Genomic DNA, 72089 nt, shown 5'->3' on the forward strand with positions numbered 1-72089 from the left:
TAATCGGAAACTTTTAATATTGTTTATCGTTTCGAACCATTTTGAAATGTTAGAGCTCGAGAAATAAAGATTGCCCAAAGATATGAATGTATTGACGAGACTATGGTTTGTGTAAGACTAGTTTATTTGCACCTGAAAAATTGTAGTACTCGTAGCCGTTATTGGGAACATTTAATGGTATTTGTACGCTTTCCAAAAAGGCAAATTCATACAATTTGGGCAAAAAAAAAAAAAGAAACCTCGCTCACGATATATTTTACCGCACCTCACAGCAGTTAAAAAATATGATTTTGAAAGGAGTGATGACAGAAACCATCCCTGCTCCTCAACCCTAAAACATCTGCTTATTTTATTTATTTCTTTTTTCATTGAATTTACGATATTCACAAAATTTTGCATTAAAGTTTTATTTGAAACAGATTGAAAGGCCACGCCTTTCATTTCAAATTAATTCGCAAAAAATTATTATCCTGCATCACTCACAAAGTAACCAAAGCAAACTTCCTATAGTATAATATAGCGGATTTCGAAAAATGTGCGCTTTGCTTATAAACAATACGCCTTCTTTTAAATATTCAAATTTAGTAAAAAAAATAACAAGAGTAAGTGTTTAAAAAGTGATAAAACTTACGCAATATAAGTGGAGTATCATTGGTTTCTTACCTGCAGCCTTTAAACACCTCATATATAGTTTGAACACCTAAGGACGGCCGAACTTCTTGGACGGAACCCATAAACACAATGTTGCCTGTAAGCTGATAACTAAACTGTCTGGACTTTGCGCAATAACCAATCAGAAAAGTATTAAAAATTGTGAAATGATTGATTGGTTGGGGGCGAGTGAACATTTTGAGTCAGAACAGCATATTGATAAAAATCAATTGAATATTAACTATTTACAATGCTTCGCTTTTGTCATGAAAGGGTGTTTTTTTTTTCCAATTCCCTTTTGATTCTTGGTGATTCCATTTTTGGAGGCTTTAATAGAAGCATATTACATTTTCTAGTAAAAAAAAGTAATGTATAATATCTATATATCTGTTAAAGTCCTTCAAAGTACGAACTTGTGCCGCAAATATGATTGAATATCTTTTAAACTGTGCAAACCTTATACACAAACTACTCAACTCTTACGCCGTCTTTAAAAAAAAATAACTAGTGCAGTTACTGCGGTATCCATTATTTTTTGCAATTTCGTCCAAAATTTCCAACAGCTGGAACCGCTCCCTGTTTCATTGAAGCGCTTTTATTTAAATAATACACTGCCACTCCTGTTATCGTTTACAATTAAAAATACAGCGGTCTTTTTGTTAGAAAACGTTGAAAAAAAATTACCACACACGATTAAATTCACGTACTCTTTTTTTTTTCTTTTAATTGGAAGTTTATCTGTTACTCGGTTGAGTAGCCCGAAACTCTGGAGAGCAGGGGCGGATACAGGGGGTGGGTAGGGGGAGATTGGGTGGATATCCACCCCCTTTTCAAAGATCAAAAATCAAAAGTCACTTTGTTTGAAGAAAATAAATATCTGAGACGGCCCATGTGCCTTGGCCTGCTTGACTTTGCTGTCGGGACAAATCCAATACAGCATGAAGTAGTTAGATCTATGTGACCTACCAAGAACCACTGGACCATTTATCCACCCCCCCCCCCCCCCCCCCCCTCATTTTGAAATTCTGGATCCGCCTCTGGGAGAGTCGGCTAGGGTGCTATTGTTTGAATTAACCGTTAGAAATGGATTCTTTGAGTCACTTGATATACCAGCATATAAGCATGACAGAAGCCATCCCTGCTCCTCAACCTATAACATCTGCTAATTTTATTTGTTCATTTTTCATTTAAAAATTCTTTGCAAGACGCTTATCATTCAAAGAGTATGAAATGTAATAATTCGAGGTGCCAAATGGGATGCAAAATTTAGCAGTTAGACACCATTATTGACACCAGTTCGCAGAATATTGAAAATTGTAGTGGAAAGTTAATTTATTCGGAATTCTAACAAAAAATACAAAAAAACAACAAGACCCTAACCTAGAGTTACTACAATTCTGATGGCTGTGAAGCCAAAGGCACAACCAAAGCCTAGCCTGCTAAACAAAACCAAAGCCTCGCACTTTCTAAAGATCTTATGTCATCATAATCAATGATCTCAAGAGAGCATAAGATAAGAGGGACACTTTGGTATTACCCGCGCGTCGATAGGAATGAAAAGTGATCACGTAAAATAGAAGAAAACAAGTCTAACTTAAGTAAGCAAGATTGGCAAATATACTCACAGAAAGCTAAATCCCTGAATAACTTGACTGTTTTGTTTGTCTGAGCGGCGAAGTTAAGTCGAGAAGAAAGAAAATATTGACGAGCGAAAATGGCTGTGATACCGCGTTTGATTCAAATCCCGACTCCAGCTTGTGTAATTAAAATAGTATATTAAAATAGTTATAGAAATGTCTAGAAACAACATCAAAGAAGTACAGTAATATCTCCCTCTTTATTTTCTCACTATTAGAGAAGCTCAGATACTTCAGCTTGCTGGCTTTGATCATCACAAAAATGCATTCCCTCGCAGTTTTACAAAATGTATTTTTCTTGGATTCCTTCTCAATTAACCGGAATATTCACAAAAATCAATATCAACTTACAAATTTTGTTTGACAATTAGGAAGATAATGAATGTTGAGAAACCATGAAGAAGCAGCAAGTAGAGCGAAAGCTGTGTTTGAAGAACGAGGTTTTCGGCTCTTTATTTTGAATGAAGTCTCTGAAGCCTGTTTTTTTTTTCACGTTTTTGAAATCTTGAAATTCTCGAAGTACTACAACCTCAACTGCCTGTATCCTTGATGCTAGAATGAAATTTTCGATAGTATTTGTGCAAATAGGGTTTTTTTTTTTTCTGATTCAAGTCACAAAACAGCGGCAAACAAAAAGATGTAAATGCCAATGCGCGAAGGTAGGGTAATAATAATAATAATAATAATAATAATAATAATAATAATAATAATAATAATAATAATAATAATAATAATAATAATAATAATAATAATAATAATAATAATAATAATAATAATAATAATAATAATTTTTGCATTTATATTGCGCAATTATCAATATAAAATGCACATTACATCGAGTAACAAACTAGTAACAAATGCCAAACTATAATATTACGATAAAACTATGAATAATATAATTACATTAGACCTATGATAAAAGTAAAAGGAATATATATATTGATTATAAATTAAACGCTTCTTTAAATAAAAATGTCTTAAGTGCCTTTTTAATACTACCTAGAGAACTAGTGCACCTTACGATCACCATAAGAATTTATTGACTTAATGGTGCATCTCAGGGTATTATTTGATCTGAGACTATAAGTTTTGTTGTTAGAAAAGTTAATAAAATCCTTAATATAACCGGGCGAATTGCCATGTATGGCCTTAAAGGTTATCAATAAAACTTTAAATCTAATTCGGTAAACAACCGGCAAACAATGAAGGCTTATAACTATCTGTGCTATGTGGCAAAACTTACTCTCTCGAAATATAACTCTAGCAGCAGCATTTTGCACGCGCTGCAATTTTTGCAAAAGGTAGCCAGGGCTACCATGCAGTAAACTATTACAGTAATCTAGACGGCTTGTGACAAGAGCATTAATAAGCGTTTCTGTGTCACCTCTAGTTAAGTATGGTCTAATTCTTCTTATATTATACATGTGATAAAAGGCAGTAGAGCAGGTTTTTGTGATATGGTCCGACATTGAAAGATTTGAATCTATCCACACCCCAAGATTCTTGACCGGTGACTTTGAAGATATCATACCATTGACTACGCGAAGCTGATCTACACTAACTTTAGCAAGCTGCTGCTTTGTGCCTATCAAAAGAAACTCTGTCTTCGTGCTATTCAACAACAGTCTATTACTGACCATCCAGCCACTCACAGCCTCGATACAGCGTTCCATGGAAGAAACAGCGTCGGACTGCCCACAATCCGCCTTTGGACTGAACAAGACATACAGCTGCGTGTCATCAGCGTAGCAGCGTAAAGTAAAAATGCTAGGCTATAGAGCTTTCCTAACTAGGCTATAGAGGCTATACAGCTAGGCTATAAAGATTTCCTAATTAAGCTATGAGGCTAATATATAGATTTAGGCACTGCCTAAAGGCGGAGCCAGCATTTGATACCTTTTTGTGTTGACTGATAGGGGTAATTTAGGGGGATCTAGGTGTCTTTAAAATGTTTTTTTTAAGTAGATTTAAAAAGTCATTTTTTACTGCCATGTCATTATGAATTGCACAGGCCCGTACCTAGGAGGGGATGCGAGGGGATTGGCCCCTCCAAATGTATCAAGCAAGCACTCATTTAATAATATTAAATATGAAGTATGAAAGTTAACAAATGCTTAACCTTGGTGTGAAAAAGGCTGCCAAAGTTTAGGTGTCGTAGTTGACGAGAATGATTTTCAAGAGTCTAATGGTCAATTCTTATTTTCCCTCTTATTTAACTCCACTATCTATATTTTTTTTTTTTTTATCAAAATAGCATTCTAACTAGCTTTGACCTTGTGAAGAATAAGGATGTAACAGTACGGATGTAAGGATGTAAGGGTGTAACTCCACAAATATACCTCCTGACATGCACTACATATTGGTGCACCCACCCTTTGTCTTTTTTTTTAGAAACTTTGGATCTACCCATACAGGCTACTCAAAAATGAAAGCAATGGAGGCAAATCCTAAATTACTGAAAGTTTATAATTTCAAACCAAACCATGTTCATTGATCTATGTTGGGGGCAGAGAGGAATAAATATACAAATAAACAAAAAATAAATGGGGAGCGGAGAAAGGGAGAAATGTGACTCGACTCGACTTGAAAAAAAAGTTACTCTATTCTAAAACATTTATAACAATAATGCAATAATAACTTGACTGAGCACTTTCCTAGTATTTTTCCCTTTCCCTATTACCTTTAGGATTGATATAAAACTGTTTTCTTTACAAATTTATTTTTGAAAAAGCGTAGGAAGAAAACACCGGACAGCCTCTATCTGCTGGTGTGCTTCGGACCTTTTGGTCTGCGTCGACAGTTAATTAATTAATAAAACCTTTAAAAAAAAGTCGACAACAACGCAGATTTATGTTTTTTTAGAACGATATTTCGCCAGGCCAATACCTGCCTTCTTCAGGTTATAAATGAGTTACAATGGCATGTTACAGCTAGTACAGTAGGCCGAGCTGGCTCCGCTATAAAGCTAGGCTATAAAGCTTTCCTAACTAGGCTATAGAGGCTATACACCTAGGCTCTATAACTTTCCTAACTAGCCTATAATGGCTATAGAGCTAGGCTATAGAGCTTCTCTAACAAGGCTATAGCGCTATTTTATAGAGCTAGGCTATAGAGCTTTTCTAACTAGGCTATAATGGCTATAGAGCTAGGCTATAGAGCTTTTCTAACTAGGCTATAGAGGCTATACATCTAGGCTATAGAGCTTCTCTAACAAGGCTATAGCGCTATTCTATAGAGCTAGGCTATAGATCTTTTCTAACTAGGCTATAGAGGCTAGGCTATAGAGCTTTTCTAACAAGGCTATAGATCTATCTCAACCCTAAACCAACTATAAAAGGACACACTCACTAAAAATCTTAGCATGGGAAGGTTGTGCCCGGCTTTGTGTGCTAAGCAAGAGCAAAATCTCTCATCCCATCTCAAAAGGGCTCATAGAATGGACGGGGAATAAAGAAAATTCTGGCTTCAGCAGGAGATATCCTCTCGCCATAAACATATGGTGCCAAACAGAGATGTAAAAGAAAACTGTGGGCCTTTTTCAACTCCAACACCCATTTATCTGTCAGGTTGTGGGGATGACCGGGAGTGGCAAAACGGTCTGGGTTCAGAAACTTTTAGAGCATGCGCAACAAACAATTTCACCCCCTCCTCAACGAATCTTGGGTGTTACTCCCAGTGGCAACCCGCCTATACAGCCCTATCCCTGTCTGTGCCGGGTATAGAGTTTGTCAATGGAATCCCAGCTCAGTTAGAAACTGACTCTTATTTTGATGTCAACGTACGAAACCTCATCATCATCGTTATAGAAACCTATCTGTCATCTATATCGTCCAAAACCTATTCCACCAAGGCAGGGTCAGCCGCAACATATCGTTGAATAGTCAGTACTTGGTACTGTTTAAAAATCCTAGAGACCAAAGTCCCAACCTTGGCTAAACAAATGTACCCACGACATACAAGCTATTTCCTAGATAAATATGAAGAAATCAATCAATCAATCAATCGTTTTTGATAACCAATTGCAATCGTAACTGAATTACTGGTTGTCAGCAACAAATAGCAGCTACTAATAATAACAACACAATATTTATTGATACTTTACAGTAATAAAGTTGTTAAACCTATCGGTTCTGCCCAGGGTGGCGTGGCACGACTGTGAACCTGATCTAAGCTTATACTTGTGGTCTGTCACCACCGGCTTCTTGAAGATCCCAGACAGAAGACCTCGGGCTTTACAGCTATGAACAAAGTTGTGGCAGGCCACCTCTCTTCGAGTGCACAGTGGTTCGAGACTCGTACGGAGTAGGGCATCCCTGTAGGCCACACCAGGGAAGATAATGCGCATGGCCTTCCTCTGCGCAGACTCAAGCAGCTCACTGAGGTAATTCGGCAGGGCAGCCCATACTGAGGAGGCGTACTCAAGAGTGAAGCATACTTTAGAGCAGTACACTGTGATTAGGTCTTCGGAGGCGAGACCGCTCTTCTTCAGCACCCGAAGGCCGTAGAGACACTTCATTGCTTTATTGAATATGGTGTTGCAATGTAAATTCCATGACAGATCATCCGAGATGGAAACATGGATGGAAACCGTTAGAAGACCTTATGGGTACCTTTTTGTGGATCTGAAACCCGCAACGAGCGACCAATGCAGACTGCGTACAAACGTTCTCCCCGGTGAAACGGCAATCGAAGCAGAAAACGAGAAGGATTTTGAACACGAGGTCTTAAAATTTCTTCTTTATCGAAACATGGAAGTTTCCCCCGAAGAACAGCACATTAGAGAGTTGAAAGACAAGATGAATAAGACCCTCTACAATAAAAATATAGGGAAAAGCGAAAAAGTCACCAGATACACACAGCTTCAGGATGATTTACTACTAATGAAGCACCAAACACATCACGACCATTCCGTAGAGCAACCTAGGTCCCCTATTCTACCAAGTACGCCTCTAGTGGTCGCACCCTCTGAGCCAGCTACCATTCCATATTTTGCAAGAACGGAACAACAGCCTGGTCCTTCCATATCACCATTCCCAACATGGCCAGGACCCTTGGAATATAGGCCCGAGGAACTGACCAAAGAACAAGCTATGAACCAACCTATGGTGGAAAAACTCAAACGTCAGTATAGGCTTCCATCGAGAAATATTCCACTTTTCCCGAGTTTCAGGGCACCATTCCCATCATTGCCTGGACCCTTGAAATATACACCCGATGAACCCTCAAGTCCAGTAAAAACGGTTACATTTAAAAGCATTTTGGACGATGACGCTCACAAGGCAGTTAGGGTCTATGATCGAAAAACTCAAACGTCGATATAGGCTTCGATCGGGAAACATTCCACTGTCCCCGAGTTTCAGGGTGGTTTTAGAATAGAATGGGTTCATAGCTCGCGTTTAGCAAAACAAAGCACAGAGGGATTTTTTTTTTGTAGTCTCTATTCTACCCAATTTGGATTAAAAAAAAAAATCATACTAAACATGGTGTATCTCCGCTTTTTTGTCGATCCCTCTTACGCAAAATGTAAGCATGCTGTAAGATAAATATACTACCCGCAACACGTATCATCCAAGTGATCATCCAAGCGATTTATTGACTGTGGTATTAGGGCCTGCCTACTTAGAGCTACCTATAGCCCATTTAAATAGCGTATACCCTATAGGGTCGTATTAGAATAGTAAATATAAGTTTACTTTTTTTTCTTTTTTTTATGAAGACATTTTTTAGGATGTGATATACTTTTTCTTGCCTGGGTATATGTGATATGCTTAATAACCTCAAAATGTTCCACGCGTCTATTGTTATTGAAACTAATGATAGCGAAGCTCCATACCTAATATAAGAAAAAGTGGTATATAAAACAAATATGGTAACACATATTGGTAACCCACCGACTCGAGTTTTCGTGACGCGATGTCCGTTCGTCCTTTAAAAGCATCGTATGACAACCAAACTTGGCAGTTGTCATGTATGTGTCAAGGGAAGTGCAAAACTACGGTCATGTGAGACTGGTGACGTCATCGTTGACGTCAATGGAAGAAAAAATTTGCTAACGTCATCAAAATAAAAAAATATTTATATTTCACGAAGGAAACATCATATGGCAACCAAACTTGGCAGGTTTTATGAAGGTGTCAAGGGGGATGCAACAATATGGCAACTTGTTGTATGACGTCATCGATGACGTCACTTCAAGCAAAAACCGTGATTAAAAGCAAAAACATCCATATCTCTTGAAAAAAACATTTCACAACCAAACTCGGCAGGTGTCATGTTTGTGTCACGGGGGGTGCAAAAATATGGTTAGCTGATTTGTGACGTCATCGAGGACGTCACTAAAAGCAAAACTATTCCGATTTTATTAAGAACAAAAATAACCATATCTCATAAACAAAACATCATGACAACCAATCTTGGTATGTGTCATAAAGGTGTCAACAGGTGCACCAATATGGTCACGTGATTGTGACGTCATCAATGGCGTAACAAGAAGCAAAAATATGCCGACGTCATCTAATAAAAAATATATTTATTTTTCATTGAAGAAACATCGTGTGACAACAAAACTCGGTAGGTGTGATGAATGTTTCAAGTGGGGTGCAGTGAGATGGTCACGCGACGTCATTCATGTGACATCATCGCCGAAACATCGTATGACAACTAAATTTGTTATGTGTCATGTAGATGTTGGAGAAGGGGGTATAACAAGTTTGTCGCGTGAAATCGTTGACTTCGTCAAAAACAGAAATAATAATAATGTTTAATATTTTTTTTAATTATTAAGCGAAAATAAGAAAAGATTTTGTCGTTTGGAGCTCCGCTTTTTGGCAGTGCCTAAATCTATGTATTAATCCTTTCGTAAACAATAATTTTCGGTGTTATCGAAAACAAAGCCTCATATTGACGCTTATGCGACATAACCGTCATTATGAGACTAGATTTAACTTGCACCTCCCATTCTTTTTTTCTATTGTTCATCAATCCTCCTTGCACCTCCTGTTCCATTGTTCTCACTCCTCCTTTCACCTCCCGTTCTATTGTTCATACTCCTCCTTGCACCTCCTGTTCTATTGTTCTATTGTTCCTACTCTTTCTTGCATCTCCTGTTCTATTGTTCCTACTCCTCCTTGCACCTCCTGTTCTATTGTTCCTACTGCTCCTTGCACCTCCTGTTCTATTATTCCTACTCCTCCTTGCACCTCCTGTTCTATTGTTTTCACTCCTCCTACTTTTTCTATTGTCTCGACTCCTCCCAACTTTTCAGGTCGAAAACACCCTATATTACTATTAATGTGTACTATTTTCTTAGATCTGTTACTCATGTTCGCCAGGATGACACAGACGAGTTCGATCAGCTCTGCGCATGTTAAAGCCGAGATTCCAATCCACATCCCCATCTGACCCCCGATATCCGATAGCAGGCTCATGAACTAGAGAGAAAAAAAAAAGCAAGGATTCTCATTAGAAGCAGGCAGGCAGGCAGGCAGGTTTGATATGACCATACCGTGTATGCTAACGTCTCCTGAACTAGTAAGTAGTCAAGCTCCCCGTAGTACACATGGACTTGTGCAATGTTGTCACTAAACAAAAACAATGTAAAGTATAAAGCATTACATTATTGACACATGCGGGCGTATCTCATAGTCAAAAAATTATGAGGAACAATGGAATACAACTATCATGTAAAAAAGATACTCCGCCCTTGCTAATAGATCGGGTTAGACTTGGAACTATGTCCGAAGATTGCCTCATTTAGCCCTCGTATGTAAGTGAAATTACATGTTTTGCTTCTCAAAGAAGAGAATTGTGTTTTTTAAGGATTTTGCATTAAAACGATCTAATTGCCCTTTTCTATACAACATGTTCATATAACACTAGCTAAACAAGTCTCAGTAGATTTACTTAATCTAAAACCACTTTCAGTATGCCCATTTCAGACCCCAATCTAGCCCAAGTTAGTCGTTGTTTATCAGTTTTCAATATTATGATGCACATTGAAAGAGCTAAACAGGCTACAATAGGTTTACTGTGAACTAACAACAAGCCAGGTAAAATATTGACCTGTTGACAAAGGATTATGATTATGAGCTTGTTATTTTATTTAGAAATGCAACTCTTAAAAAATAGGCATATTTAGCCACCAACAGCAAGGAAACGAGGTGGAATAAGCCCAATTTTGGTATAGAATCTTGACTCGACATGATGAAGATCTTATTTTAAAAGTATATAGAGAATCTCGTCATAACTTCAATTTCACAGAAATAACTTTAATTCGGGACGCACAGGGCCGTAGCTGGCGGGTGAGGGGTAACAATGGGTTGATCCACACACATCTTCTTGAGTCGGGATTTCATCAGCTTTTTTTTAAAAAAAAAAAAAGGCTTCCTCCTCCCCCACACTTAAATACAAGAAGGGTTCAGGCTACGCATCCCCCCCCCCCCCCCCCCTGTTTCGATCAAGTAGTACTCACAACATTTCTTCCTTTGTCATGTTGATACCGTATTCCGTCTGTAGGGTCTTTAACACTGTTTTCTGTTAAACAAACTCCTCCGTTAACTTCCCCGCAGAATCGACAAGCCTAGACGCACTATCCAACATACGCATCCAACGTCCCAAGTGTACATATGGTCAATGCGAGACTAGGGCGAGCACGCGTGAGTGCCTGTGGTATTTTGGATAGGCCTCAGGAACCAAGTGAAAAACGATTCTAAATGGCTGTTACTAAAGACGAATAAACTCTCTGCGAGTCTGTGTGACGATTCTCTGCGAATCTTTGTGAATTCTCGGTGTAAAAGCCATTCCAAGAGGACACCTTGGTATTCAGCTCTGTTGTGACGCAACTCGTGTACAATACACGTGCCCCATACAATGACGCGCTAACAAACTGAGCTACGGGATTCCATAGCCCCAGTCCCTCTTGCCTCCAAGCCAACCACAGGAGTCCCGAGAGAACGCTAGGGGTTAGGCTAAACCGCCATGACTCACCTCGTATGACTTCGCTGGCCATTTCGCGGATGATATGGTCAAGTCAAAAGATACTTCCCTGCAAAACACCATATCAATAAGCTTGCTTTAAGAGTTCATCGGCAATTAACTGCAGGGCGACTTCGACTAATACAAAGTGTTGGATATACACCGCGTTTGATATATTCAGGTTGTATCTAAGCTGCGAACGGGCTTAAGCGTGATGCCAATCTCCAATGTGCGGTCCCGGATCCGTCTGTCGGCCCTTGTGTCGACTGGTGCCGATGTGTGTATAGCTAGAGTGCTCTTTTAAAGCTCACTTATCGCATCTACTTACGAACAGGATGGTGGGCACTCCCGATCACAGGAGCCGTCTTCGAATGTGTCGTAAGCTTTGTTCAGACAATCAACTGCACAAAAAGAACGTGTCGTAAGCTTTGTTCAGACAATCAACTGGACAAAAAGAGCGTGTCGTAAGCTTTGTTCAGATAATCAACTGGACAGAAAAACATGTCGTAAGCTTTGTTCAGACAATTAACTGCACAAAAAGAGCGTGTCGTAAGCTTTTTTCAGACAATCCAATGGACAAAAAGAGCGTGTCGTAAGCTTTCTTCAGACAATCAACTGCACAAAAAGAGCGTGTCGTAAGTTTTGTTCAGACAATCAACTGGACAAAAAGAGCGTGTCGTAAGCTTTGTTCAGACAATCAACTGGACAGAAAAACATGTCGTAAGCTTTGTTCAAACAATTAACTGCACAAAAAGAACGTGTCGTAAGCTTTGTTCAGACAATCCAATGGACAAAAAGAGCGTGTCGTAAGCTTTGTTCAGACAATGGACTGCACAAAAAGAACGTGTCGTAAGCTTTGTTCAGGCAATCAACTGCACAAAAGAACGTGTCGTAAGTTTTGTTCAGACAATCAACTGCACAAAAAGAACATGTCGTAAGATTTGTTCAGACAATGAACTGCACAAAAAGAACGTGTCGTAAGCTTTGTTCAGACAATCAGGTGCACAAAAAGAACATGTCGTAAGCTTTGTTCAGACAATCAAATGGACAAATAGAGCGTGTCGAAGGCTTTGTTGAGACAATCAACTGCACAGAAGAAAGTGTCGTAAGCTTTGTTTAGACATCAACTGCACAAAAAGAACATGTCGTAAGCTTTGTTCAGGCAATCAACTAGACAGAAAGAACATGTCGTAAGTTTTGTTTAGTTAAAACTGCACAAAAAGAACGTGTCGTAAGCGTTGTTCAGACAATCAGGTGCAGAAAAAGAACATGTCGTAAGCTTTGTTCAGACAATCCAATGGACAGAAAGAGCGTGTCGTAAGCTTTGTTCAGACAATGAACTACACAAAAAGAACGTGTCGTAAGCTTTGTTCAGACAATGAACTACACAAAAAGAACGTGTCGTAAGCTTTGTTCAGACAATGAACTACACAAAAAGAACGTGTCGTAAGCTTTGTTCAGACAATGAACTGCACAAAAAGAACGTGTCGTAAGCTTTGTTCAGACAATGAACTGCACAAGAAGAACGTGTCGTAAGCTTTGTTCAGACAATAAACTGCACAACAAGAACGTGTCGTAAGCTTTGTTCAGGCAATAAACTGCACAAAAGAACGTGTCGTAAGTTTTGTTCAGACAATCAACTGCACAAAAAGAACATGTCGTAAGATTTGTTCAGACAATCAGGTGCACAAAAGAAAGTGTCGTAAGCTTTATTTAGACAATCAACTGCACAAAATAATATGTCGTAAGTTTTGTTCAGACAATTGACTGCACGAAAAGAACGTGTCTTCAGCTTTTTTCAATAATCAACTGCACAAAAAACACGTGTTTTTTGGTTCAGACAATCAACTGCACAGAAATTAAAATAAAAGTTATAGCCAACTATTTAAAAGCTGGAGAGGGTTGCTTGTTGTGGGCTTGCTTCATCTTAGTGGAGGAAGGGTGGTTGTGGTGGCGGGAGGGATGATAAGGGTCAGCAGTAAGGCTAGAGGGGCTGGATAGACAGGAAACCCAAAACAACAGAAGACAAATATAGAATGCTAATGCTATAAAATACATCGTGATACCCCGCTAATCATCAGCTCGTTCTGTTGAAGACACGCCCGATTCGTAGGCCAACGTGATGAAAAACTCAAGAGTAGGTGTTGAGCATTATGTGCATGTTTTTCTTAAAATTGTCTGTTACAGCTGCCTTAAAGCCGCATTGTCACCAGTTTACTTCCGGTCGATTACCTAACAATATCCGATGATTTTTCAACATATTGAAAGTAGTGTGTCTATTGGAAGTTTCTTTGAGGATGTGATTGATAATTTAGAGCGGATGGCCTGTTAAATATCTCGGATTCTAATAGATTCTTTTGTCTTTTAACGGTTGAGGTATCCGTCGGACCTCCGGAAGTAAACTGGTGACAATGCGGCTTTAAGATTAAGTATTTGTGCGAAAGCGCAAAAAGACATCAAATTTTAAACCCACGATCGCGGCCGCGACATACGACATCATTCGCGTTTTCTTTCCAAAGAAAGAGTATACAATAACAACAAACGGCAACAGTAGGCTACCAAACAATCGATTGTTTTATGCCTCGGAATATCTTTGTGTTTTATTCAAATCACGAGCGGATAAAATCAAAAACCCAAGTCGAGGCAAATTTAAATCGCATAGAACCACGAGTCACTTTGACCCAGCCTCCCTTCCCCCATCCCCTTACTTTGGTGCTACTTAGCGTGTTGCATAATGATATATCTCACTCCTGCATATCAGGGGTGTTGTAAGATAGATATATATATAGTTTATTAGAACAGCCGCATAACCCCCCATTCCTCACACACCCCAAACACATACATACACTTACTTATTGCGTTATTTAGCCTGTTGCATAAGGAGATATTCCGTTTCTGCAACTCAGGGGTGTTGTAATTTGTACAGCCACACCTCTCAATTGTTTTCGCGTTCAGACAGGAGTACTTGCACGCCTACAAAACAGAAACGAAAGGTTACATTTCGGAATAACAGTGTTCCGCAGAGTGTGATGTCATAAAAAAATACCACCTAGAGGTCAGTCAGGCAGTGGCCCCCTAGTAGGCGAGGTGGAGGAGGGACTCTCCAGAAAAGTAGACACACGGTGTCGATCGGCTGATCTTTTAGGGTATAAAACACCACAAAATGCTATCCCTCAGGTGGGTCTAACGCTTAGGGTGTTTTTGCTGCTTTTTTGTAATGGAGTGTCCAAAGAAAAAGAGAAGTTAAAGTACCAGCTTAAGATGAAAAAGTATGCTTCATGCGAAACACCCTGATTGGTAAACATATTAATGATAGAATTGCCATCTTATGTATTCCTGTCTGCGTGAGTCAGACGTGAGTCGGGGAGGGGGGGGGGGCATTTTGGGGGGCTGTCATTAAAGGTCATTGATGAACTTAATATTTTATTCAGTTTACAATGTTTCCTACCATTGTATATCTAGTTCTATATTGTTCAGGTACCAATTTTGTCTTTATATAGATACATTTTGAGAATCCCTATCATGGTTGACAGACAAAGCTGCATGTTTGAATCAGTTGAGCAAAACGAATACTTTATGTCAAGTCCTGACACGGTGGGCTAATAAGTGGTCAAAATCGGCGCTTTCGTATTCTCGCGAGCCCGCAAAAACCAGCGGTTATCCATCCAAAAACACTCGGAATTAAAAATGGCGGCAAAGGCTGTTCGAAGGAGTTTTGTCAAAATTATTGGATTTAGAAAGGAAAACAACTAATAGTGGAAGATAAAAAACAAAGCAGCAAAAAAAATGGGCTTCTATGACAAGCTTGAGTCTCTCTGAAGAAATAATTTTGTCGGGGTTCGAGAAGAGCGACGCATATTTTCTTACCAATCTGTTGTCAAGGCTGCACAAGAGAAGTTGCAATGTGATTGTTTCTCTAGGAACGAAAATTGAGGCCCAATGGAACAGATCCCCGAGGAAGGAGTCTCTGGAAGATTTCCTTAGAAGGATAAAGTCTGTGAGCATGTAAATTTTTTTTTTATTATTCTATCGTTTTTTAAAGCATTTATGCTCTGTGGATTCTAGCTTCAATTTTTACCAAAAGGTCCATGGTGATATTTGTAATAGAATACCTGTTATTTATTAAATAATATGTCTTACATGATGTTTTTTTGCTAATTGATCTACATGTAACTGTTTTCCAAACATCGGTACTGTATATTTCAAACCCCTTAACATATTTTAATAACAACCTTGTACTATACAATTCGAGCATCACTCCCTTTTGAACAATTTATAAAATGCTAAATTCCTATCCCAAGCATCTCATTATGACTGGGCAAGAAAGTAATTTTTATCTTGCCTTTATCTTTTCTCTAAAAAATATATTCCTAAGCAAAAATAGTAGTATTAGAATTGTCTTTTAAATCCACTTACTCTTTTGCAGCTTGAAGCAGTCATAAAAATCCTTGATACATGAGTCCACCTTTTTCATGAAATCCTTCCAAGCTACTTGGCTTGTACTGGTGTATTTCATTAACAACTGTACAAGGGTTTAGAATACCTGTTATTGTCTGAGTGGAATCTATGATTTCTCTATTTTTATTATTCTGGATTGCTTTTACTTAAAAAAGCTTTATTTTTACTTGCTATTCCAAGTCCTTGTTAGCCGTCTTTCTCTTCTATGCCTTATCTTGTGAATCCCATAAAAGGTGATAACTCTAGTTCATGATCCCCAAAGAACTATATCAACCAAAATATATTCAACTATATCAATTAAAAAATTATATGCCCCTAGATTTTCCGAGTATTTATTAATTAAGAGTTGTGAGACTTGATTGATAGTTATTGGTGCCCTATACAGTGAGTACAGGAGAGCTTGCTTTAATTTTACAGCAGCAAAACTTTATTATTGAGTTATTTATCAATAAAAGAAGAGTTAGAAACGAAACTTCTATCTCCTACTATATAAATCACTAAGAGCAATAGAAAGCAAGGCAAAAACAAACTTAGTGTAAACTAATCCTCTTTTGAATCCTGGGGGTTTTTGTTTACCCGACTCTCAAAATCATAAGAAGGAACCACAAATTACCAAAAAGTGATAGAGGATGGCATAGCCACAGGTGAACATAGTTTTCCTTACATGTCCTAAAATCAGTTTTGGTTTGTTATGAACAAACACATCATTTACATAACCATTGATGCAATGTCAAAGTATTTTGTGCAGCTGTCCTTACTGTCAGACTAGGCTAAGACTAAGGACCGCTGTGGTAAAGACCATAGTCTAGTGGAAATAGAAACAGAATCTTTGAGACTGAGGAGGTGTTAAAGTGCTTCAAGAAACTGATGACAATTTTTTAGGATGTTCCTGATAACGTAAGTGATGCATGTCCTTTTTGTTTTTGTCTACACATTAGTCTACTCAACTGATTTGACAAATTCCTAGTCTAGCTTCTAGAGCAGCTGTGCAGTAGCTGCTACCAAGTACTCATATATTTTTTTATGCAAAGGAATCTTTTTAGATAAAGAGGGGGAGGTCAAGCATGCCTACCTGCCAAGTTCTCCATACAGTAGGTCACTCAAGAAATAGGAGTAAAGTAAAGGGCATCCTTTTTCCATATTCCACATTCCAAAAGTTAAATTAAAACCTAAGGAAAAACCTACAAGCAAGTGTCATCCAGCCTTCAGATGATATTCTACAACTACATTCTGTGAAGGGTCCAGCCCTAAGAGCAAACTCAATCCAGGAATATCGTTTGTTTTGAATTAGTTGTGCTGATTTAGGATGGAAGAGTTAACAAGAACATAGCTTAAGTAAACAAATTTCCCTCTGTTCAGGTTTTAGCGGGTGAAGTACAAAAAACACTCAAATAACAAAATAAGAATTTATGAATATATGAAATAGAGTGGGCCTACGGTTGAACAATTGGGAACCACGGCAAAGTGGGCTGAGAATTACGCTTGCTCTGACTTTGAAAGCTAATAACTTCACAAAAACCAAACTAAAGTCGATGGATTTTATAGAACGTTTACTTGAATCTATATTAAACATTTTGTTCTTTCAGGATTTTTAAATCAATGAAAATCAAAAAAGAAAATGGTACTCATTCAATCCTTGCGGATTCGTCCTGACATCACATCTTCGAGAAACGCTGGACGCGCGCGAAAATTTATCCCTTCAAAGCAGAGATTAACAGTCGCCATGTTGTCCTTTGGCTGAGAAATTTCCGGAAAGACAGATCAATAGTTACTCGATCCTCTGCCGAAATACTATCGGCCAAAAATCTCATTTAGATATCAAATCGATACTCATTCGCTCGATCCCCGTTATACGCTCGAACCATCTCATTTTTCGACTAGATGCGAAATAGAGAACCTCACAAAAACTTTAATAACTTGAAAAGCTTTAGGTTAGACGAGCTGATTTTCAAGACATATACACAGAGAAGCATAACAAAGAAAATGTTCATGAAAGTTTTGTTTGTTTGTCTGATTTGATAGGTTTTTTTTTCGTGTTTTTACAGAGGACGCTCGAGTAGATATCCCACTCGCCAGAAAATTCTGATCGATTGACAATCATACGCTCGAGAGTTTTGTCAGTTTCTGAAAAACAGAGGACTTACGGGGAAAAAAAGAGGTTCTCATGAGAAAGACAATGAAATTTTCTTTTGAATCCTGGATTTTTATTAACATCAGATACAATATTTGTGCTGCTTTGGTGGTCTGATTTCAGCGCTCGCGCCAATCGGCAGTGCATTGTTTACAGAACGCGCCTTTGGTTACCGTGGAAGTGAAATGCATTCGAAAGTGGGGAAATCTGCCGTCATTTGAAAGCGCCGATTTCGTGCGCCCGCGAGCCCATCGTGTGAAGACAATTCTGAGCGCAGCGCTTGGCGGTGGCCTCAATCTCATTGTTGATACGTGGCCACCAAATGTATTACCGTGCTACTCCCTTCATCTTCACAATACCGATGTGACCCTCATGTAGTATGTCAAGAACTCGCCGCCGAAGCTTGGGTGGCACCACCACACTGTTACCCCACATGATGATGACACCATCGCTGCAGTCGTGCTGCCGTGGTAACTGGAACTGCCTTTCCGAGATCCATGATATACTTAAGAGGCTTGTGATCCGTAATCAACTTGAACTTCCGCCCCTCTAGGTACATCTGAAACTTCCGCACGCCCCAGTACAAACTCATAGACACTTTTTCAATTTGAGCATATTTTTTCTCTGTCTTGCTCAATGACGGGATGCGTATGCAATTGATCTTTTACTGCCATCTGCTAAAACATGTTACAGGACCGCCCCTAGCCCATAAGATGAACTGTCGCAGACGAGGATCAACGGTAAGGGTAAGTCTGGGTTAAAGTGTGTAAGGACACGCTCCTCCGACAGCATGCCCTTGACCTTCCTGAAATTCTGCTCCTGTTGAACACCCCAGACCCACGACACGCCCTTCTGTAGTAGCTGGTGTAAGGGTTCTAGGTGAGTTGCCAAATCAGGCAAGAATCGTGAGTAGTACTGTACCATTCCTAAGAATGAGCGCACCTGTCCAACATTCTCTGGGTTGGGGAGTTGTGTCATAGCTTCAGTCTTGGTCTTGGACTAATGGAGACCATCCGCAGAGATTATGTGACCCAAGTATTCCACTGAATCACACATGAATGTGCACTTCTTTCTGTTGACCCTAAGGCCAAAGTCCTCCAGCCCAAAACCTTTTCCAGAGTGGAGATATGCTCTCCCGGGCTGGAGCCTGTAATGATTATATCGTCAAGGTAACACTGCACGTGTGGTATACCTTGTAGGACCTGGTCCATCGCCCGCTTCCAGATTGCTGGAGCTGAGGGGATGCCATATGCAAGTCGCTGATACTGATAGAGGCCGCGTGTTGTATTTATCGTCAAATACCGCTTGGCGTCTTCTTCCAGCTCCATCTGAAAATATGCTTGCCTCAAGTCTAGTGTACAGAACTTTTTCCCCCCACTTGAGCTAGCATATATCTCCTCGATGCGTGGCAGTGGATACTCGTCCACTCGCAATTGGGGATTGACTGTGACCTTTTAAAAAGTCTCCACAGACCCGCACCTATGTCCTTCTTGAATGGCGTTACAATTGGGGCCGCCCAGTCACAGTGGTCCACCTTCTTAATTATTCCTTGCGCTTCTAAAGCTTCCAAACCACGCTCCACAGCAGGCATCCGGGCCAGCGCAACAGGGCGAGCCTCGAAAAACTTAGAAACAACATCGTCTTTCAACTGGATACTAGCCCTGATGCCCTTAAGTGTTCAAGGTCTTCCTTGAAAACTGAAGCATTGCTGCTAAGTACATCCTCTAAATTCTTGCTTGCGGATAGATTAAACAAGGGCCAGTTCAGGGTGGTTGAATGTAGCCGCTCCCTGCCGAACAGGGTGGGTCCATTCCCGGGAATGACATATAAGGGAAGGGAAGTATCTTGGTTTCCGTAGCGCACTTTGACTGTTATGGCTCCAAGCGGAACTAAGTTATCTCCTGTGTAGGTATGTAGTTTTAGATCAGTATGTTCCAGGGGCACATGACGCAAACATTCGCGGTATTTGGCCTCGCTTATAACTGAGACAGCAGCCCCAGTATCCAGTCCATTTGTAACCCAATCCCTTCTACCAATATGTCGACACTGAAGGGTTTCCTAGAAGCCCACTTCATACAATTCATGCCACCCATCGTCACCCTCTGTTTCCTCTCTCCCACAGTTTTCGTTCATAACCTTGAACCCCTGTATGGGTTGCCTGTGGTTTCTCATTAGGCTTGACCTGCCGGCATGCTCTCTTGATGTGCCCTATTTTGCCATAGGAGAAACACTTGGATTGACTGAAAACGCAGGACCGCGGGTCGTGCTTCCCGTTACAGCGGTAACATTTCGAAACTGTAGCACTCTGGGGTGGTTTGCTAGGGTTCCCTGTGGTATCTCCATCTCGAAAATTTGCTTTTGGCCATTATTTCCCTCCAGTTTATTTACCTCGGAATGGAACACTTCCGTCCTAAATGCCAAGACATCTTTATTTGCCTGTTCGACCGCCTGGCACTTTCGCACAGCATTTTCAAAGTTCAAGTCAACGAGTTTCTCTTTCAGTAGTTCTCTCAACATCTTGTCGTCTCTAATTCCAGACACTAACCTGTCTCGCAATTTTTCGCTTCTTACTTCATCGGAAAACTTGCAATCTCCAGCCAAGTGCTTCAGCGTAGCCACGTACTCGCTTACGGACTCCTCTGGTTTGCGATAACGGTTTTTGAACTCGTATCGCGCCACAAGGGCAGACTTCTCTGGCTTCGTGTGTTCTTTTAGTGTTTTCAAAATAACATCATACGTTATCGTGTCGTCCTTCGGTTTCGAAGGCTGTACCAAATCCTTCAAGAGTTGGAACGTATCGGGATTCAGATTAGCTAAAACAATTGCTTTCTTGGTCTTCTCTTCCGTTGTTCGCAATGAAATAAAAATCCAACTGTTCAGTGTACTCCCAGTCGCCGCCCGGGTGAAACTTGTTTACCTTAACCGAATGTCGCCGTGTCTCCCATCTCTGACTCAATTTTTAGGGTTTCTCTTGTTCTATTTCGACCAAATCCTTTCCCTCATCGCTTAAGAACATGTTCCAGATGCTCGTCGCCAATTGTCAAGTCTTGAAGACACAATTCTGAGCGCTAATCTAAACACAACACTGAGCTTTTACTTTCAAGAACAGAGCTCGACAAGTTCGGCGCGCTCTCCCGGGCAAGCACGCTATCTCTATGGTAACATCAATCAATGAACAATGCATAACATCTCAAAAAGGTTACGAAAGACTCAAATGTCTTTGTTAACGTCGTCGACGACGTACGTTTTCTAGCGAAACCGGTATTCGTTTATCTCTGTGCCACTCTTAAACAAGCGAAAGTGAAGATTCATACTTAAATTTAATAGGACAAAATTACCATGCTAGCTGATCTATAATTTAGTAAAGGTTACATATAGCTCTCAACTCTTTGTTGTTTTAAAAGAGACATAATTATTGTATATAAAAATGTGGAGGTGGTGGTGGTGGTGGTGGTGGTGGGGGGGGGGGGTTGCAAATTTCGGGGCGTCCTGTCTAGGGGGGGTTACGATTTTTGGGCTTAGATTTGAGGGGAGGAGGCAAAATTTTTGAGCCCAGAGTTTTGCAAAATCGCCCTCCCCCCCCCCCCCCCCCCCAGTAACTAATGACCGCTCCCTAACTATGTCTCGCTTGAATCTTTCTTGGCATCTGTTTTACACCGAAGGGGCATAGTAAGAGCATGTGATGTAGCAAGTGCTTATTTAGTACTTACCATTTTTGAATATCTCATGTTGTAGCCGAAAAACAAGTTCTTGTCAGACATTTCGTTACTGTTTTCGCAGCTCCTATTCTTGAATGGGTCGATACGCCTTGTCTGTAACTGAAAAGGCGGGCCCATTTTGTTAAAAAAAGAAAATAAATAAAAAAGGGGTTAAAATTTCCACTCGACGCGGTGCCCCATGCGTAACACCACCCTTAGAATAAATGAACTAATTCAATCAAAAAAATTGTAGAATAATTAAAGTTCACAATGAAGCGAAGAATAGTTTAAAATAGAGAATTATATGCGAAAAAAGGAAATATCGTTTTGTTGTAGGTTTTAAAACAGCGCGCGCTTGTGAGAATGTCGCCATTTATGATTGCGAATGCAGCGCGCGCTCAATGCAAAAAAAACAATTCATAGACTACAAAATATCCGCTAAATTTTGCAGATTTGTTTCCTGAAGTTAAATAATCATTACCAGGTTAAGATATAAAGATGACGGTAAAACTTGTAACCACACAACGATCTTTAGCCTTTAGCGTGCGGATATATTTTCTCATGTAATTTGTGTGACATCTCGATCTACGTCACAAATGACTGGCCCCGGGCCCTTCAGTTCACGGCCTCTTTTCCGAAGGTTGAACAAAATACCTCAATACTATAGATTTGAGTTATTCGCGCGTTTTATAGGGTCCATACGAACCACATACCTTTTGGAAGATGAAAAAATAAAAATAAATATAAAAAAGACCAAATCTATCAACTCTAAAAGGTTATATGGACTTTAAGTGATATGCACGTACTTGAGTCCACACGTTCAATGTGGTGAAAAAACGGTCGAGGGAAATGGTTTTAAGGGTGTATAGGAGCGCATTATTAAAGGTTAACACATTATCGCCTTGCAATATAGATTTACAGATAAAAGGTATTGGCCCGGTTGTAGCTTCTTTATAAGTGACATTTGACATAAACAAGGTCCCCTTTTCTAGTGATCGAGGGTGACTTCTAGTTTATTTACCTTGGTCATTTGTGTACCTGTAGTCCGACAGGACATGATTTCTAATACCCTGTACTTTGAGCTTCACTAACCTTTGTCATTTGTATTTCCGTAGATTGACCGGGCATGATTCTAATGCCCTGTTGTCCGGGGAAGGGTAAGACCCCTTGGTCACTGATGGACACCTTTATCCCAGCAACCTCAGTAATTCCTTCCAAATACTCGTTTTGTTCGATGTTCAGTTGCAAAGTCAACCCTAAATGAAAGACTTTCATCAGTTGCATAGTCAGGCTTTAATAAAATACTTTCAGTTGTAGGGTCATCCCTAAATAAAAGACTTTCAGTTACACGAGTAAGCCCTGAATAAAAAAACTTTCAGTTTCAGGAGTAAGCCCTAAATAAAAGACTTTCAGTCACAGGAGTAAGCCCTGAATAAAAAACTTTCAGTTACAGGAGTAAGCCCTAAATAAAAGACTTCCAATTACAGTAGTATGCCCTAAATAAAAGACTTTCAGTTACAGGAGTAAGCCCTAAATAAAAGACTTTCAGTTACAGGAGTAAGCCCTAAATAAAGACTTTCACTTACAGGAGTAAGCCCTAAATGAAATACTTTCAGTTACAGGAGTAAGCCCTAAATGAAAGACTTTCAGTTACAGTAGTAAGCCCTAAATAAAAGACTTTCATTTACAGGAGTAAGCCCTAAATAAAAAACTTTCAGTTACAAAGTAAGCCCTAAATGAAAGACTTTCAGTTACAGAGTAAGCCCTAAATGAAAAACTTTCAGTTACAGAGTAAGCCCTAAATGAAAGACTTTCAGTTACAGAGTAAGCCCTAAATGAAAAACTTTCAGTTGCAGAGTAAGCCCTAAAAAAGACTTTCAGTTACAGAGTAAGTACTAAATAAAAAAAGCTTTAGTTGCGGAGTCAGCCCTAGATGAAGGACTTTCAGTTGCATTCAACCAAATGTGAAAAGGATTGTATTTGACTAAATCAAGAAATGACCCACATTTTGGTTCCCAAAAAGATAGGAATAGACCTAATTTTTAACAAATCCATTTACCAGATATTTTTACCTACTCTCAATATCTCACCATTCGACTCTCCTGGTATGGATGACGAATACGGATCAACCTTTTCGCCATTGTGTGTTTGAGCAGAGTTAAACATGTAACAGTTTCCAAAATTATCGTTCCAGATTTGTGTCCAAGATGTAGGTATAGTTGGGTCGTTGGAATTTCTATAATTCAATAATAATCCAATATTATCAATAAGAGAACTGGTACGAAAATGTTTCATTCGTACTAAACAAATAAATCTTACTCCTCCCCCCCCCCCCCTCGCCCCTTCACCTTCCATAGGTGGATTAAGGATTTTTGAAACGGGAAAACAGATAGTTTCAGCTGCTCCTGAAAAGGTTTTCCACCCAAAGCACATTTGCAGTATAAAGAATGTCATAAGATATAATTATTTATCACATCCCGAGTCCACCAATTGCACCGATACCTGCAATTTACACCATTGAAATTACACGAGAGAAGTATGTCCTCAAGTTGATGTGCAGCGGACACGAGTTCCCTGTAGTTATCGTGAGTCGTCACGGCGTGTAAAATTTCAATCTTTTTCGTTTCTTCGAAGGAAAGATCTTGGGGATCAACAAACGCATTTCTTGAATTGCTGGACTTTCTTGAACTTGTTTCTAATAATAAAATATAATAGGTATTAGATTTAACAAGTAAGTAGATATGGGTTATATAAGTTCCTGTACTTGCAAAATGGGGAACGGGATTTGTTAATATTTGAGGCCGGGAAGCGAAGTCTGTTCTATCGCATCATAACATCAAGCTCACTTTTTGTAATGTTGATGATTTCGTCGAATTTTGTCCGTAGTTTGGGAGGCAACCGGCTCGCTCGCAGTACGTTCATGTTGCATATGGTCACTACCGGAAAATCGAGTTTCTGTGACAGAATAGAATTATCATTAGTACCTCGGTGTATTAGTGCTTATTACATAAGGAATAGATGGCCGAGAGTATCTACGTACCCACCTGATGCGCCTTACATGCGACCATGACAACCAATCATAGTAGAGATACGAGGAAATTTAAAGCCGCATTGTCACCAGTTTACTTCCGGTCAATAAGGTAACAATCCCCGATGATTTTTAACTTTTAATTTAACTTAAATTTTAAAAGCAGCGTGTCTATCAGAATTTTTTTCAGGTTGTGACAGATAATTTAGAGCGGATGGCCAGTTAAATAGTGCGGATTCTTTTGTCTCTTGTCGGTTGAGGTTTCCTTTCGGCCCTCCGGAACTGGTGACAACGACGACGGCAACACGAACCGCAACGGCAGCAAACAATGGAAAACTCAAAGAGCCAGACCTGAAATGCACTCTGAAATGGATTTTGCCTGATATACTTCAGCCGTTTTTTTTTAATGTGACAACTTTAAGTTTCACGGTTTAGTGAGGGCGGGGTCGTGTGCGCTGAAAACTATATTATCCTTCTTCGCTATGTTAAAGAAAAAATGGGCACAAGGCATTAAATATTTTTTTTTCGAAACTCGTTCTCCCTGCAGTCGCCGTTGTAATTGCTTAAATTCCCTACTTGACATACAGTTTACAACCATGAGCGTGGGTTGGTAAATCCACGCAAACAATCCCCCCCCCCCTGGATCAGCCACTGCTGAGAATTTATTTCTTGAATTTAGAGAATAGGGGGAACGTTTACGGTACCTGGGCATGTTTCAGCTGTGTTCTTGTCTTGATTGGTTTGCTGTTGTATTGATTGACAAGGCCCACCAATTGCCACGCAAACACGCAGTAAGCCGCAAGACAAAACATCACCCAGTAGATTCGCCATTTTGAGCCAGCGGTCGCGCCTAGTTGCCCAAAGCCATGCGCAGTAGTCTCTTGAAGGAACTGATTAATTTGTTCCAAAGCCGTCTCCGTAGGGTCTGTGTTACGCAGCATTTCTTTATTGCATGGCAGTTTCAACATACATCAGCTAGGTTATTTATGGCCATCTATGGGGAAAGATGTACAATGATTTAACATTTCTTGCGCGCAGAATTCCTTGCGCACGGGAAGAATGTCGTATGCAAAATCTTTAGAAATATACAGTCTGGAACTAATTATTAAATAAAGACTTGGTATTTTCGAATTTAATTTTCGGTACCTTCACCCTTGCCATATGGTTGGGTTTTGATATTCAGCATGGAAGAGTGCAGGTAGTGAATTGGTTTAATTGCTCATTATAAATACAAGGGATGCATACGAGCTTCAACGGGATGTATCTATATACATCCTCGCATTTATAATGAGCAATTCAATTCAATTCATCAGCCCCGCTCTCCCCTGCTAAATATCAACCCTCCCCCTCCCCCCGGGGCTCTTAGCTACTTGCCTATTAATGAGGTTTGTACGTGAAATAAAGCCCTACAGAAAACAATGGAAACTGTTGATACAATGACATCCAGTGAGCCTAAATTAAGTTTGTAGCGAGGTTCCTGTAATGAATAAACGAATTTTAAATACAAGGAAACATTATTATTTGCCAAACTTTGTTCCATTTTCCATTCTCTTATCGTCAAACTTTTTTGAAATAGGTGTACATACTCAGAATTTAATAATAAGCTTACATAACATTTTATTAAACTTGGCTATTCGACCGACAGTTCAGTTGAAGACAGACAGAAACTTACATTGAAATGAATCTGTCTCGCTTATGTCACGCACGAGACTGTGATGTTAGATAGCGTTTTACAGCTTTATATCTCGCTCGGTTTTCCCTTTGTATTCTTGTTTTTAAGACTCTACATACGAGCTGCGCTCGTTCGTTTGTTTTACACAACTCGTGGATAAAAATCGTACGCGCTCACCAACCGTGAAATAACCTATAATAATTATCAAAGTGACACTGGATTTTATCTCCTACAACTGTCGGGATAGGTCTTCAATGGACTAAATACCCTAAAGTTTCCAATTTATTCAAATAAGCCAATAATTTCTAAACCAAGTGAGTTCAAAGTATCCTATATTTGTCGAGAAAGGGCAAACGATTCTAAATTAATTGAGCTATGCTGTCGGAATTGAATGTTTTTCCTTGCTTATATACACTATAAAATCGTTATCAGATTGACATTTCCTATTTTTAATAAGAAAGGGCAAGCGAATCAAAATCGAGTTTCGGTGTATGTATGGGATATGTTTAATGAATTGTATCACTTTTCTTTTTATTTGAATCTGAATTCAGATTCGCTTACCCTTTCTCGACAAATATAAAATACTTTGAACTCACTAGGGAGACAGTTTGCCGTGATATTTTCGTAAATTGAGAGCTGTAGACACGTAGAAAAATATAACTTAAAAGTGTTATTAAAATTACCATTCTCGACAAATATAGAATACATTGAAATCACTAGTAAGACAGTTTACTGGGTTATTTGAATAAATTTAAAACTGTCGGGCATTTAGTCCATCCAAGACATGTCCCGATTGTCGGGCATATAGCCACTGCGTTAAAAAAAGGGGGGAAAAGGCAAGATAAGGTTAGGAGACAAAACTAAAGTAAAATTAGAATTTCTTGTTGGCATAACTTCATTCAACAATCCCCACGGGGATGCTCAAGCGCTTAAATTGCTCCAGCGTAATGTATTCAAGGTCACTGCTTACTTGACTTCGCACACTTCTTGTAACCGAGTTAAATTTTCCTTGTTCTCTGATGATTGTATTTCTGCCCGTCAGTATACACACTGTTACCCTGGGTACCAGAGTCTCGAGCTTCGTTCGTTTACCATGCGCTGACTACTGACTGACTATGAGGAGCGCAGCGACCGCTCCTCGTAGTCTGTAAAGGACGCAAAGTAAACAAACGAAACTCGAGACTCCGATAGGGTAACGCACTGTATGTATTAGAAGCTCATGTATAAGAAATAAATGACGCCGGCACACGTGCCAAACCCCTCAACGCTTGTTGTTGTTTTTATTTATCAACTAGAAATATTTTCTATTCGCCTGAGCGTAGTGAAAGAGAAAAGAATAAATATGTTATGTTTTTGTTTTTAATACTTCTTTATCACACTAAAACTTCACACCATATAGAAAAACACAAACATTTTATCGCTTTAGTGTGAACAAATCTCACTAAGTTTTGAAACACCGGCGAGGCAAAGTATTGAAGTTTTGATACTTGCAAACTGACTCGACCTATCTACACTTTATCCTCTCAAGGCACGGATTGCTTCACTAACCTGCGAGAGTTAGATCTCGGATTCTTTACACCTGCGTGACTTGTAGTAAATTTCGTTGATTTTTCGGTCTTAAGAAGGGACTTTCATGGCGACGGTGATCTCTAAGAGCACACTTGAGAAAATGGATGGAGATGGCATTTATTACCTCTACTCTCCTCTTTTGAAATGATTTCCTTTAAATACAAAGCGAGGGGCCTTCTGTTTTTTTGATGAATAATTTAGTTACGAGGTAATTGAAATCTGTAACCAAGACAACGGCACAGTTATGTAAAGGGTAAATGTAATTGTTATGACACTTATCTTATTATTCTAAAGATTAGGAAAATAGCGAAAATGAGAACGCTGTTCGTAATTTTATTACGTATTTTAATTTTATTGGTATCGAAAAGATTCAGCAAAGATCATCCAGAAAACAAGCACTGGTCAAAAAGCGCCGGAAATGCGGGAAAATGTATCTTCGCAAAGGATATTACGGGAAAATATTGAGGTTTGCATGCAGAAGAAAATGTTTACAGCATTCTATATACCATAGGAATTAATTATTTACTATTATATAATTATCATGTTTTTGTTGGCCTTTGTGCAGCCGGAAATACAATTTAATTTTTTTTTGGTTTGGATCGGGTATTCGTACCAAGACGTAGGGGCCTAAAGTGGTGTGGTAATAAGGTGGGTGTGATCATATTGTATGGTGATGTTGGAGGGTGATGGTGAATGATGGCTTGTAAGGTAATGTAGAGTGGAGATGGTAGTAATGTAATTACGGTGAAAAGGTGGATAGGTTAGACTAGTTGGTGGTGGAGGGTGGTGAAAAGATAAAGTGGGACTATAGAATAGGTTGTGGTAGTGTGTGGTGGGTAGGTGAAAAATAAAAAAAAAAAATAAAAATAAATAATAATAATAATAATAATAATAATAATAATAATAATAATAATAATAATAATAATAATAATAATAATAATAATAATAATAATAATAATAATAATAATAATAATAATAATAATAATAATAATAATAATAATAATAATAATGATAATGATAATGATAATGATAATGATAATGATAATGATAATGATAATGATAATGATAATGATAATGATAATGATAATGATAATGATAATGATAATGATAATGATAATGATAATGATAATGATAATAATAATAATAATAATAATAATAATAATAATAATAATAATAATAATAATAATAATAAACTTGGCGCAAAGATAGCCTTTTTGGTTTGGATCGGGTATTCGTACCAAGACGTAGGGGCCTAAAGTGGTGTGGTAGTGAGGTGGGTGTAATCGTATGGTATGGTGATGTTGGAGGGTGATGGTGAGGGATGGCTAGTAAGGTAATGTGGAGTGGAGATGGTAGTAATGTAATTACGGTGGGGAGGTGGATAGGTTAGACTGGTAGGTGGTGGAGGGTGGTAGAAAGATAAAGTGGGACTTTAGAATAGGTTGTGGTAGTGTGGTTGGTAGGTGAAATAATAATAATAGTAATAATAGTAATAATAATATGGTGTGGTAGGGAGATGGTTAATGGCTGTGTTGGTGGTGAAAAATTTTTTTTCGGTACGGTGTATAGGTGAGAGTGGTGGTGAGGGGGATGTGGAGTAGATAAGGCTTTTAATTTAGCTTGATGGGTCTATGTGATTTAAAATGGTGGTGGTGCGGAGGACGGTTTAAAATATGTGAGGTTATGGTGTACATGTGGGTGATGATGTATCGTTATGATGTTAGGTGATCGTAAGGTGTTGGACTTTTTGGTTTGGGTCGGGTATGATCATGACGTATGGTAATGTTGGAGGGTGATGGTGAAGGATGGCTAGTAAGGCAATGCAGAGTGGAGATGGTAGTAATGTAATTACGGTGAAGAGGTGGATAGGTTAGACTAGTAGGTGGTGGGGGGTGGTGAAACGATAAAGTGGGACTATAGAATAGGTTGTGGTAGTGTGTGGTGGGTAGGTGAAAAAGAAAAAAATAGTAATAATATGGTGTGGTATGGAGATGGCTAATGGCTGTGTTGGTGGGGGGAAAATTGGTATGGTGTATAGGTAAGAGTGGTGGTGGGGGAGATGTGGAGTAGGTGTAGTTGTGGGAACTATTAGGTATGAAATAGTATATCATGACCGTTACTATGACAATATGGAGTATGAATCTAATGCCTAAATGATGTAAAAAATGAACAGGAAATATGTCCAAAAGGTGTACAAAAAACCACCAAAAATAATAGAATAGTTTCTATTACAGCGAAAGTAATTGTAAAATAAATTGTAGCGCAGAAATATTATAAGAAATAATATTATAAGACTAAAGAAAACAAAGAAAACTAACTTTTCTGTGTTAAGAATAGAACGGAAGTGACGTAGCACTTATGCATATTCGGTAAGTTAATTATGCGACCAAATTTAGAACGAACGAACGCTTTGACACAAGCCGATGCGTTACCATGAAATAGACAAGTTCACGTGAATGATGCGAATTTGCACGGAAAATATGTGTATTGATGGAGTAACATGAAAGACAAAGGGCTCTAACAGCGATGGCAAAAGGTTAGAGTGTTAAATGAGGTCGCACGTGTTATAGGAACGGAGATAATTGCTTGTTTAAACTCGAGTGACCTCGTGCCTGACCCGATGAGTAAATTGTAAGTGAAGAAATTCACAAAGCAGAAACTAGCTTGGAGTTGTGTATAAGAACAAAATCATTCTCCAGAAAAGAATGTAAAACAGATCTCCCCCATTCATAATGAGGTCGTACGTGTTATAGGAACGGAGATAATTGCTTGTTAAAACTCGAGTGACCTCGTGCCTGATTAGATGAATAAATTGTTAGTGAAGCAATTAACAAAGCGGAAACTAGCTTGAAGTTGTGTATCGGAACAAAATCATTCTACAGAAAAGAATGTAAAACAAATCTCAAATGATTGTAATAAACGGAGAAGTTATTCTGTCAGGTTATGTACGGGTGGTTAGGATTATGGGTTATGAGACGATCGGTTAAGGTTGTTATAAGAGATGGGGTTGATAATAAAACGACATGAGAGTTATGAATAAAGGGTTTTTTTTTGTTTAGTGGAGAAGGTAGTTAGTAAATATGGTATTATGTGGAGATTGAAACAGTTAAAATCGGAAGCTTGTGGCGAGTGTTGTGTAGCGGATGTGAAGAGGTGATGGCGGCATTAATAAAATCTGATAAAGGGGGATAATGTGAGTGTGAACAGAATGATAAGCAGGGATATTGTGAAAAGACTGTGTAGTGTTTATGAGAAAGTGTGTAGGGTGGGAAAGTAATGTGTAGGATAAGAGAAACAAAAGTGTTTGGATTGTAGGGAGGAAATGGTGAGCGGTAATGGGGAGGGTGAGGTATGTGTGGAGGTATGTATCTAATGAAGTGTGTAAATGGTATGACTGACAGGCGAAATTAAACAACAACAGAGACCGAATGAGTGTTGCGAAAACGCCGAGAAAAGATAAAAAATACTGTAGCGGTGAAAGGGGGTATTGCGGACAATGGAAATTGATGCTAGTAAAACGGCGAGAAGAAGATGAAGTAGGGGCGCGGGAGGCGACAAAGGGAGCGCGGTGAGAGTGGAGATGACGCTGAAACGTTAACAAGACAGGAAGGATAGTTTTCCCCAGATGAAGCGATAATCGGTGGTAAGAGATAAGGGGAAAAGGCAAAGGCACGAAGAAAACAACCGGCATGTATATGCAAAATGGACATAACAAAATAAACCAATAAGACAAAAGTGTGTAGGTCGTTTCAAAGAGCTCTGCGAAATGTAGAACTAAAGGCATATAACGCCAACCAAGACTTCTCATCAGGGGGCGAGGTCTATTGGTTGGTCATATACGAACCTGGAGATTAAAGCGGGGGGACTTAGGGGAAAGCTAGGGGAAAAGCGGCGATGATGGTGGGAGTAAAAAGGGGAAAAAACTAGGGAGATGATTCGTATATGAAGCGTGTTTCGAATGATAAGGCCCTCATCACCCGCCCCTACACGCTCGTTAGTAATGCCTCTAGTGAAGCGTGGTGCATGCAATTGCCAAACCTGTGTATCGCCTGGCTCCGCCTGAGTACATGGCTTGGTCTGAAAAGTAAAAAGTAGCGCGCAGGGGAATGAGGTAAAGAGAAAAAAAGGATAGAGGCTGAGCTAGGAGGGGGGAGTGTGTAGTGGATAAAATGGTGCATGTGGTGGTCCTGGCTAGTGGCTGTATGTGGTGGATTAAATGATAAATAAGTGTGGGAAATTATGCATGTAGCCCGGAAGGGGAGAGAATACGGGTGTCTTAATGTGATAGCTAGTATGTAGGATGTGTGGGAAGGAGGGTGTACATACCCGAGATGTGTATTCGCGGGGCTGAGATTGCCTGTCTTGCAGGTATTCCGTATGTAGCGAAGTGAGGGGTTATGAGGGGATTGCGCTCGTGGTTATACGGGTATTAGATGAAAATAGATATCACTGTTTCCGTTTCCGGTTATTGTACATCCGGGTATTTATTAAATTGGTTGCGGTGTGGTTTACAAAATGGGCTAAATACGGCGGATGAATACAACGAATGATTATATTATTGTACGGGAATATTTTAGAAGTGTTCTGTGCTGGATACTGAGGGGATTGCGCTCGTGGTTATACGAGTATAAGATGAAAATAGATGTCGCTGTTTACGGTTTCGGCCATTGTACATCCGGGTATTTATTAAATTGGTTGCGGTTTGGTTTACAAAATTGGCAAAATATGGCGGATGAATAAAACGAATGGCTATATTATTGTTCGGGAATATTTTGGAAATGTTCTGTGCTAGATAGGATGACGGGGTGGCATACGCTGAGAGGATGGAGTGTTGGTGAGGAGCCAGGTGAGGATATTCAGGGCAGTAGCGTGTGTTACGTAGGAGTCTCGTGGAAGTTTTTCTACGGTCATTGTTGAGGCCGGTATGTCTATAGCTGGAGATGATGGCTTGTTGTTGGTGGATCGGGGATGTACTTCTGTAGAAGGACTGTTTTTATTGGTGTGGATATGCTGTGTGGTACAGGAGACTTGTAGGGTTCCTTTTGTCGTTCTATTAGGCCTGTGGGTTTATGGTTGTAGATGGCTGGCTTCCGAGTTTTTATCCAGTGTATATATATCAGTTATATTTCTGTAGAGGGGCTGTTCGTCTGTTCTTGAGGGTCTTGGTAGTGGTGAATCGTCTTCGGTGATTGGCTGGCTTGGAGTGGATATGGCGTGTTGCTTCCCTCTGCGTACATCTCATTTGACTCGCTCTTGTGGTTTGAGTTGATGTGGTGTTGGTGTAAGGTGTGAGATGTGGTGAAAGTGGTGATGTGTTGTAAAGTGTATCTATGGAGTGTGTGTCGTGGATGTGAACTGTGGACTAGTGTGTCTTTAAGGTTTTTGTGTCTGGTGAATGCTGTGGTAGGGGGTGAGGGGAATATGGAGGATAGTTCCTGGTCGCTGGATATGAGTTCCCAGTTAGCATGAAGGATGCGGGGGATGGTTGATGTGTTGTGATTGAACTGTGTGATGAAAGGTATGGCAGGTGGGGTGGGGGTGGTTGTTGGGGTGGCTGTGGGAGTGTTGGGGAATAGGAGTTGGTGTTGCGTGTAATGGCTTGCTTTGGTGAAGGCGGTGTGGATGACATGATCAGGGTAACCACGTGATAATAGTATGCGTCTGAGTGTAAGGAGTTGTGATTTGTAGGTATTTGTGTCGGTTGTAATGCGTCTGTAGCGGAGGGCCTGGCTATAAACAACACTGTGTTTGCAGGATAGTGGGTGGTGTGAGTGGTAGTGTAGAAGTAGCGTGCTGTCTGTGGGTTTGGTGTATAGACTGGATATGAGGGTGTGTTGGGGTGTGACGTGGATATAGGTGTCGAGAAAGTTAATGCGGGTGGGAGAGTATTCATGGGTGAATTTAATGGTGGGGTGTATGCTGTTGATGTATTGTAAGAAGTTGAGGAGGGATGGCTCGTCATGAGTCCATATCATGAAGATATCATCAATGAAGCGGAGCCAAGTGTGTGGGGAGTGTGGCAGGGGGTTGTTGCGGAGGAGTTGGTGTTCCACAGAGGCCATGAATAGGTTGGTGTAGGAGGGTGCCATGCGAGTTCCCATGGCTGTACCGCGGAGTTGTAGGTAGTGTTTGTTGTCGAATTTGAAATAGTTGTGTTTGAGGATGTAGTTGAGGAGGCTGCGAAAAACATGGATAGGAGGGCGTTTGTGTGCGGGTAGTGTTTGTATGTATGAGAGGGCGGCAGCTATACCCTCCTCATGTGGGATGTTGGTGTAGAGAGACGCGACGTCTATTGTGACAAGAAAACATGTGTCTGGTAGTGGTGTGGGGAGGGACAGGACTGTTTGCAGGAAGTGTGTGGTATCCTTAATGTAGGAGGGGATGTGTGGTACAAATTTCTTGAGGTAGTGGTCAAGAAAGATGGAGAGTTTTTCTGTGGGTGATTGGCAACCTGAGATTATTGGGCGGCCTGGGGTGTGGGGTTTGTGAATTTTGGGTAACATGTAGAACTGGGGTGTGCGTGGGGGTGTGTGGGGAAGTAGGAAATCGTGAGTAGGTTCATCGATTATGTTGTCTTGCAGCAGTTGGTGAATGTATAGGGAAATGTTATGTGCAAGGGAGGGTATATGGTCATGGGAGACTGTGGAATAATAATTGGTGTCATTGAGTTGTATGTTGGCCTCTAGTAGGTAGTCTTTGGTGTCCCAGAGAACGATGGCTCCCCCTTTATCGGCTGGTTTGATGATGGTGTGGGGTAATTGCGATAATTGTTTAAGTGCGGTGCGTTCAGACGGTGTGAGGTTGGGTGTGTTTGTGTGTGGGGGGGTGGGTGTGTTGGTGATTTGGTGTGTGATGGTATTGGTGTAGGTGCGTAATGTGTGGTTGGGTGGGGTGGGTGGGTCCCAGGAGCTTGGGGTTCTAAAAGGGTGTTGGGGAGTGTGGGGCTGGTTGCGGAAGTGGTATCTAAGGTGCATGAGTCTTGTGAATTTCCGAGATGCTGTAAGAAGTGTTTGTCTAGGTGTGGGAGGAGGGGTGGGGACGAATTTGAGACCTTTGTGGAGGACTGAGGTCATGTCTGGTGTGAGGGTGTGTGTGGAGAGATTTACTATGGCTTTGCGGTGTGTGTGTTGTGTAAGACGTTTGAGGTGGGACCTTTTGCGTTGGTTTTGGTAGTGCGAGGGGGAAGGCGGCGGTGGTGTACTGATAGTGATAAGAAGGAGAGTGTTCGGGTGGGAGTGCGGGGGTGGGATCTATGTAGTCATATATTAGGGTGACGGTGGGTGTTGGAGTTGGCATATTTGTTATGTCTGTATGGGTTTGGCGGCGGTTTGAGTTTGTTGTTGTAGGTGGGCGTGTGATGGCGTGAAGGAGGGGTGGTGGGTGTGTGATGAGTGGTGTGGGTGTATGGTGTTGCGTGTGTGTGTTCGCAGTGTAGTGGGGGGAGTGAAGTGGTTGTTGGTAATAGGATGGTGAAGTTGAGTGATAGGGGTGTCTGGTGACTATGTGTAGAAGGGGAGGTGGTTGTAGGTGGGGTGGTTGTATGTGTTTTGAGTGTGTGGTGTTTGGGGAGTAGGATGGTGTGGGGGTCCGTATGCCTAGGGGTTGTGGTGGTGGCATGTTGGGGTGGAGTTGAGGTGTGTAGGTGGGGTTAGTGGTGTGGGTTAAAGGGGTGGAGTGTGCTAGTGGTATGAGGTGGGTATGGGAGGGTGTGGGTAGTAGGGCGTGTTTAGTGGTAGGTGTGGGGAGGAGGGCTGGGCGGTGAGGTGTGGTGGGAGGGGGTGTAGTGTGGTGTGGTGGGGGTGTTGGTAGTTGAGGGTTTGGGGGGTGAGGTGTGTAAAAGTGGCTAGGTGTGTGAGAATGTGTGGAGTGTGGCGGTGTGGTGGAGGGGGTCGGGGGGCTAGGGGGGAGCTGTAGTGAATTATGAGGTTGGTGGCTGGGGCTGGGTGGGGGGGAGATAGATAGTAGGGCATCGAGTTGCGTGGGGGAGAGGTCGTCAAGAAAATTATGGGTGGGAGATGTTGTGTGGGGGGGGGGGGGTGAGGCATGTTGGAGTAAAATATCATCTTCAATGTAGGAGGGGTCTGTGTGATAAGGGGTGTTGGGTGTTGAGGTGTGGGCGTGTGGGTGGATTGGGTTGTGGCAGTAGTGGTTAACACGTGTGGGCGTACAACAGGTCCTGTTGTGCCATAGCGACGGCGGGTGGAGGCTGTGGAGAGATTATAATGATGAGTGTAAGCAATATTGAAGGGAGGGGGGTTGTGTTGTCAAGTGGATGGAGAACCCAGGTTTCTAATCAAGGAAGAAGAAGTCGGTTTTGACAGAAACCGAAGCCATAACATGTGTTTAGAAAGCCCGGGATTCGACCATGTACAACTGGATGAAGATACAAGTTTTCAGGAACAAAAGGACGATAACTCATGCCCACCCATACAAGTGTTTGGAGAGCCCAGAACAAACCTAAAGGTTAGTGGAACGACCGAGCCACACACAGACTGTTAGGTAAAAAATTTTTTTGGCTGTTTTTTGGCAAACATTTTTTTCTTTTACTTTCGGGCAACTTTGGTTAGGGCATGCTAGTTAATGTTAAAAGTAGTAGATTATTTTTTATAGTATCTATCGTATAGTCTATCTATCTTTTATAGTATCTTTTATTGTATATTTTACAGTATATTTAATAGTATATTTTACAGTATCTATCTATCTTTCATAGTATCTAGTAGTAACTTAATTGTTTAGTAGTAGTACCTTGTACTTTTAACTCCGCCAAACTGTTGACGCGATTTCGGAAACGACAACGCGAGCGCCGTGAGTGCGAGTGTACAAAACGTTTAAGCGACTCAGATACTGACTCGAGCCTAACGGATAGTGACATTGACAACTCCGTGCTTACTGTGCCTCATTGCGATCGCTTAAGTGATTTACTTATTTACGAAAAAAAAAACACTTTTGCTATGGAAGATCTTGTTAAGAAAATCGAAGAGTTCCATACCGATGTTAACACTCGTTTTCGAGACCTAAGGCGGGAACAGGATGCTAGTATCGCAGGGTTAGCAGTTGAAAATGTAGCGCTTAAGGGCCTAAAATTTTCCATCCTTTTCGGGAGGCGAAGAAGAAAATGTTGCCGATTTTCTGTCAATTTTTCAACAGCCCGCTTTGTTTTGTGGCTGGGATGAGCGCAGATGGCTTTTCCACTAACTCTCCGGGATAAAGGCTCTCTCTTGATACAACACGCTAGAGGGGAAAGGTTTAACGCGCATCAATGAATTAACAGAAGCGCTGCGCACTCGTTATGCGTCCACCGCCTCGGACTGGCGACTTTTATAACTTTTGGAAAACAGGAAACAGGGTCCACACGAGTCTCTTTCAAACTATGCGGAGGACATCCGCAGGCAATGCGCGTGTTTAGGAATTTCTAAAGAGGGATGGCTCCAACATTTTGTTCGAAGATTTAAGCCCGATATTAGGGAATACGTCATTCTTTCTCAGCCAGAAAACATTGATGTCGCAGAAACAACCGTAAAAACTCAAAGAAAGCTGTTCTGCTCCCCCTCACAGCCGCAGATAAACACCAAACAAATTTCAGATGAAATTTTGAACCGAATTAATAGCGTCGTCGCTAACAAAATAATGGCAGTTTTACAGGGCCACAACGCTAATTTACATCCTTTTCTGACAAGCCAGAACGTAAGGTCAATCACATACAGTGCTATGTAAACAGAACTCTTTTACCAACTACAATGGAATCGGAAATTTTATCTCCCCACAGCACAATCCAAACAAAAGATTCGTTAGAAGTTTTGAAAGAGGATCAGTTCTCCGCGCAAAAGTCAGACAGGATTTAGAGAGGGACATGGCTGAACCGCATTTTGAGAATAGAAAAGGATTAAATTGTAAAGAGATCTCAAAGGAATTTTTTTTATGAAGATGTCCCTCGCAGAGAACGTTCTCTTGTTAAGGAAGTTATTGATGAAAACTTGAGCTCAAGTGGCACGTAGCGGAAATTCACTATGTGTACTGAACGCACAGTTGGGAATATTAAGTTCAGATTTACCAAAAGTACAAGTGCGAAACCACATTGCGACACGGACTGTCTTAGCTCAATTCAACATTCTGACGCGCAGAACAAATGTATTATACAGTTTATGGGCAACACTAACAGTATGGAAATTGAAGGCCACATTGATGACAAGCATGCTATATTTCTTGTTGATACGGGCGCCCATGTTTCGGCAATTAATAAGTCTGTTTGGGATCAGCTAACACATCAACCTTCTTTGGATAAAACAAATCTAACAGCGATTACTACGGCCAGTGGAGAGCCTTAACACGTACATGGCGCTGTTTCAATTGACATTACGTTGGGGCACAACTTTCCACTAACTGCTCATGTTATTGAAGATTTGACCTACCAATGTATTTTAGGATGAGATTTTCTGTCTTAGCACAAGGCTGATTTGAATTTTCAAGAGAGTAAACTGGTCCTCACTCTTCCGGAGATAGATTTTCCTTTTACTATATCTAATGATGCAGAGGAAAATACAGGGAAAGTAGAGGAATTATTGCAAATCAGTATTTTGTCCTGCCTCCTCAATCAGAGACCTTGATCCCAGGAAAGATTAAGGGACCAGACCATACACACACTGTAGGTTTGATAGAACGGAGAGAGGACCTCCATGACAAATTTTCAATTGAAGGTGCTACAGAATTGGTCACTGTTTCAGAAGGAAATATGGTACCTATTCGTCTGCTTAATCCTACATTAGAAGGGGTTTAAATCTATGAGAACACTAGACTTGCCTCCTTTTCAAAACTTACCAACCAAACTAAGACAATTGAGTTTCCAGGGGAACAAGATATGACCTTTCAGTCAGGTCACGCAACATCAAGTTCAACCTTTGATACGTCACACCTTCCAGACACTTCACATGCTGTTTTTTTTTTCAGATGCAAATAAGGCTAAGCTACAGCAATTGCATTATGATTATCGAGACTGTTTTGCATCATCAGTTGAACAATTAGGTAGATGCGCAATAATTGAACACATCATAGACACAGGGGATGCCCCGCCGGTAAGGCAGAGGCCTTATAGGACCACACCCGAGAAAAGAGAGGAAACCGATTAGTGGGTTACGGAAATATTAAAGAACAATGCGCCGTACAAGATGTAGTTCATGTTGTTTTCACGCTGGCCTCCTTGGTTTATTTCGATTTCTTTACAAGAGCGCACTTAGGGGAATGCGAAGAAAACCACGTTAAAAACTTGTGCGCGACTTTGCGTAGTATGACAAGTGCGCTACGAACTTCTCAACATTTAATTAGGGCGGTAAACGGAAAACCGTTTATCTATTCAAACTCACAGACACAATGTCCACCAAGATAAATAGGCTCTTCCACGACATGCAACAAGTCGATCACACATTCAGAACTTGGCAAAAACAAGTAATGCTCATGTCACGACATAATAGATGTCACTACAAACTTCTAATGGAATTTCTGTCAAAATACACGATGGAACCAAGCCGCGCAATGAGTAACCTTCTGCGATTCTTTGAGATACCGAGTACGGTGGACACTTTCATGCGTATCATCTCACAAAAATTGATTTCCATTTTCGAATTTCCGCAATTTATCATTCCGCACATTCAGTGGCGTTTTCGTGAAGATCCCGATCTCGCTTTAACAACAGACGCGTTATCACACGGTATAAATTTGATCGCAGCCGAAACAGTCGAAGTAGAGCACAGAGCGAATAAAATCAACCTTCACATTTCAATCACAGTTCCTGTTGTCAAGGATACTGGCTCCTTCTGCACATTCGAAAACCTTAACCCTTTAACTGTCAACCTAACAGGATCATGTTTTTTGGGGCCAATTCGCACAAATGACCTTGCATCAATTTACATGCTGCTCGGAAAAAATATATTGTAAAGCAAGTGCCCTAACCAAATGTTTTCAAAATATCAAAGCTTTTCTATGCCCAACCAACAGACTACATAAAATAGGTAGTAGTGACTGGCTCGGTCTTCCTTTTAACAAACATACTAAACTCACAAATGGTCATTAACCAATCAGTGGCTAAAGAACTGGATAAGGTTTACCTTACCTATGACTCTCGTTTGACAGAGCAGATCGCGGAAGCAAACAAACAAATCAATAAGATTCAAAAGGTTATATTAACCAACTCGGATCAGATTCTGCTCTATGTCATATCAGCCCTATGCATTTTAAACACGATCCTCTTCATTACGCTGTCAGTCGTGTATTACCAGCACACGTACAGTAAATGCCACGTGCCTGCCACGTGCCACAAGTGTAACCTCAAGAAGAGGAACGATACAGAGAAAGAAACACTCAAAGAAAAAACAGAGAAAAACAAAAAGGAACCGGAGCCAATCATCAAAAAGCAAGAAAACATCGAGTACAAGAGATCACTAAAACACAAGAACAAGCTTCCACCAGACGTGAGAACAACCGACAAAAACAAAAATGCGCGCCAGGACAACCAAGTACACAATACAAACAAGTCAACGGATCATGCAAGTATTAACGGACACGATTACGGATATGGACAATCATATATTACTCATATTATGTGTGAACACTATATTCAAACAATAATTGCATAACAAGAAAAAAAAGAACTATATAGGAAATACATAACGGACAAATGAACATTATTTTACCCACGTAACTATCAGCTATTACCTTGATTGATTGATTTAGTTGATGCTTATGAGTAATTAAATTTCGCTGATTTGTAGTTTTGTAGGACAGTCTTACCCGTCTTATGCGTTTCAGGGACTGAAACGAGTTTAAGAAGGGGGGACTTGTCACGGAGGAAAATAACGAAATATAGATTAACGTCATCTTTTGACAACTAAATATCTTACTTTAATTAAACACCGACCTTCCTGAAGTTAAGAACCGTTATAAGTACGTTTTGTTTATTTAACTAAAAGGCGTCTGTTTGTTAAAGCAAGTTATATCAACAAAGAAACTTTAGCTGTTCCTATGAAACAGGATTAAGCGAAAAGTAAAAAGTTGACCCTTGACCCAGTGGAAAAGTAGGAGTTGCGTGTCCCTTTTCCAGGGGTATTTGACAATCAGAATTTGGCCACCAATTCTCGGTTCGCGCTTCTTAACGAAGGAAGAAAAGTTAGGTTTGAGTTCACACAGGGTTTGCCCTGTGTAGGATTCAGACCTGGCCGTCCACGAAATTAGGATTTAGTACGGTTTAAGATTTTGAGTGCAAAAATGATTGGAATCTTGTCAATCATTATATTCATGTGTGTATCTTGCCATGCGCACTAGCAGTGTGACAAGTTAGTGTGCGACAACCGTGGTCAGTAGCAACATGTAAACATTACGTAAGTCACGGTAGCCCAAGGGTAACAAACCGACACACCCATGGGGGGGATGTCCGTTCCTCGGACGCCCATTGGCTGAAGCCTTATCTAAACAGAGCTAAAAGCTTTTATGGCTGTCAGTGTCGGATTACCTAAGGGACGCCGTTGTAGGACCATATAAAAAGGGGTGCGGTAGAAGCCGCAGTCATATATCTTGTAAACCTTTAGTTTGTAATAGCGAAGTAAAGCCCGGTACCTGTACCGCCCCCAACTACAGTCTACTCTCGTTGTTACAGAACACCAAACATATTGTAAATATGTTATAGTTGCTACTGAGAAACTTATTATTATAAGAACATTGATTGGTTGTAGTTCAATAAAATAGTGTTTATTTCAATAAAATTCTTGATATGCAAGTTTTGTATTGTGGACTTTCTTTGATTTGTAATGGGGCTATTTTGTCACACAGAAACCACAGAATATTAACCTGAGAATTTATAAGAAATTTAATACCCCTTTGTAAAGAACGCGAAAATTGACATTTAAATACACCCGAAATGCCCTTAAATTCATTATTTTAGAACATTTCATTACATTTTAAAACTGTTTAAAGGTGATATTTAAGCAGTTTTAGATTCCTCAAAATTAATTAAACATTAATTTAAACTACATTCAAGTAGGTCCTAGACTTGCCCGAAATACCCTTAAATATATTATTTTAGAACATTTCATCACATTTAAAAACAGTTTAAAGGTGATATTTAAATAATTTAAGATTCCTTTAATTGATTAAATATTACTTTTAACTACATTTAAGAAACTTCTTAAGGTATCAGAATCGGCTAATAGGGGTATTTTTTGAAAAATTGCAAAAGCAAGTGCATAAAAGCTCAGGTTTTGAAATCTTGTACCACCAAAGTACGATCATCGAGGAACAATTTTCATTATTTTTTGACACCTGATACCATTCCCTAATCAAATTAGGGTTTACCCCCCATTGAGAGTCTAAATTGGGAAAACGCATTCTATTCCTTTGGAAAAATACTTTTTGCGATTTTCGTTTTGCAGTCTTCTAGAATGTTACATTTACATAAATGTTCTTTCTAACAGCATTTAGGGATTTCTTAAAGTCACTTAAATGTACTTAAATGCAAGATTTGAAAATTCTTAAATAGCAGCGTAAAGGCAGTTAAAGATGATATTTAAGTTGTCTTTCGGAATGTTTCCAACAGGCTTAAATCTATATTTTCACCCAGTGGTGGCTTTTGTTGAAAGCAATATGTGGTAGTGCGTACACCACTGCATTATTTCTCTCTATCTCTCTTTATGATAGGTCTTTCATTCACCGAACACAAACAAACATTTTCCTAAGGGAAAGCAGAGGCATGTCTAATCTGTGGAGACATTCGTTTATGGCTTGTTATGTATAAATTATTTATTCACGCCTTGTTCTTCAAATTACCATCCCTGGAATTTTTATTTGACCCCAATTGCTCGACTCAACCAAGCTGTCGAAAGCTGCATTTCCCGCGCAGTCGTATATAAAAATCTTAATACAATGGTTTTAGTAAATTAAAATTTCTGGATAGTGACAAAAATGACGCTAAAATGTTTCATATATTTTTAAAATTGAAAGCCAATCCTTCCACATTCCTTTTGTTTGTCCATTACCGCAATTCCTTGGGGTTCATTTCGGGGACTCTTGGGGATCGTTTCGGGTCCCGGGATCAGTTGGGGTACTTTTGGGGATCATTTCGGGTCCTGGGATCGTTTCGGGTCCTGGGAATGCCAGGTAGCGCTACGGATATAACTGAAAATATTTGCGAATATACGCGGAAGACTTGGGAATATTCCACATCTTACGCAGTCGAATACTCGAGAAGACGCGGGTACGACCTCATGTCTTACCACCGGGGAAGACTTGCGGAAAACACGAGTTTACACCAGTGGATTATTAGGGGAAGACATGAGAATACGAACAAAAGGGGGTTTACCAGAGGGGGGTTATGAAGAAATGCGAATATTCGCGTAAGACATGGGGAATATTCCAGATCTTACACTGTAGAATATTTGAGTAGACGCGGAGTCGACCTCATGTCTTGGAAGACTTGCGGAAAACACGAGTTTACACCCGTGGATTATTAGGGGAAGACATGCGAATACGAACAAAAGGGGGGTTACCAAAGGGGGGTCATGAAGACATGCGAATATGCGCGTAAGACATTCCAGATCTTACACTGTAGAATATTCGAGCAGACGCGGTGTCGACCTTATGCCTTACCATCGGGAAAAACTTGCGGAAAACACGAGTCTACTACACCCGTGGATTATTAGGGGAAGACATGAGGTAGACACGAAGTATGTACCTTGTCTTCCATGTGGTGAAGATTAGATGAATACTTACATCCTTTCGCTTGTCTTCACACGGTGTATATTAGGGCATTACTTGTTGTAATTAATAGTCTTGAGTATATTCGGAGAATACTTAAGGAAGACCGGGGCATATTTACCCCTAGTAGGAAGACGTAAGGAAGACGGAGGAAGATTTCGAATATTACTTTAATCCGCCTTCGGAGTATATTTGAAGATACTCGACTTTTTTTTGCGAGAATTCACAAGAATTATCGATGATCCGGACAATTTTAGTGCACGTGCTGTGAACGTCCTGGAAACACAACAATTCACAAGAACTCACAGGATCTCACAAGATAGGGGAACAAGATCGGGAACCACAATTCTTAACAATTCTTGACATTTCTCGAGACTTCTTGTGAATTCTTGAGAATTCTTAGGTTTTCCCGGCGTTTGTTGGGAATTCACAAGGATTCACAAAAATTAACAAGATCTCGGGAATTCTCGGGTGCTCATTTCGGCGGGCGGGCTAGACATGGGATGTGATGCGCACGCTCAGACGAAAAGTCACCCTGCTGTCATAGTCCTTATAGTACTAGGCTAACCGGAAGTTGAAAACCGGAAGTATATATATGATCTAAGGATTGATGTCTTGCTAAAGCACAGAAAGACCACAAAAAATTTACGGATGATCCATCCGACTATCCGACGATCGAGTGACACAAAAGTCTCTCAATAACTCGTAAATACTTTGCAAGCATTCACGAGTTAAGAAATACTCATTTCAACTCGGAAAAAGACGAGGGACGAAAACGGCAAACAGGTAAAGCGTTTCATTTTTTTAAGGATCGTACATCCACCGTTTTAGAGACAATATCTGATGAATGTACAACTTGCTGTGCTCAAACAAAAGTAGCGTAGAATCGAAGACCGAAGCGAAGGAGCGAAAAATAATATTATCAAAAACAACATGGCGATCAGTTGTACTCGGGTGATGTAAACCATGAAATAAAACAACAATAAACTTTTTTATGTAAGTTTAAATAAACGTTTTGATGTAAGTTTACTCATATTATTCGTTTTGTCTGTTTAAGCAGATATCACACTGACGATTCTACTGTTGTCAAACCATCCAGACGGCTGACAAGCTTTTTCTCCTGTTCCCCTGTCGCTTCCTTATTTCTATTTGCCAGCCATACATCGTTTGTCCGCAAAATGACTCGGTATGGCGAAAATACATTGCTGTAGCGTTGTTGAGTCGCTCTTTCTGTCTCGCTTTTTCTGTCAACTGGCATCGCTTTCTAAATCGGCAAAGCTTTCGTTTTATCCCGGGAGAAGCACTCTCATTTTCTTGAATGAAGATGAAGCCTACTCGAGAGCTGACAAGTTCGATTTTCGCGCCATGCGCCCGCAATACGACGTTCAGCGACAAAGGTGTTTTATAGACTGCTATATTCAAAGGCCTTAAAAAAACGGGGATTGTGGGAAAAATGATTTTCGGAAATAGCGTTTCTTCTAGCTTATAGGAGAGATTAGATATAGATAAATGAAACGTTTTGGAGGATACCGCATTTATTCCTTCGGATGCACTTTAACAGGCCGACAGCTACTTCAGTGGATATAACATATTTTGAGGTTGTGGGTCTCGCCCCTGTATATGACTATTTTAAAGTATACTACTCTGCTTGTTTTTTATCTATTTAATTAAACAAAATTTGCTAGCAAAAGAACAGATATACGAAACAAATATCGTACAAGTACAAAGCATACCTAGGAATTAGTCCGTGCACTATCATTTTATAGTATACTACTCTGCTTGTTTTTTATCTATTTAATTAAACAAAATTTGCTAGCAAAAGAACAGATATAAGAAACAAATATCGTACAAGTACAAAGCATACCTAAGAATTAGTCCGTGCACTAAATTGGCCATTATGTTCGATAAATTGCTCTTCAATACCTTTCTGTGCTTGTGGAGCTTGAAAGGAAGACGTTAAGCGCTATCTACTAGCCTGCCCTTCTAGTTGCTCAAAGTCATTTTAGTCTAATTCATATTTGTTGCTCAAAGTCATTTCAGTCTAATTCATATTTGTTGCTCAAAGTCATTTCAGTCTAATTCATATTTGTTGCTCAAAGTCATTTCAGTCTAATTCATATTTGTTGCTCAAAGTCATTTCAGTCTAATTCATATTTGTTGCTCAAAGTCATTTCAGTGTAATTCATATTTGTTGCTCAAAGTCATTTCAGTCTAATTCATATTTGTTGCTCAAAGTCATTTCAGTCTAATTCATATTAGTTGCTCAATATCATTTCAGTCTAATTCATATTTATTGCTCAAAGTCATTCTAGTCTAATTCATATTTGTTGCTCCAAGTCATTTCAGTCTAATTCATATTTGTTGCTCCAAGTCATTTCAGTCTAATTCATATTTGTTGCTCAAAGTCATTTCAGTCTAATTCATATTTGTTGCTCCAAGTCATTTCAGTCTAATTCATATTTGTTGCTCAAAGTCATTTCAGTCTAGTTCATATTAGTTGCTCAAAGTCATTTCAGTCTAATTCATATTTGTTGATGAAAACAAACATTCTTTTTTACATAGGGTTGCGGCTTTCATCTGTTTTGATTATAATACAGAAATATTTAACGCAATAAGAGCTTTTCTAAAGAATACCAACAGCTTTTAATTAAATTATGTATTTCTGTATTAGTTGCTTCTGTTTTTTTTTTTTATAGCCAGTTCTTGTATTTTTTTTATAGCCAGTTCTTGTATAAGTTGTTTTAAGTCTGCCAATCCCCTCCCTCCCCCCCCGGAATTTAGTCTAACGGGGATCACCCGTTCGCAACTACCCTGGGCTGTCGCTCTCCCCATATCTTAGACTCGACCTCATCAGTCATTGTTCACGGGTTAGCATAACGAGGATGTATAACCGCATGGCCTCCCTGAGACTCTTCCATTCTCGTGGCGTTTTGTTATTGCAGCAATATAGATGTTTTATAGGTGGTAGATCCCCTCCCCTAGCTCAAGTCGAGGTCCCGTTCTACCAGGGCCTCCTTGATCTATTACCGAAGATTGTCTCGCTAAAGAAAAATTGTCTCCGTCGTTTGACTACTTCTTACAAAAGAGATCCTTCTCAAGCTCATCCACCAGGCTTTTGGCTCTGTGTCCTCATCTCGCTCTCTAGATCGCTCTCTAGAACACATTTTTCTTAAATACGGCTGGATTGCCTGCTTGAAATCCATTTTGAAGAACGTGTACAGTAGTGGGTTGATAAGAGATGTTAAGAATCTTGCGTACAGAAACACAACATCCAACCAAAAGGGCACAGGGGGCATTAGACTTCCGCCAACATCCGTGATGTCTCTGTTGAGTCCGCCGATAAAGTAGTGAAACCAACCGAGTGCGTAATTAAGAAACATTCCCACAAAAACAAACAGAGCTCGCCTTTCTTTTACGCGTCTGAAACGGGCACGCCGTACTTTCACTTTATCTGACTGGACGCTGTTTTCTTGTTCTGTGATTGTCTTGTGTGTTTTTCGGAGCACAAAGTAAATACGTGCGTAAGAGTAAATAATGGCAAGGATTGGGAGCATTACCAGGACGAACACGAATACAGCATTGTAGATCATCTCCGTGTAAGCCATTCCAGGTTTCGTTAGATTCACCGCATTGACGTCAATCCATACCAGTTGTACAAGAGTAGTCGCTAGGGAAAACAACCAAATGCACGATAGAAGTAGGTACACAATTATAGGTGTAACAACCTCAGTGTTAAGTTTATACACAATGAAGATATGTCTCTCAAGCGCAATGCTTAGCAAATGTAGAATCGTGGAGAGGCAAAGGAACCTGCTTGTCAAGTCCATGGCCGTACACACGTAGTTGTCGTGTGTGTAGTTACAGAGGGTGATCAGCGGGATCGCCACAAGTCCACATAGCAGATCCGATAATGCGAGGCTGACTAACGAATAGTTCGTCGTAGTTTGGAGAAATCGGTTCTTATGAACAAGCACTATTACGAGGGAGTTCATAGCAACTATTAAAAGTCCAAGAAGGACAAGGAAAATGAATATGGTTAACAGTGTTCCTTCAGACGGTATCGAAAACGAGCTTGTCCAGTTACCGTTATTGAACGATGACGTTGAGTTAGACAATCTCGACAAATTATTTGCACCTTCCATTGTGCCTCTTAAACTATCAGAATATTCTTGTGCGGTTCTTTCTTCTTGTCCCTGCAAAATTAAATGAAATACATTTCAGCTGGTCCTTTAAGTCGTACGCTTGAGTACCTCGCCTTGTCTACTGTCGTCTCGTCCACAAGCCTGTTCGCACATAACCAGTTTGTCCGCAAGTAGCTTCGTTCCGTCCACATATACAGTTTTTTTTGACAAAACTATAGCCTTATTGAATACGTGTTTCCAGAGGGAGTCGTAACCGGGGCCCGACAACGGCCTGGTTTTCCTTTCATTGCTAATTACATATATAAACAAAAGTTTAATTCACATAACTATATTTTTTGGACATTTCGGCAATGCTGCCCTCATCATGAATAACGTATGATTTCAACGCTGGTTGCAGGTAAAGCCGACGACACCCCTAAGTTTGAATTAGCAGCGAATACCCGAGTAGTGCAAGCTTAACGCTGTTCCATAGTAAATCTGACAGTCGGCGGTAAAAAGTCTTAAGGACTAGGACTCGGTTCGATCGAGATCTAAGGTATGTTTTAAAGTGATTGACGGCTCGTCGATTTTTGCGAGTTTTATTGGGCCTCGAAGAAGTTGTGTGTTCTAGGTTTACCGATCGAGTCTTCAGCCTTTCCTATTTGTGTATACTGCAAGGCACACAATTCATAGCGGGCTTCAAGTTCGCTCTGATGACATTCTATCACCCTAGTGAAGCTGGCAGGCAACTCAGCAGGCAACTCGGTGAAGTTAGCAGGCAACTCAAATGTGATGATTTGTGTAATATCTCGGCAGGTATATGGCCGATTGTCACGAAATTTTGACACGATTGTACAAAAAGTACAACAAACATATTCATGCATGTATGATATCAAATATTATTAATCACGTGACTGTGTGACGTTGAACGTTCCAGCAGGCAAGTCGTTACATCACAATTGTCGCAATATCTACGTCCCATTTTCACCGATAGTCATCAAACTTTAACCTAAGTGTACAAATGTAATAACGAAGACAACGCCGTATTAGTTATTCTCATGACGTCATCAATCACGTGACCGTGGGAAAAAACATTTTCTCGAGTTCCTATTGAGAAAACATTACGAAACTTTCGAAATATGACAAATAGCACATGGGATTTTACAATCATGAACTTTTAAAATATGACGCCATCAATCACGTGACCGTGGGGAAAAAAATCGATATCTAGAGTTCTGACTGAAATAACAGTGAAATCGAAGTACGACAAATTATGTATGTCGTTATTAAAGCCTAACTTTTTTGGAATGTTTTCGTGATTTACTTTTATAAAAACATATAGCAGGCAACTTGACAGTACAGCAGGTAACTCGTGATGCACTGGGAATATCGTATTCGTCGTTATTAAAGCTTCACTTTTTTGGCATTTGTATGTGATTAACTCGAATAGAAACATATACTGGAAATATCGTATTCGTCGTTGTTAAATGTTCACTTTTGGCACTTGCACGTGATTTACACATCTTAACCTGCACTGTAATTCCTACCGTTTCTCTGCCGTATCTACGCGTATTATTTTCGCTCGATATGGGCCATCGCTTAAGCTCATCGATTATCAGTCACTAACCTAGAGCGCGAATCCTAACAAACTCTCTCTCTACACGACACAATATAAAAACCCATACTCAAGGAGCCAACTGTCCAATACTTATATAACCACTATCTATCTTCTATTTGCCATCATTGATTTGTCCCCTATCTGCACGCTTTCAGATATTATTCCTCACCGGTCTTGTTATTGACTTGATTTTTCACAAGCTCACATTACACTCACAGGAAATTATCAACAGGTAATTATCACCCTCGTTCCAAGGTCAAATACACTGTTCTGCCCTAACTCCAAGCCCGTTTTCTACATTTCATTTATAGGCACAACTCTTAACTAACATCCCCAATGCAATACACCATATATAATAGCCATAATTGCACACTTTAACCCACGCACTAACGTCTATCACCATACATTTTATAACCCCACACAGCCGCCTCGGTACGAATACCAGATTTAAATGTTCACTTTTTGGCATTTGTACGTAATTTACTCGAACAAAAACATATAACAGGCAACTCGACAGTACAGCAGGTAACTCGTTATACACTGGGAATATTGTATTCGTTGTTGTTACAGCTTCACTTTTTGGCATTTATACGTGATTTACTTTAATAAAAACATATAGCAGGCAACTCAATAGTACAGCAGCTAACTCGTTATGCGCTGGGAATATCGTATTCGTCGTCATTCAAGCTTCACTTTTTTGGAATTTGTACGTGATTTACTTTAATAAAAACATATAGCAGGCAACTCGACAGTACAGCAGGTAACTCGTTATGCACTGGGAATATCGTATTCGTCGTCATTCAAGCTTCACTTTTTTGGAATTTGTACGTGATTTACTTTAATAAAAACATATAGCAGGCAACTCGACAGTACAGCAGGTAACTCGTTATGCGCTTTGAATATCGTATCCGTCGTTATTGGAGCTTCACTTTTTCGTATTTGTACATGATTTACTTTAATAAAAACATATAGCAGGCAACTCGACAGTACAGCAGGTAACTCGTTATGCGCTAGGAATATCGTATTCGTCGTCATTCAAGCTTCACTTTTTTGGAATTTGTACGTGATTTACTTTAATAAAAACATATAGCAGGCAACTTGACAGTACAGCAGGTAACTCGTTATGCACTGGTAATATTGTATTCTCCGTTGTTTAAGCTTCACTTTTTAGGCAGTTGTAAGTGATTTACTCTAATAAAAACATATAGCAGGCAACTCGACAGTACAGCAGGTAGCTCGTTATGCGCTTTGAATATCGTATTCGTCGTTGTTAAATGTTCACTTTTTGGTATTTATACGTGATTTACTTTAATAAAAACATATAGCAGGCAACTCGACAGTACAGCAGGTGACTCGTTATGCGCTGGGAATATCGTATTCGACGTTGTTAAATGTTCACTTTTTGGTATTTATACGTGATTTACTTTAATAAAAACATATAGCAGGCAACTCGACAAGCGAATTTGTACGTGATTTATTTTAATAAAAACATATAGCAGGCAACTCGACAGTACAGCAGGTAACTCGTTTTTGCTATAGCTTTCTTTCTATTGTATTTGCACAATTTTAACATTAGTAGATATAGCGGACATAGTACAGTGTTGCTGTATTATATCTACTTTCCAACATGATTAGGGGGTTTGGTATTCTCTTCATACTGGTGTTTTAAAATTTCAAAATAAGTTTGCGTCATGGAGTACTTGAGAAGTAATTCTTGTGTCATTTCTTTTTAAAAAATACGCTATTAAGCACGTTTGTGCTTAATGTGCATAACGAGTTACCTGCTGTACTGTCGAGTTGCCTGCTATATGTTTTTATTAAAGTAAATCACTTACAACTGCCTAAAAAGTGAAGCTTAAACAACGGAGAATACAATATTACCAGTGCATTACGAGTTACCTGCTGTACTGTCAAGTTGCCTGCTATATGTTTTTATTAAAGTAAATCACGTACAAATTCCAAAAAGGGAAGCTTGAATGACGACGAATACGATATTCCCAGCGCATAACGAGTTACCTGCTGTACTGTCGAGTTGCCTGCTATATGTTTTTATTAAAGTAAATCATGTACAAATACGAAAAAATGAAGCTCCAATAACGACGGATACGATATTCAAAGCGCATAACGAGTTACCTGCTGTACTGTCGAGTTGCCTGCTATATGTTTTTATTAAAGTAAATCACGTACAAATTCCTAAAAAGGTAAGCTTGAATGACGACGAATACGATATTCCCAGCGCATAACGAGTTACCTGCTGTACTGTCGAGTTGCCTGCTGTATGTTTTTATTAAAGTAAATCACGTACAAATTCCAAAAAAGTGAAGCTTGAATGACGACGAATACGATATTCCCAGCGCATAACGAGTTACCTGCTGTACTGTCGAGTTGCCTGCTATATGTTTTTATTAAAGTAAATCACTTACAACTGCCTAAAAAGTGAAGCTTAAACAACGGAGAATACAATATTACCAGTGCATTACGAGTTACCTGCTGTACTGTCAAGTTGCCTGCTATATGTTTTTATTAAAGTAAATCACGTACAAATTCCAAAAAGGGAAGCTTGAATGACGACGAATACGATATTCCCAGCGCATAACGAGTTACCTGCTGTACTGTCGAGTTGCCTGCTATATGTTTTTATTAAAGTAAATCATGTACAAATACGAAAAAATGAAGCTCCAATAACGACGGATACGATATTCAAAGCGCATAACGAGTTACCTGCTGTACTGTCGAGTTGCCTGCTATATGTTTTTATTAAAGTAAATCACGTACAAATTCCTAAAAAGGTAAGCTTGAATGACGACGAATACGATATTCCCAGCGCATAACGAGTTACCTGCTGTACTGTCGAGTTGCCTGCTGTATGTTTTTATTAAAGTAAATCACGTACAAATTCCAAAAAAGTGAAGCTTGAATGACGACGAATACGATATTCCCAGCGCATAACGAGTTACCTGCTGTACTGTCGAGTTGCCTGCTATATGTTTTTATTAAAGTAAATCACGTACAAATTCCAAAAAAGTGAAGCTTGAATGACGACGAATACGATATTCCCAGCGCATAACGAGTTAGCTGCTGTACTATTGAGTTGCCTGCTATATGTTTTTATTAAAGTAAATCACGTATAAATGCCAAAAAGTGAAGCTGTAACAACAACGAATACAATATTCCCAGTGTATAACGAGTTACCTGCTGTACTGTCGAGTTGCCTGTTATATGTTTTTGTTCGAGTAAATTACGTACAAATGCCAAAAAGTGAACATTTAAATCTGGTATTCGTACCGAGGCGGCTGTGTGGGGTTATAAAATGTATGGTGATAGACGTTAGTGTGTGGGTTAAAGTGTGCAATTATGGCTATTATATATGGTGTATTGCATTGGGGATGTTAGTTAAGAGTTGTGGCTATAAATGAAATGTAGAAAACGGGCTTGGAGTTAGGGCAGAACAGTGTATTTGACCTTTGAACGAGGGTGATAATTACCTGTTGATAATTTCCTGTGAGTGTAATGTGAGCTTGTGAAAAATCAAGTCAATAACAAGACCGGTGAGGAATAATATCTGAAAGCGTGCAGGGGACAAATCAATGATGGCAAATAGAAGATAGATAGTGGTTATATAAGTATTGGACAGTTGGCTCCTTGAGTATGGGTTTTTATATTGTGTCGTGTAGAGAGAGAGTTTGTTAGGATTCGCGCTCTAGGTTAGTGACTGATAATCGATGAGCTTAAGCGATGGCCCATATCGAGCGAAAATAATACGCGTAGATACGGCAGAGAAACGGTAGGAATTACAGTGCAGGTTAAGATGTGTAAATCACGTGCAAGTGCCAAAAGTGAACATTTAACAACGACGAATACGATATTTCCAGTATATGTTTCTATTCGAGTTAATCACTTACAAATGCCAAAAAAGTGAAGCTTTAATAACGACGAATACGATATTCCCAGTGCATCACGAGTTACCTGCTGTACTGTCAAGTTGCCTGCTAAAAGTTTTTATAAAAGTAAATCACGAAAACATTCCAAAAAAGTTAGGCTTTAATAACGACATACATAATTTGTCGTATTTCGAAAGTTTTGCAATGTTATTTCAGTCAGAACTCTAGATATCGACTTTTTTTCCCACGGTCACGTGATTGATGACGTCATATTTTAAAAGTTCATGATTGTAAAATCCCATGTGCTATTTGTCATATTTCGAAAGTTTCGTAGTTTTCTCAATAGGAACTCGAGAAAATGTTTTTTCCCACGGTCACGTGATTGATGACGTCATGAGAATAACTAATACGGCGTTGTCTTCGTTATTACATTTGTACACTTAGGTTAAAGTTTGATGACTATCGGTAAAAAGGGGACGTAGTTATCGCGACAATTGTGATGTAACGACTTGCCTGCTGGAACGTTCAACGTCACACAGTCACGTGATTAATAATATTTGATATCATACATGCATGAATATGTTTGTTGTACTTTTTGTACAATCGTGTCAAAATTTCGTGACAATCGGCCATATACCTGCCGAGATATTACACAAATCATCACATTTGAGTTGCCTGCTAACTTCACCGAGTTGCCGGCTGAGTTGCCTGCCAGCTTCACTATGGTCATTCTATCGGCAAAAAACAAATAAAGGAAGACTCAAACACATTAAATAAAGGTATATAGTTTTATTTTTTAACGATTATTATTTTTTTCTTGCATATAAATTTCCCAATACATTCCTTTATAAACCACTGATAGTAGCTTTGGGCTGACTGTGGTGTTTCATAGAAATAAACTGCTGCTGTATCATTTGTTCCGATACTTGAGATGGTTTGAAATATTTGAATGGCTAATGAAGAGTTCGGCACAAAATAGACATTTATTCTTCAATACTCCACAAACCCTGAAATAGACTAAGGATTTTGTAGCTATTTCTGTGAGATCCCAGTGCTCGCGAATAAGTACAGGTACTGTAATACTTTGATAAATCAGGTACTGTAATACTTTGATAAATCAGGTACTGTAATACTTTGATAAATCAGGTACTGTAATACTTTGATAAATCAGAGTCTGTAATACTTTGATAAATCAGGTACTGTAATACTTTATTAAATCAGGTACTGTAATACTTTGATAAATCAGGTACTGTAATACTTTGATAAATCAGGTACTGTAATACTTTGATAAGAGCATTACTGTCAAAAGAAGCCCGTTTCAGCCTCTCTTTATTGTTAGACCAGAGGCCTCCAAAAAAATTATTTTCAACCGCGAAACGGTGTATTCGTACTGAACGAAATACCAGGGTTTCTTGAATGCTTTCACCTTTAGACTGGCTACGGTAATAAAGTTTAGTTTTTGATAATGGATTCAGACCGCATGTGAAACCCTGTTTTTTTACGGTAAAAGACGAGTGTTTTACGCTGCCGTCTTGCTTTTGATTTCATTTTTATCATTTCCTTTTTGATTACATTATTATCATTCCTTTTTTTTTCTAAGAACCATCTTTCGCCCTCACCGCTTCCTCAAAAAGTATAAGAGGAACTAAAATCGAAGTATTGCGTTTTCCTCTTCATTATCTCAAATTTAGTTTAGTGTTGTCTCGTGCCATTTTTTAAGCAAATTTGCTTCATTCAAATTAATATTCTCTAATGTCGCTGATAACACAGACGTCTACTTGCGCCCCCACTTTTCCCGTGATTATTTTTTGACCAATCAGGGAGGCGAGGGAAAGCCAAAGGAATCCCATCGTGACCACAGGAACTCTAACGTGTAGTTTATATACCACTTTCTCTAAACTTTTTTAAACGTTTGTCTAATCATTATAGTATAGTTATCGTCTGAAAAAGTATAAAACGTAAATAGCCGTACGAGATAAGACCCCCATCGCTCTTTATGCATGATTTTCATTCGAGTTTTAAGTTGATTTTGCAATGACATAAAAACTGACGGTTTTATCATATTTGCTTTCTACACGAGGTACTTGGAATTTAGAATATGCTGTTCTGCAGGTTGTTTTAGCTTCTTTTATTAATCATGACATACGGCATCTTTTTTAAATCTATAGCTTTTTGTGTCCATGCAAATATGACAGGAAACAGGTGACACAATTTCGGGTGAGAGACGTATCTATTGTAAACTAGTCCCTTACAATTTTATTAAGACTTGATACCAAAGTGTCATATTTATATGCTATGAAAAATCTAGCTAAGCTGCTAAGTGCTCGCCCATTCATAAAAAATACTTTCTGAACGTGACATAGGCAGCCTTCAAAATTCCATTTTAATATATTTTAACTTAATTATTTTTTTTGCCTGTAAATCTTTCTAAAATGCATTCACCTGTCTTTTTTTTTTATCTTTTCCGTCATTGTCGTTTTCTTTCATCAGCTCAATCAAAACCTTTCCTCACCATACACGATGGCGTCAATTTAATATCAAGCATTTAAAATCGACCAGATATTGCCTTATTGGTTATATGCGTCTAATTTTATTATATCTCCAAAACAACTGCACTGTTTTCATTCAATGGATTATTTGTGTTAAAATATCTTGCAATGGAGATGATTATCAAATTGCATGCACTTATGTGATCCTTGAATGACTTAAATGCGATCAAATTTATGACAAAGCCTTCCCAATTTGAAACTACTCTCCCCTTCTTATTCAAACATTAACTACAATTTATCTATTGATTTGCTTCTCCTCCTTTTCAACTTACCTCCCTTTCAGGCTTGACCTTAGTGTTGCATAAGTCCTCTCAATAAGTCACCTTTATTATCTTTAGAGATGTTTAATTGGTGTTTATCTCAATTTTCATCTTGAGATCAACTTGTTTTCTTTCTTTTAAACCATGCGTCTCAACAATCTAATTTGTTGAATCTGTCTTCGGGGGATTGTTAACTACTTGAGCATCAAGGTTGACCTCCATGGACTCGCTGATGTAGTGAGCGGAAGACCCTCTTATTCATTGCAGTTGAAGTGACGTTGTTGATGGCGCTCCCTGATTGGTTTATTGTATGTTTGGTTTCGAAAGCGGGATTGAAAAAAAAAAAATAAATAAAAAAAAACCTTCATAAGAACAAAGTACCAAGTGTAAAAAAGCGCTTTTTTTTCGTTGGCGAAAAAGCCTTTCGTTGTTGTTATTTTACCAGCCAATGAGAGGCAAGCAGTGTTTTTACATCTATCACATCGATCTATCACGTTTCAGAAAGGTGAATCCATTTTGTTTTCAAGCAATCAACGGTTTGATGGAGGCATATTTATTTTCGATGGTACAATTAATAGCTGAATGTTAATCAGATTTTTATTAGCACAAACGCCCTAAGAAGTAATCGCCTCACCAAATCTGTGAGGATTCGTAGTTCTTACGTGAGATGAGAAAATGGACAGATCAAAACAGAAAATAGTTTTAACATCAAAACGCGTGTCCTCTCAAATATTTTAGAGACTCATGACTTCCTCCGGATGGAAAGTAAACATGGAGGTTGACAGCAAATGCTCATTGGGGAGTTGTTGAAGTGAGTTCCAGAAATAGACCGCTAGCTCACTGCACCATCGAGAAACCGAGGAAGGCTTTAGAAAATTTGAACTAAGTTTCAACTTCAACTTCTGGCAAATTCAGACTAATTTTGGGGGTGAAAGTTTCTTCCTAAACAAATCGATTCATACATTACAGAATTTTTTTTTTATGAAAACTTTGATTTTCTAAGCTTATGTTTGAAAGATATTATTCGCCTTGGAAAAAAATTCGTTGAATTCCACTTTTCAATTATTTTTTCAATAATTCCACAAAAAAAAAATCTCACTCTGTTTTGGCCAATGAGAGCGCGCTTAAGAATTTCACTATAGGATTTTCTCTTGGATTCTCATCACCAATTTCTTTTTCGATTATGGCAATAATGTAAAGGCGCAGTAGGAAATCCTAGGAGAAATGCGACATGTTTTTTTTTTTTTTAATTTTTAACGATTTTAGCATAATTAAGCGTCAACATCTCTTTGGCAGACGTATTGTCTACATACAGAATGGCTTTTGATGTCAAGGCCAGCTTGTTTCAGTCATTGTCAATTTACCCAGTCGTTTAAGTTTATGTTCTTGTTTTTACAAACTGCAACTTCACAAAGGCATCACGGCCTTTTTTTTTTTTTTTTTTTTTTTTTTTTGCAGTGATTTTTATTGAACCTTGTCAACCACTAAGCAAAAATTTCGATCTGAAAGAGGAATGGAGAAGGGACAAAGAAATCCTCGATTTAATGAGTAAAGGTTATTTTTTTATAGTGCTCGCCTGAAGCGATAGCTAAATTACCCGGTGTTAGATAGTGCATTTTTAATCGGCATTCCAAAAAAAAATTCCCGATTTCCTTGCTAAAAATTAAGAAGTACCAGATTATTCTCGTTACTCTCAGCCGTTTTTTAAAAAGTGCAAAAAGTACAGGTTTTGATTTTTAGTTGTTTGTTTAACATGTTGTATAACATGTTTAACACAGAACACCGGTACATCCAAAATAGAATAAAACTTTGAGCTTCCATTATATTGGCAGATTCCCTGTCACTAGCCTCAAATAATGAAAAAAAAAAAATGTTCCGAATAATTTCTTCCCTGAATCATATAATCTTAGAAACATGGCAGCGTTTGGATACACCCTGGAGAGGTTTAGGTTTGTTTAAGTAGGTTTTAAAATAGAAGTCGTGAGTATCCACCTCTTAGCGATTTATCGAAAGACGGAATTTTAAAGTTTGTTTTGCTTACACCATTATTAGTTTCAAGTCACGGATTTCTTATCAAATAGAAACTTCATTACAAAAACAGTTTTTAGGAAGTGTTTAGGAAGTCACAGTGACCATGCAATACTGTTTAGCCCATAAATTCGGCGAGTAAGTAACAGTACCCTTCGAGTTTCAACGGGTACCCAAAAAGTCTTTGTTGATTATACCACACAAACTATCCTACTTTCGCTAGATAGGGTAGCTTATTTTAGATACGAGGGTAGAGAGTATGCGTATGATAAATCTCAAATATTTGTTGCACTCTTTGTTTTCTCTCTTTCTGCACAATGATATCTTCCTCTGTCACCTTGGGCGTCCTAAGAGCGCAAAGACTCACGGGTGGGCCTTTATTTTGCCCATGAGGGTCCTTAAAACAAAAGTACCGAAGTTCCAAAAAGGAACGCGATACAAATAATTAGCTTAATTGAAGCTTTCAAATTTGGAAATGAACCGAACTGGTTGAAGCAATCCAGAAGGTAACACTTTTTTGTTGCTTCTGTCACGCCTACCCGCATTTTTTTTGGTTTTAATGCTTACAGTACATGTCTGTACATCAGTCCTGTCGATATGAATTGTAGAGAAATCGTGAACCAAGTCGCGCCTTTGCTTTTCATAAATACTTTCTTGATTGGACCGAACCTTGTCGTACCAAAACTAAGATGGTCTTGCAAAGACTGAAAGCAGTCAAATGTGCGAAAAGCAGTTCCCTTATTTACTGCGTTCGAATGGTTACAACAGGTTCTCGCTATTCCTTTATTTCTGGGCTCTTGTAATATTGTTTTGCAAAATCTAGTCATGTGACTGCGCTGGGGGCATAAACGTCAAGGGAAGACCATGGCAACAGCTAAGTACTTACGCGATTCAACAGGAGACACTCTTATTCAGAGTGCAGCTGATGGTACAGCTGGCGTTGTTGGAGGCGCTCGCTTTCTTTCTTTCTTTCTTTCTTTCTTTCTTTCTTTCTTTCTTTCTTTCTTTCTTTCTTTCTTTTAGGAGACTCTATTATTCAGAGTGCAGCTGATGGTCCAGCTGGCGTTGTTGAAGGCGCTCGCTGTTTGGTTTATTGTTTTAACCAGGATACTGGTTTATACATATTTGGTTTCGAAAACGAGAACAAGACTCAAACCAAATCTTAAGCATTTAGAAAGCATGAATCTCTGGTATTTTCTTAAAATCCTTTAAACTGGGTCTCAAGGGGTTTCTTGATTTACGGCTAAAATATGCAATATTACAATAGGCCTTTTTTTGTAACTTTTGCTCAAAGCAAAATTAGCTATGCACAAGCGCTAAAACTTGGTCACAAAGTGCCTGAATATCCTTCCCTGCTGCATTTTAATCAATCCGTTTTCGAAAGCGTGAAGGCTTATTATACAATAAAAAAGTTCGTATGGCTTTTTTGAAACCAGTGGTCGAACGTTTTAAAGAATATTGGTGGTCAAGCTTTGAAGTATTAGCTGCCCTTTAAATTTCCGTTTTGGCGCAAAAAAATGGGCAAAAATCTTTTTTTTTCTATTTTGCCAAAATGAAAGATGCAATGTGAGGAAAAAAAGATAGACACTGAAAGAGACAGTATAGTGACGAGAGACGGCGCTAAAAATGAACTTAAAGAAGGACGTCTTTATCCGGAATTAAATTGAGATTTATTGTGAATATCATGCAGTGGAGATGGTTATCAAATCGAACGCATTTATGTGATTCTTAAATGTGGCCCAACGATTTCAGATTGGTGACAAAGCCAACATACAATTTAAGTCAAACATTAAACTCAATTTATCTATAATTTGTTTCTTATTGTTATTACTGCGTAAGTCCTCTGAACAAAGCTTTTAAGATGTTTAATTGATGTTTATCTCAATTTGCATCTCTAGATCCAGATTTATTTTTCTTTTAAAAAGTGTTCTTTCTTTCTTTCTTTCTTTCTTTCTTTCTTTCTTTCTTTCTTTCTCTCTCTCTCTCTCTCTCTCTCTCTCTCTCTCTCTCTCTCTCTCTCTCTCTCTCTCTCTCTCTCTCTCTCTCTCTCTCTCTCTCTTCTCTCTCTCTCTCTCTCTCTCTCCTCTCTCTCTCTCTCTCTCTCTCTCTCTCTCCTCTCTCCTCTCTCTCCTCTCTCTCTCTCTCTCTCTCTCTCTTTCTTTCTTTCTTTCTTTCTTTCTTGAGATTAGCAAAAATGTGCTAAATACGTAAAGGCGGCGAATAACAACCCAAGCCAAATGATTGCGGCTAATATAATGTATGTACTATGAAGTTAGATCTATGAAATGGATATTTTTACTAGAGTTGAAAGTTTTAGAACTGAGTATTAGAACTGTTGGAAATAATTATTATTGTGTGTTTTTTACTTCAATGTTTGTTTTTCAGTGTTGGTATTGGATAAAGCAATTGTATGGACTCTATTTTGTATACTGTATACTGCGAATTCAATTGCGTGAGTTTTAATCCGTGTCTTGTCATTAGACCTACTTTAAGCATAAATGATTTTTGATGATCGTTTTGAACATATTTAATATCTTATTGAATGGTCATCACAAGGCATTTTTCCTGTTTTTCCGTAAATGGACAATCGTACTTACTTTTTTGGGGGGAAATGGGCATATATTTTCACTTTAAGCAACGCTTGATTTAGGTGTATAATTATCAATTATTAACACATGAAGCCCGGTCCTGACACAAGGTTTCAACCAATATCTTGATGGAAAAAGTATAATTAACAATTATTCTCCGAACGCGAAGTGAATTGCGGTGGATATAGGGTGGACTATGGACCGCCATTCCCTGATCCCGAGGAGAATAATTGTTTTGTCTAGGTGTTATGGGATATGTAATACATAAATAATACATAACATTAAGAAAACAATAGGGGGGCACAGCCACGCCCCTACTGGTCTTATCCTTATTATTTTTGACAATTTTGGGGTCGAACGTGCCCCCAGTGCCCCATCCCCGGCTACGTTTTTTTACGAGAGTTTTAAAGCTATATATAATAACAACTTTTCTCTTATTTATTCAAGGGACACAACTTGAGGATCCCTTTTTCTGAAAAAAAATCTTTGTAGATTATATGAAGTATACTAAAAAAATGAAACATGACATAAATAAATAGGGCCCAATTTAGCAAGATCTTATTATTTAAAATTTGAAATTATAATTATATTTTCTGTATCAGTTGTCTATCGAGTACAACTCTACGTAAGAGTTCAAATAATTCCTCTTTTTATGCAGATAGTATCATGAGTAATGTCAATCAAAATTACTAATAGTGTCGTTGTTCTGGGTATTCTCTAGGGGAGAATGGGAGGAAATCATTTTATAATAATAGGAAAAGTTATAAGCCATGTGTTTTTATTCATTTAGATAGGGTTGATTTTAGGGAGATGGGATACCTGAAGCAAAATTAAAGTGTAGTATCCTGTTGTTTATGTCCCTTGGTCTTTGTCGGGGTTGGGGGAGGGGTGTTGATAGGGACATACCCCCAGTTTAGGGTGGGAAAACATTGCTGGATCCGCTTTTAGGCAGTGCCTAAATCTATATATTAGTATATACTTGGCGGGGACTGAACAAGACACATTTTGCTGTAATTATTCTATTGAATTACGAATTTTATTTAATTTCACAAATCGTCTCATTATTCCGGGTTTTAGCGGTGAATAGTGTCCCATTATTATGAGATAGCAAAACAATCAAAGCGCGCGTTCTTATGAAGTTCCCGCCAAGTATAAAATGATTGCTTATATCCTTGTAAACTAAAGGGAAAAAAGGGGGAATAATGGATTCCTAGCCTTTTAAATATAAGCGGAAGATGGAACAAGCGAGTGTATAAGCTTAAAGCGGTTGACTATTAGTGCACAAACCACAGGTCAAACATATTATTACAACACAAGAATCGCCGAAGAAGTCTTTAAAATGTGGGAAATAAAACAAGCAAGTGTATAAGCATTTAAGCTGCAATACAGCTCCTTTGTTTAGAAGGCCCTTAAAATCGGCTTCCAATGAATATAAAGTGAGCAAAACACAGGTCAAGTAATCGCACTCGAGCGCAAACATAATTATAAACGCCAAAAGAATCGCCGAGTTTTAAGAATGGTCGAATTCTCAGATCTATTGCTTCTCCGTGAAGTATATACCTTCTTTCAATCGTCCAAAACATTCTGGTGAGTGTTCCCTCTCGGTTCTCAGTCGCTGAGGATTTGCTGCTCTTCAAGAGGAGAAATCGCCAACAGACTAGCCAAAACAATAATTACCAGACTAGAAAAAAAAAAAAAAAAAAACTACAGACAACCTGAAGATAACAAGGTCTGCGTAGGCGTGGTGGAATCAATAAATTTTCTTTCCTATGAATAGGTTGATGATCAAAGAACAAAAATTCATTGCGAAGGAAGGACCCCTGCTACCCACTCCGCCGTCTACCGCTTTTTCTTCTTTTCTCTTTCTTAATTGTCGGCCATGCGTATCCTTTTGCTTTTAGGGTCATTAAATTGCTCCAAAGTTTTGGAATTAGCTTTCCTGGAGCGCGATCCAAACTATCGGATAAAGAAATTAAGACGTGTCTGACCTCTAATGTATGCAAAGAAGACGTCATAACGTGTCATGTACAAAAAGAAGTACGCAAACAAGACGCAGTTTCTAAAGCCAAGCGTGCTCCCTTTGTCGTACAGACGCCAAGTCTCACAAACGACTCTTCCACGCACTAGGCCCAGGATGCATTGCGCGCGTAGAATCACTAAAGTGCTAGCTAATTATTCACTGCGTGATTCTAAAAATAAAGCGCGTGCTCTAAGCCTGTCAGAATCGACGTATACTAATTCTGGATATCAGAAAAGCCTCATCCTAGCCTCGTCTTCAGGCTTCTCTTTTTTCTGCTCTTTATGCAACGCGGTCATAATGTTTGATGCGGCAAATCAAATGTGACTTCACTAACAAGAAGCCACGCAGTGAAAAGGAGCCTGGGAACAAGGCTAGCCTCATCCACTAATTGGTTATTGAACTCAAAGCGATGTTAACGAGATAGCTATACACGATTCGAATAAATCCGTCGCGACTGACTAGCGCCTTTATTATTAGCCTGGAGAAAAGATGAGAATGGATCCGATTGTATGAAATATCGTAATCATATTAGTTCCATTTTAATTAAATTTTCGAGCTATATTTCTGCACAATGATGATGTAGGTTTTATCCCCTGTGGACTAGACTTAGAAAAGCAACCAAACAATATGAGAGCTCTCATCCTCTAGGATGTGAGTCCCCACTCATGCATCTAAATGGGGGATCTGCTCTAAGACACAATAATAGTCACCCCTACTCACATTTTGAGGTCGACGTCGGCTTTATACACTCTTTGAAACTTTTTTCGTAGAAAAGTCTAGCATGGATTTCACCAAATTTTAAAAACAACATGCTGAGAAAATGCCAAGGCTCAAGAATGGAAAAAAGCTTGGTTACCAAGCCATCATAAATAATGTTATTCAGACATGTTATTTTGCACCGGATTGTCATGGAATAAATAAATAGCAAACAGTAAATAGTAAATTTAATGAAAATAAAATTGGCTGTCGAATATTGTTTCTGGCACTTGAATGGCATTATCTATTAATACCTAAAATACATTTGCTGTCTCATCAATGAGTCAAAACTACTCCTCTGTGGGGGGGGGGGGGGGGGGGGGGGGGCACTGGGGACTTTCATAGACACCGAAACGCGTTTCGCGTAGATTAATAATTGCTAATTATCAATCTACGTCGGGACCACTTCGCGTAGATAAATAATTAGCAATTATCAATCTACGTCGGGCGGGGCTCTGGTAGATAAATAGTCAGCAATTGCTAACCTGCGTCGGGTGGGGTTCGGGTAGGAAGGTCGGGCAAGAGCGCGCCAAGGGGGGAGCCTAAGACGATGACAGGGTGGCTGCCCCCCCCCCCCCCCCCCCCAGCACTTCGCGCGGTAGCGTGTGTGAACCAAGGCACAAGACACAAGCACAATAGACGAGAAACGCCTTTATATACAAACACAGTGATGCCTAGCAACGCCGTTTCGCCCAATATCAGGGCTCATCAGCACACCTAGCACACAGAAAGTACAGATGTGGACGGCGCTAGAGGCTCAAGGGATCGCAAAATCGTTCCAAGCGTGGCACGAAATCGCTAAGCCCGCAGTGACTCAAGGATCGCAAAATCGTGCCAAGCGTGACACGAAACCGCTAAGCCCGCAATGGCTCAAGGGATCGCAGAATCGTGCCACGCTTGGCACGAAATCACTAAGCCCGCAGTAACTCAAGGGATCGCATAATCGTGCCAAGCGTGGCACGAAACCGCTAAGCCCGCAATGGCTCAAGGGATCGCAAAGTCGTGCCAAGCTTGACACGAAGTCGCTAAGCCCGCAATGACTCAAGGGATCGCAAAATCGTGCCAAGCGTGGCACGAAACCGCTAAGCCCGCAGTGACTCAAGGGATCGCAGAATCGTTCCAAGCGTGGCACGAAACCGCTAAGCCCGCAATGGCTCAAGGGATCGCAAAAATGTTCCACGGTTGGGACAAAACCAATGAGCACAAAAAACACGAGCAAAGTGAGGCAATGTAGCTTTGTAGGTTTTCAATAGCTATATAGGCCCCACGGTCTGACGCTACATGGGTCTCGGCTTAGGCAGCTTTGGAGGTCCTTAAGACTACTGCCTAATGTTGATGGCTGGGAGCCTGCTTATCTCTGCCTCGGCTGAAGCTACCCGATGATTCTTTCGAGTAGAGACTGCCATTCCATGACGTGAAGGCGCTGGGACGAGTAATTCTTCGTCGTACTCACTGTTGCTTCAGCGAACAATGTCGTCTATAGCGTTCTCAAACTCGTCCATGGTTAAACGATAGGCACTGCTCGACTTTGAACGGCGAAACCGCTTGTTGCAGCAGTGAATTCGCTGACGTAATGGCCCGTTTTAGGTGGAAAAACACCGGTCTGTCAATCACATGCTTTGTGCAAACATTCCGTAGACAATACGGCGCCGAAGTCATCTCGTGACCTTGCGTAATCGCAATCTAAACGTTTCGAGAAAGTTCTGAGAGAGATCGTGTTGTCGCATTTCGTAGCATACACTCTATACCACCTCCTAACCCCCTCTTGGGTGAAAGAGCTTCGCGATATTCTTCGGGAGTCCCGAAGGGACAGTGAGAGAGCAAAAACAGCGTGCTCATTTTAATGTTTTAAAAAACATAAAAAAGCCGGTAATCTAATCAGCTTGTGCTAAGGGTGTCAACAAGGAACGTGGATTGGACCGCCAACCTACGGAGCGCGGAATGACCGTTTTCCGGCTGTAAATTCAAAGCCGCTAGCGTGGCGTTTAAATCTGAGTTTTACTCGAACACCTCGCTCCCGAACTCCTCGCGAATTTCTCGCAGCCTCTTTCTCATCTTTTCGCTTGCCTCCAGGAAAGGCCCTTTCCTGCTTTTTTTCTCACGCAATGCAAGGCCGTGTCGAGCTCTGATAGCGGCCTTGAGCGCGTAGTATCTCTCTTGTTCCCGAAGTATTAGCCGAAACTCTTCGTCTGAGATATGCCCGTCTTGCAGAAACCGCTAAAACCATCGTGTCTTTGTGTTTAGCCACCTTCCTCGTAAAACCCCTAGAGACTACGCCTGCGCCCACGACACCGACCAGCCCAGCGGCCCCTGCCAGCGGACCGCCGATCAGAACCCCTATCCCACTCAAAGAGACCCCTACCCCGGCGCTGGAAAGCGCCCCTGCAGCGATGCTGGACGCCACATACACAGCATGGGTAACGGCAAAGGCTCGCTTATACTTCTTCCGCACCTGCCGATGATGCGTTATCTCGTTGTCTAGAACCGCCTGAGTGTCACATATTTTCTGGAGTCGGAAGCTTTGCACGTCACCGCCGCAGTGCATACTGGGAAGCGAGGGGTATATGGCACCACTGCTAACGTCGCTGTTTGCCATGTCTGTTATGTCGGAGCTAGGTTAGCTCTAATACAAGGCGAACAGGCTTGCCCTTAAAGTCCACCCGTCTACCGCAGTCATCCCTGATCCATATTTGGATACTCGAGGCAAACTCAGAGGAAGATGCTGCGACACAAACGGCGTCGGGCCCATAGACGACTTTCTCGTGCGGTCTCCCGCGGGTTTCTAGGCAAGCGAGAACGTTTGAAGGCTCGCATAAGGAGAGGCATTGCGTGCGATCTACGATATCGCAGCAGCTGTAGAGGGCTTCTATTTTCGGCAAAGCCACCTTAAGTGGGGGTTCCCCCAAGGGCAGTGCGAGGCCCCGCTCCCCCAACTGACCGACTTTAGCCTTTAGGCCAAATAGTGCGCAAAGCTCGGCATTCAGTAACGCAACGCAATTTGACATGGGCGCGATCTTCCCGGTGAGGGGATCCAGCTCCGCGGTCAGATTCTTGCTTTCAGCGCGGTTGATCGTTTCCACGATGGACTCGGCCGTGTGGTGCCCGGCTGGCAGAGTAGCGATGGGCGGGAGGGCGGCTATAGTCGTTATCTGATGCTACCGCTCGAGATTATACCAGCTGTTAAACAGCGAGCACTGCCGGAGCGCCACGAAGCGTGGGCGCATTATCGGCCGCTCGAAGAAGAGCGTCTGTTCGCCTTTGGTGAGCACAATATGTAGGACCACCATTGTGTTAAACACAGCCCGCCTTCGTGTTTAACAGGAGGGAGCATGGATTGGAAAGGCTGGCGGATGCTGAGCGAGGAGGCGGTTCCCCGAAGGGGGGTGGAGGAGGCGAAGAAGGCGGCAACTGCGGCGGGAGCCTCTATAGCCGAACATATCAAACACGCTATAGCCGAACAAGTCAAACACGCAAAACCCGGTTTCCCTAGGTCTCTGACCCTCGCGCAAAAGCTGTTCTACGCCGTGCCCGCGCCCCCTGTGGAGAGCACGGCCTCAGACATCACCCCACTACTCACGCAGCTAGAGATACACGTGGCTGAGGACAAATCATCCACGACTAGGGTCAGAGACATATTCAAAGAGACAGTAGTCACGCACAAGTCCGCCAAGGAGTCTCGCCGGTGGTTATCGGAGCCCTCCTATGGGTACTGGCCACAGCAACTCAACTTTGCGGTCTGGTGCGCAACCGCCGGGTGCGGGGTGTCCCTAACCGACCCCGCTTTTGCCACGCTCCCCTCTGTCATCAGGGGATTTCTAAGGCTTTACGTCTACTTTACCACGCGGAGGATACTCTACGAGCTCGGCGCCCCACTGCCTGGCGAAAGCCCGTTCACGCAAAAAGGTAACCCCTACAAGAAAGCCGCTTTCGAGCGTCTATGTATAGAGTTCGGCTTGCCGCGTAAGCCGGACTTCCGATGGAAAGGCGGGCGGAACCACGGGCTAGGCGATGTGTTTGTGTTCTACCCTGGGAGGGGTATCGCAACGTGCACGTGATCCGTGGCTACGACACGGCGGCGGACGAGTACCCGAGCCACCTCAATCTGTTTAGCGACGTAGGTGGAACGTGCAATAGTGGGAAGCAGGTGGGTTTTATACGTAACGACGACCACGGAGGCGTGCAATATAGCTGGTTTGCGCCTCCCAAAGATGAGGGGCTGACAAAAGCAGGGCTAGGAAGACTCGATCGCTCGGTCAAGGCGTTCGTCTACGCAGTGCTTGGCGCGCAGGTAAACGTCCGTCCCTCTATCGCGGGGGCCGGTGGGCCGGCCATGGAGGCGCAGGCGGAGTTCACGAAGCTGCTTGAAGACGCTATCATAGAAAACGACATCGCTCAAAGCGTGCAAAGGTACCAGTTAGCCGTGCAGGAGGCCAAGGTGAGGCTGAGTCTTGCGGTCGCACCAGGAGTGTGGCTGATGCCGAGCGATCTGGTGATAAACACGCAAAGCGTCGTGGGTTACAACAATAAGCTGCAGAAAGCCACGGACTCCATGACGCTCGGCGCAAACGCGATCAACACCGAGACGAAGCCAGTCGGTGCTCATAACATGGCCGGTGGGCATCCTAGGGTGCAACACGTGACTGATCCGAGGATCGACCGCGTGACGTTCCGGCGGCGAAGCAAGGCTTTAGCACCTGCGAAAGCGCACGCAGTGGGCGCGGCGCCTGCCCCCTCTTCACGTATGAATGTTGCGCATAGCATGGCCGCCGCTGGGACGGCAAGCGCACCCGGACCGGGCGAAAAGAGTGACCACACCGCCCTCAAGGCGGGGTTGTCGGGACTCGCCGTGGCCGCGGCGTATTACTTGTTCCGATGATTGCTTTGCATTCGACGAACCAAGAACGCGTCTACGGCTAGAATGAGCAGCCACTCATTCTCGCCAAGGAATTTCACTTCTTCAACTGCAGCCTTAAACACGAAGTTCGCGATGTTGCCTACTAGCCCAGGGAAAAGCTCGCCTAGCTTTTTCCCGATAGCCTTGAGCCCGTTACCGACCCCTCTGGCCACGGAGGAGAGCGACCTGCCGAGAGACGTCACAATGGCCGCGATCGTCGTCGCTACGGCCAACCCGATAGCGGTGACGGTAAAGCGTACTTTTTGAAGATGGCTTTTATGCGCTCTCTGAGCGGCTTTCGGTTCTCGAGCTCTCGGGTTTCGCGTTCTAGTTCGTCAATCTCGGATAGCCTCTCCTCGTTGCGCTCACGGGCCTCTTGGCGGCGACTCTCTGGCGTGTTAGAGTCGTCGATGGTCTCCCTGTCTGTGGCTACCACCCCTTGCAGCTCTTGGACTCTTTCTGTGTTCTCCTGGATGACCGCGTCTATCTCTGCCACGGACCCCATCGCCGGCTTGAAGCCTTTTAGCTTTGCAACGTCCTGTCGAACGCTCCCGTTCTCATTGAACAGCTGTCTTGGCTTAGTCCAACCTCCTTTGCTGAGGTTGCGAAGCTGTATTAGCGTCTTTCCCCTCCGGTCTGACTGGAACCGTATCAGATTCTCGTTAAGGTCTGGGTATTCCTCCCTGAGGGACTGGAGACCGAGTCATGTCGCTGCACCCTCTGTGGTGAACGAGGTTTCAGCGGTCGTTTGCGTTGCGCTTCGCGCAGTCATGCCGCGCATACGCGATGACGTGCTCGTCATTGGGATCGACTCCCCATCGTCGGGGTCAAACGGGATGAGGGGCGTCGTCTCGTCGTCCCCCGCTCCGCGATCGGCGGACGCACTCGGCAAGGTATCGTCAATGTCAACGTCAACATCACCCATGATGCGTGCGCATAAATCGTGCTACGCTATATTAGACATGTCTAACAGTCCACACCATAGTCACGTGACTTCCTACTACTAGGAATGTCAGTCAGCGATAAACTTGACCCACAACGAACACCTAGAACTCCTCTGGGGTTGAAGGCCGAGAGAACTGTTCACCGGGTCACTCTGAACCCGTCGACGGCCTCGCCCGGCGAGACGCTATATGTGGCGGTCCCAAAGCTATCGGAAGGCGTCACGCTAGTGCCTGGCTCCTTGAGGGTCGGTTTCGATCTCTCCATCTCAGGCCAAGCAAATAATGCCGTCGTGAACAACGTCGGCCGAAATCTCGTTAGCCTGAAAATCACGTTTGCAGGAGAAACGCTCCAGGACACCAACCGCTACGATGTCTTCAAGACGTAGAGGAGCTTTACCTGTCCAAAGTCGAGAGAAAGGACCGCTTGGAGCAGGGCATACAGTCAGAAAACATGCGCAAGCTTTGCTCCAAGGCTGGCGATAAAGCGACTAGTAACGCCAAGGATAACGCTCTAAACGCCGCTCACGGGGCGAAGTACATCATCCCGCTAGACCATTCTCTGCTGACGGACCACGGCGTACTGATTGGTCTGTTGCTCCTCTTTGTGGAGCCATACACGGCAGGGGCTCGCGACTCTGAGACGTTCGTGTACCCCGACATCAAGAGCGTTCGCGTTACAATCGACGGCATGCCAAACAAGGTCTTCAGCCAGGGACTGCGCCCCACGGATTCCTGGAGGGGGCAAAAAGGCGGTTCGTCCGCCCCTCTCGGGGGGGGGGGGGGGGGGGCACAGCTGCCGTTCCGGCGCGCCTGCCGCTCTGGCAGTCAGCCCCGAGTCGTTCTATGGCGATACAAAGTTTGCTCTGTGGATCGACCATCGAACGACGGACGACAATACTATCCATGGGGGCGGTCTCCGATTGGTCAACACCCGCGACGGTGTGCATCTCGAGATAAGACGCACGGCAAGCTGCCAGGGTACCGTAAACTGTCACGTGTTCGTGGTGGCCAACGCCCTTATGAACGGACAGCTAGAGTCCATACAATACTGAGCACAGACACCGAAACGCGTTTCTGCGCGAAGCGCTGCGGTATGGACCCGAAAAACATCCCATTTAACGCTCTCGTCGTGGGCCCGACGTCATGCGGGAAGACCAGATTCATAGTGGACCGGCTGCGCGGCCCTTTCCAGGGCAAGTCTGACTACACCGTACTCGTGTCCCCTACCTTTGTCTACAACAAAACATACGACGGCTTCGGCGAGGGCGACAATCGTATGTTTGTCGTCACACCAGAGGCGTGTCAGATCGACATACGGCTGAGGTTTGTCTCCGCTGTCTTCGAAGGCACTAATACGCTAATCATACTCGACGACTGTGCGGCCTCGAAACACGCGCTCTGACTAGCTCGTCAACTTGGCGTTCAGCGCGCGCCACGTGGGTATTAGCGTGTGGGTGATCACGCAGCAGCTCACCAGCATCACGTGCCATCACCAGCCGTTCCGTGAGAACATTGCGGCCTTGGTGGTCTTCTATACGCCGAGCAAGGCGGACATGAAAGCTATCCTGCATGACTACGGCGCGGAGCTCTCAGAAGAGAAGATGAAAGAATACATGAAGGACCTCAAGACGAAAAAGTTCTCGAAGTTAGAGTTTTCCTTGCGTCACACTTATACCATCGCCCTAGTTGAAGGGTAAGCGCAGTAGACCACCGCCCACGTATACGTATACGTATACGTATACGTATACGCATCGATCACACCGCTCTCAAGGCACGTGAATATAAATATATACACACGTGTTGCACCTTAGCCACGGCAGGTGTGCATGATGAGCAACGAATACTTTGAGAGTCTTCTTGAGGGGGGCGCCGCCGGCCTCCCGGCCGTCGAGTCGTTGGGCTGCTCAACGCAGCCAGCCGGGACGGCTACCGGAGGTGAGCAAACTGAGATAGCAGACGCGAGGGAGAAACTCGCGATTCTCGTAGCCTCGGGGAAGTCGAGAGAAATGGTAGGCAAGGCCCTGACTCACTACAACGTCAAAAGCATGAGCGCCGAGGAGGTAAGGAAGTACGAGAAGCGATACGAGACCGCTCTAGCCAGCCGGACTCCAGTCGCCCTGGCAGACAGCTTTCTGAAGCTTACGACCAAGCTAGTAGGCATGGCGCTGCCGATAGACAGTGTGGTCGATCTTCACAATGACCTAGTGTCCGACTACATCATCAACAACAAGCGCCGCACATTGTGCGGAAGCCTGTCTCTACGCTGCGGTCGTTTGATGGCTTTAGCCGTCGGGGCGTTACACGTAGCACGTCATGTGAACACCGCCGAAACGGCAAGCGCTGACACGCGGTGTCAACACGAGGTAGCAGTCGCATACTCACCAGTGGTTTGCCCGCAAACGCACACTGGCGAGTCTGCCATCCCAGAGTAGACGTTCATTTGAAAGCTTGCCACTTCCTCAGCAACCAAATAGTTGCATCACAAATGGAGGAACCTCAAGGAAGTACTAGTGCCCAGCATCCCTCGGAACCTGACAAACAAGCTGCGGAACAAACTGCTCATGAACCTGCACGTACGCCTTCGGCGTTAGTGGAGAGAATCACAAGCCCCAAACCACCCGCGACCCGGACGAGTCGAGGCTGGAAGGCGCTTGGCAAAGTGGAACCGACTTAACAGAGCGAAGAAAAAAGCTGTGCAACACGGTGAGTCGCCGGTCGCTAGCGAGTCGCAGGGACGCGAGGGCTTGCGCGCGCGCGCCGAAGGCATACACACACCAGTCCCGGAAAGCAACTCTGCTTGGTCGGCTAGCTCGGTTATCGGGGTCGCTGGTCTTCTAGTGTCATTGATCGGCCTCTACACACGTAGGCGGGAGCTAGC

General features: G+C 41.2%; 3 protein-coding genes across 5 annotated transcripts; all 3 read right to left on the reverse strand.

Moving 5' to 3' along the window:
* Window positions 1-6358: 6358 nt before the first annotated feature.
* On the reverse strand, window positions 6359-32200 carry LOC116613566 (amiloride-sensitive sodium channel subunit alpha). Of its 3 annotated transcripts, XM_048727803.1 has the most exons (14): window positions 32144-32200; window positions 31856-31894; window positions 25281-25570; window positions 24395-24503; window positions 24051-24243; window positions 23639-23784; window positions 22641-22804; window positions 21561-21668; window positions 14114-14234; window positions 11590-11662; window positions 11274-11331; window positions 10759-10820; window positions 9793-9868; window positions 6359-9718 (listed from the first exon to the last, which is right to left on the reverse strand). In XM_048727803.1, the coding sequence occupies exons 3-14, from the start codon at window positions 25542-25544 to the stop codon at window positions 9356-9358; spliced, it is 1737 nt and encodes a 578-aa protein (XP_048583760.1). In that variant the 5' UTR covers window positions 25545-25570; window positions 31856-31894; window positions 32144-32200; the 3' UTR covers window positions 6359-9355. The 3 variants fall into 3 exon arrangements, with proteins under 3 accessions (XP_048583760.1, XP_032230014.2, XP_032230013.2); XM_032374123.2 differs by lacking the exons at window positions 31856-31894; window positions 32144-32200 and adding an exon at window positions 27797-28007; XM_032374122.2 differs by lacking the exons at window positions 31856-31894; window positions 32144-32200 and adding an exon at window positions 27219-27408.
* Window positions 32201-32269: 69 nt separating this feature from the next.
* LOC116608371 lies at window positions 32270-35026 on the reverse strand. Its single transcript, XM_048727801.1, has one exon. It carries the CDS (start codon window positions 34888-34890, stop codon window positions 32938-32940), a length of 1953 nt encoding a protein of 650 aa, XP_048583758.1. The 5' UTR covers window positions 34891-35026; the 3' UTR covers window positions 32270-32937.
* Window positions 35027-45069: 10043 nt separating this feature from the next.
* On the reverse strand, window positions 45070-56282 carry LOC5505786 (trace amine-associated receptor 13c). Its single transcript, XM_001626500.3, has 2 exons — window positions 55994-56282; window positions 45070-47745 (listed from the first exon to the last, which is right to left on the reverse strand). Exon 2 carries the CDS (start codon window positions 47692-47694, stop codon window positions 46594-46596), a length of 1101 nt encoding a protein of 366 aa, XP_001626550.2. The 5' UTR covers window positions 47695-47745; window positions 55994-56282; the 3' UTR covers window positions 45070-46593.
* Between the last annotated feature and the right edge of the window lie 15807 nt (window positions 56283-72089).

The sequence above is a fragment of the Nematostella vectensis genome, chromosome 5 (assembly GCF_932526225.1).
Source record: "Nematostella vectensis chromosome 5, jaNemVect1.1, whole genome shotgun sequence".
Classification (NCBI taxonomy): Eukaryota; Metazoa; Cnidaria; class Anthozoa; order Actiniaria; family Edwardsiidae; genus Nematostella; species Nematostella vectensis.

Excerpts from the sequence above, each read along its gene's own strand:
- LOC116613566 (XM_048727803.1), bottom strand. The coding sequence starts at position 25,544 with ATGTTGAAACTGCCATGCAATAAAGAAATGCTGCGTAACACAGACCCT. Across the intron at positions 21,669-22,640 it reads CGGAAATACAAATGACAAAG|TTACAGACAAGGCGTATCGA; the intron begins GTTAGTGAAGCT and ends CCGCCTTTTCAG. Across the intron at positions 9,719-9,792 it reads AGGAGACGTTAGCATACACG|TTCATGAGCCTGCTATCGGA; the intron begins GTATGGTCATAT and ends TTTTCTCTCTAG.
- LOC5505786 (XM_001626500.3), bottom strand. The coding sequence starts at position 47,694 with ATGGAAGGTGCAAATAATTTGTCGAGATTGTCTAACTCAACGTCATCG.
- LOC116608371 (XM_048727801.1), bottom strand. The coding sequence starts at position 34,890 with ATGACCTCAGTCCTCCACAAAGGTCTCAAATTCGTCCCCACCCCTCCT.